We start from the raw sequence: 72089 nt of genomic DNA on the forward strand, positions 1-72089 counted from the left end.
ATTTTTGGTAGTCTTATTGCCCATGGCTGGAACTAGTTTTGGACAATTCGGCTTGATGTGACCTTTTTCTCCACAATTGAAGCACATCCCATTATTAGGTTTCCTCCAACAATCTTCTTCCTTGTGCTCTGGTATCTTGCAGAAATTGCAGTAAGTAGAGAATTTTCCGAAATGCTTCCTCTTGCAAGCCTTGCAGTAAGGTGCAGAGGTAGAACCTACATTTCTCCCATGGTTGGAATTTCCATAACGAAATTCTTAGGTAAGCCTTTGAGCTAGGTTCTTCCTTTGGTCTTCTTCTCGAGTATGCATTAACTCATCAGTCAAGGTGTTTGTTAGTTCTACAGCTTCTTCTATGGTTTGAGGTCTAGCTGCCTTGACTACATGCCTAATCTCACTGATTAATCCCCGGATGTAACGAGAGATTAATACTGGTTTAGGTGATGCAAGGGTTGGCACTATTCTAGCATATTCAAAGAATAACGTAGTGTACCCCTTACTATCTACTCCAGACATTCTAAGGTTTAAAAACTTATTTGCTATCTGTTCTTTTTCATTGGGAGGGCAGAATTTCCTTTCCACCATTTTCTTAAATTCCTCCCATTCCATATTGTAAACCCTGTCACTTCCCCTAGACTGGAGGATAATGTTCCACCATTCTAAGGCTGAGTTCTTAAACAGATTGGAAGCAAACATTATCTTATCCTCTTCCGCACACTTGCTTATTTTTAAGATAGCCTCAGTCTTTTCTATCCAGCGTAGAGCTGCAACGACCCCTTCATTGCCCGAGAATTCCATTGGTTTACAAGACCAGAATTCTTTATAAGAACAACCATAAGATATGTTTCTTCTTCTTTTGGGAATGGGCACTTGGAGTATGGGTCCATTGTTTACGTTGTGTTCCGGTTCAGTTGGTCGCTTACTGCCATGGTTACTTTTATTATCCGCTTTCCTAACTGTTTTGATAATATATGGCATTGCATCTATTATCCCTTCTGCCACTATGTATTGAATGGCATTGTTATCCACTGTGTTTCCATTGTTATCGTTGTTCGGATTATCATTATTCGGGTTATTGTTGTTCTGGTTATTATCATTCTGGTTTTCCTGGTTCACTTCGTTGTCCATCTGAATTTTAAACATTTGCCAATTATTAATATCACCAGATAATATGTAATACAACCAATCACACAACACGCATATTGATCAAAAACGTCGAACATTGCGACTTACTCTTTCTTATATAGTATGCATCCATATATTTTATAATACAACTAAAATTAAAAATTACAATACTAGTAGGCATCCGTAGTTATTATCTAGATGTTTTTTCTCAAACATACACATATATTATATATATATTATTATTATTACTACCACCACCATCACAGATATGGGTTCATCCAGAACTCCATATTGCGCTCGTCATACTTCTAGATGAGTCGCTCTCCAACCTGCCTCATCCTCTCGCTGCTTTCGAAAATCTCCTCTCTGAAGGTTCGTAGTTCTTGCACATTTTCTGCACTCATTGGGGGTGCAGGTGCTGGGACTGGGTTTGGGAACTGGGGCATGGGCTCCTGGTATGAATATGGATTCTTTAAAATTTCCCTAATGTATTCATTGTTATCATAGTAGGGATCTAGAGGGTCCAAACCTGGGTAGGCTGCTAGATTTGTCATGGGTTCATCTTCTGGTATTGGGTAGTGTTGTTGGTAATCCCTATGTTCATCTAACCACGGGTCATAATCTGGGTCTAAGGGATTGGGTGCTGGAATTCTAGGTATCTCTTCTGGGTTAAAATCAGGCATTGGGAATTGGTTTTCTGGGTTGTTTTCTATTTCCATTGCTGGGTAGGAAACAATGGTAATGGTTGAGGTGCTATGAGTTGCTCCAGGTTAGGGTCGGCAGTTGTGGTCGCTAGGATGTGAAAGTTTGCTAGACTCCTATTGAGCATATCTTGGGTGTGGGCATCTGTTTCTCTCTTGGCGGCTGCTACAGCACGCTGTTGTTGTAACTTTTTCATTCTTTTCCTACGTTCATGCGCTCCTCTACTGAACCATCCTCTCTTTTAGGAGGGAATGGCTCCCCAGACTGAGCCTTAAACACAAATATCCCGTCTTCATTGTCAGCTGAATACCCTGAGAGGGCAGGCTGTGAAGAGGTGCCCTCACTCCTAGGCGAGCTGGACAACTGACGGTAGGCGTCGGAAGGTCCTTGGTCGCTCATACTGTAAACTAACAAATAGTCAAATAACACACAATAATAAAATACAAATATGCACGTAGTTCCATAATTTATTTCCTAACATATTGAATAATATCTTGGTGTCAGCAGAACACTTATATGGCTGAATCAGTGGCTTAGCTCTTATACCACCTTCTGTCGCAACCCCCGTCCCCTAGCAACCCGGGGAAGGGCGGCCGCGTCTAGTCTCGGTGGTATCTGCGGTTATCATTTTGGCAGCGGAAATTACATCAGGATTGTAGTTAGGAAATATTTTATCAGAGTAAAATACCACACTTTCATAATATTAAACATGTGGGAATAATCCCAAGTTTTAAGTACACACATTTTCATAGGGATACACCCTATTTTATTTAATAAAAACATCTCTTTATTTTAGGTAACTTTATAGCCACTTTTCCAAGCCTTCAGTGTTGTCCAACTGGCTTCTATTTGGCTTTCACATTTTGTTACCTAAAACGCGTTTAAAAATATTTTGTCGGTGGGAAATACTGGTGAGTAAATCTCAGTTTAATCCAGTTAAGTAAAACCATTATACAGTATTGAGAGCGGTCGCGCAATTACATTTGTTTCCATCTACTTTAATTACCACCCACGGTACTGTCAACCCGACTTGTGGTCATGTTACTCCTCGCAAGGTAGTAACAAATTTTGTATACAAAACCCCAACATACCGACGATAATTGTAGAACACAAATACTCAATAACTATTTAATATATTATTAATTGTGTGAGGTTTTGTAAAAACAATTAACAAAAAAGAGATTACTCACATTGCTGTCTTAGGTTTTCCTTTAGGGTTTCCTGGTGATTATCTATAAATTACACAAATGCACACGTCTTAGTATAATAACCCAATATTTACATTAGTAATACCATCCCCGAGACGGCATTCCAACGACTACGTCGGGCAGAACCTCGACAGCCGTTACGAAACCCTGGATCAATCAGGCAGCGTATCTAATACGTAATCGGGGTTATGATACTTACAACGGGGCAGAACTTCGTTATTTAGGGGGGTATTATGCCCGAGAATCACTTTGACTATATAGAAATTCGAGAGAAAGAAAGAGAATGAGCGATTTGGGACTGAAGCCGATGGCCGCTATTTATAGGGCCTGATTTCAGGTCCTTCGCGGGCCGCGAAGGATGTAGCCAAGGGCTACGCGGCCCGTGACATAGGGGAAGTAGGCCCTAGCCTTGATTTGTCACCGGTCTAGCATTGCCACGTGTCGACACGTGGCGGCTTCCGGGTGTCGCCGCTTGGCCTATCGCCCGCGCCCCGCGTAGACCAGGGGGTGGTCTTACGCGGCCCGCCAGAGACCCATTATTTTTGTTTTTACTTAATTTAAATAGAAACAAAGGTATTCGGGCCTTGTTTTCGCATACGGGGTGTATTTTAAGACGTATTGGGATATTTTAATTATTTTTAGGGTGTCGGAATTATTTTGAGGGTTGCTATACCTCTTTTACTGTTTTCAAATATTTTGGGGTGATACACATGTGCCTACTTGTTATTTTCATGCTTTTCATGACATATACTTGCTATGTTCATCTAGTACATGTATAGTACATGATTTCACTTATGCTTTGCTATTTATGATTACTTAGCATGGTAACACATTGATATACATTACATTTCTACTTGGTTTGTTTACTTAACATACATTTTCACATGATATTTGATTATACATAACATTACACCTATGTGATTGAGTAAATTCTTTTATTCACCATACATAACATTACACCTATGGGATTGAGTAAATTCTTTTATTCACCATACATAAAATTTTACCTATGAGGTTGAGTAAATACTTTTTATTCACCATACATGACATTTAGTTATACATCGACATTTTACCTATGGGGTTGAGTAAATACCTTTATTCACCATACAAGACATTAGTTGTTATCTGAAATTGGTTTGACAAGACATTATTGGTGGTTTATTTGGTAAGTGATTTGAATAACGAGGCGTGTGTAATATGATAAAAGCATGGTGGATACGCTGCTGGTACTTCCTATATATAAATGCTTTATGATATTACAAATCGCAACGTTATCTAAACCACTTTGACAGAAACAAAGACATGATACATTTTATACAAAGACACGGCATATTGTTTACAAGACACTGTTTTACAATTAACATATTTTATACAAACTCGTTTTTGCTTGGTTATTTATTTAACCATGCATTATTCTTTTATATCATCTGATTTTCATATCGAATTTCATAAGATTTTATAAAAGAAAACACTTTACAAGATTCATGACTACCTTTTTGTTAAACACTTCTTTTACTTACAAGTCATGAATCCTACAACAACAAAACCTATGTATCTCACAAGCATTTTTATGCTGACGTACCTATTTTCACATGTGTTTCCGAAGCTATTGCATGATGATGTTCGTGACACACTTAGGCGGACTTGGGCCTTAGTGACTTAAAACTATGAAAGACTGTTTGATTCATGTTATGTTTCTGTAAATTCCTAGACAATGTAAACATTTTAATTAATGAAACCAAACTTTAAATTCCATGCGTTGTGAAACAATGATTCTGTTACGACACTCCCCGACATTTCCGCCGCGGTTTGTTGTTTTACGCGGTCGGGGTGTGCCATAAATATCAAGGTTTTGTTCATTATATCTCCACAAAGAGGCGAGACATAACAAACAAATCCTACAAAAGAGGCAACCGAGCATCGACACAAAATGACTTGAAACACAAACAACATTCTTGAGCCAGAGACCGCGCACACATCCACTTAGTTCCCTGAAATACATGTAAGTTTTGAAAATCGTCAACAAAAGTTGGTGTGAATTCATACAGTTTTCGTATAGAATGTTTGTATACTTGTATGAAAACATGGTATGTAATTTGTTAAACGTATCTGTAAACTGAGTTCTATAAATGTAAGGAATACGAGTTCGCTAATGTTTCGCGAGGACATTAACATATGTCACGACATAGGAAGCATCCAAATCATAGACATTTTTCTGTCGATTTACGACTCGAGACACAAAAGCACTCTATGTAGAACGTGGCCCAGAGTGTGGCTGCCTGAAACCCATTAGATCTAACCTTTAGCCTCGATTGTGGTCGTTCGACCTGTTTGTTGGCTTTTCTTTCTTTCTTTTTTTTTTTGTTTTTTTTTTCTTTTTTTTTTTTTTTTTTTGCAACAACTATAAACAAATGGATCTTCTCTAGACGGTTTTCAAAGGAGGTTAAGGTTTAACTTGGGTAATGATATGGGTTAACAAACGAATGGAAAAGGGTTCAAGTTTGGCTTCTAATGGGTGGTTTGTGGATAAGTTGGTAAAACTACATAAGGGTGTCAAAACAAAAAGGTGGTCCTAAATTGCCTTTATCATCTATGTGCGAATGTCTAGTCCATGGCCTCGGAGTGTATCAAATCATACAAGTTCTAACATAGAGCTAACATATGGCCTATTCTCAAACAAATGAAAAATATATGTATATGATAATGATTTTTTTTTTGTTTTAAAGTAGGCTCAAACTCTCACCAAGTAGGGGAGAAAGGTTACCGATGTGAAGCATGCATTTATTTAACCAAAAGCTTGTTAGCTATAGCTAGGCATTCCTTTTCCTTTTTTCTTAAAAAAATTGCTAGAATTACCTTTTCTACTACAATCACATGGAACATGACCATGACTAAGGACCTATACATGTGGTTTGGTTTAGAACCCGTTGATGATTTACTTTGAGAATTTCGGTCTTCAAACACGATCAAGTCGACTTAAAGGCAAAAGTTTTCAAAATTTCCAATTTTTCTCCATCCCCACACTTGAGATTGACATTGTCCTCAATGCGTAGTGTTTTGAATGAAGGGTAAGATTTAAATTTAGCTTTTGAAAACTTTTTAAGCGTAACCGGGATGCACAAGGCTTAACCACCACCACAATGACCTCACCCCAATAATATACAATTACAATCCACTCTTAAAAAATATATATATATATATATATATATATATATATATATATATACAAAAATCAAAGCTTAGAGAATTAGAAATAGATACACCTGAATTCTTCACATTTCATGATAGTCCTTGTTTCCAATTGAAATGGTTGCCAAAGCAAAGCATGAAGGTACCTATAAACCTAAAATATGTGTAGAAGCAAGCTTCTCACAACAATTAAAATCCATAAGATTGTTCATTTTACCATTTCACAAAAACATTTACTAAGTAATCTATTAATTGCTTTGACTAGTGGAAAAAAATAATTTACAACAACAATCCTAACTCACTTTCGTAGGAATCACGGTTGCATTTAGCGTATGCAACAAGCCCTTTAAACCTCCCGGTAGCTCGGGAGGACGAGAAAGGTCTCGTGAGGGTTATATAGGGAACACACCCACAAAGTTCATTTATCTAGAAAAAAAATGAATAATAATACAAACTCTACAACAATCATACCTGATTTGCCTCTCATGGTGGTCGAAGTGAACATTTGCCTACCGAGTTTCCAACATACGCTCGGTAGTTGATTTGCCAGTTCCACATTTCCATCCAAACGATTGGTACGAAAATTGAAACACTTATGCGGGGCCACTTCATGATAGCTTGAGCGGGGTCTTGCCATCTCACCTTTCTTTCCTTCAGTCTCACGCTCTTTTCCCCAAATTTACCATAGTCAGGATACACTATGATTACCTCGGTTACTACTTCTTTGAAAGGTGTTATGTCTTCATTTAAATTTAAACACTCGTTTTCTTGCTTTGGAAGATCCATAACCTCTTCCACCACATCACCATCTACCATGGTACCACTAGTCAACATCCCTTGGTCCCGTCTAAGTTGGGCCAACTCCTCAGTTAGTTGACCAACTTGCTCAACCAAAGCCTCAAATGATTTGTTTCTTATCTCGTCTTCCCTTTTCATTTCCACCATCATGTCCATGATTGGATCAAATTTAGATTTTACTGAATCTTGAGGCTCCTCGTATGCCAGCTGGGGGTATTCATAATAATAGTCGTCATACTCCTCCTGGTAACTTGGGAAACGTGGCATTTCGGGTTCATAACTATCATAATCCCACTTTGGCTCATAATTGTTGTTGACATTTGACTGATAGTATCCCTGATATGAAGGTGGCTTGTAACCGAACTTTATTTTTACTTTCCAAAACACTGGATCTTTCCGAAACACTGGGCAATCTTCATGTATGTGAACTTTTCCACAACAAGGGCATGACTGGTAAGTTTTGCTTTCTTGCTCTGGTGGTGAAGGTGGTTCAAAGTTGGGATAATAGAAGGGTATCCCTTCATCATCATAGCAAACCCTCACATATCCTTTTTCTCGCCTATATTCAGAGCAATACCTCCCATGATTTCCGTATTTAACTTCAAACATCGGACAATCCTCAACCCAGTGACAGTTGCTCCCACAACATATACATGGGTCATCATCTACCCAATTCATTAGGGCTGCAAACGAACCGAACAAACACAAACAAGACCTTGTTCATGTTCGTTTGTTAAGAAATATATGTGTTCGTGAACGGTTCACGAACACTTATCGAACGAGATTTTATGTTCGTGTTCGTTTGTTAAGGAAATGAACTTGTTCTTGTTCGTTTGTGTTTGTTTGTTAATTTTAAGCAAGGAACAAAAACAAACGTTGAGGAACACAAATGAGCACAAACTAATGTTCATGAACACAAATGGAAACAAACGAACACAAACAATTGTTCATGAATAGAATATATAATACACTAACACTTATTAGATATTTAATTTGTCAGAATTTTTAAGTATTTAAATAAATATAAAAACTAAAAACACTAATGAACTATCGAACACAAATGAACACATTACCGAACGTTCACGAACATAAACGAACGAACACGACCTCTGTTCATGTTTGTTCATTTAACTAAACGAACGAAATTTCTTGTTCGTGTTCGTTTGTTTAATAAACGAACAAACACAAACGAACTTCCCGCCGAACGGTTCACGAACTGTTCGCCGAACGTTTGGTTCGTTTGCAGCCCTACAATTCATGGTGAAATAAGGTGCTTGCAAAACATATACCTGTACAGACAAAACTCGACTACCCAAATTAAAATCAAATAGAAAAAAAAAGAAAGCATACTAAAAACTAAAATTATTTTTTTTTTGAGTTTTTTTTTTAAGATTTAAAACTACCCAATATAAAAAAATCAAACGAATAATGCAATACTAATCGCACAAGCTCCCCGGCAACGACGCCATTTTGACGTGACCGTGTCGTCCCGATCAGTCAAAAACCTAATTAAACCTAGGTAGCTAGGGTAAGTCGGGTATCGTATCCACGAAGAGCATGTGGTCAGTATCTCACGACCTGTTCGATTAGTTAAACTATTCACAAAAATGTACAAAGTGATTATGAAGATTGCTAATTTTTTATAAGTTTATTTGGTTGGAAAATAAATCGGAGTGACCCGACAATTGGTATTATCTAAAACACTTGTGATTAACTAAAATTGCAACTAAATTACTAAATGATTAAAACAAGAAATTAGAGACAAGTTCCACACCCGGTTTGATTATTGCAAGACCTAGGGTTCCTACATGTTTTAACTTGATTCAATTGCATATAGTGATAAACGGATTACCATCACGAAGCTTAGGTGCCAATTGCTATCTACGTCATAGAAAACGGACCGCAATGCACTTCGTTACATCGGACATGTAAATCCTAACCTAAGATAAGGCATAATTGCACATAACCATTTCACAAAGTCATAACTTTATCATCGTTCGACAATTTACGAATTCGAAACAAATGCAAGACAATTATCAAAGGTTTCAAATACTAAACAATTTGTCACAAAATCAAATCAAAATACAAATGCATAAACCCTAGAATTCTTACAAAATCTACACCGGGGTGAAACCGAAGAGACTAGCCGTTCATGGTTGAATGGACGCGATCACCGGGCGACGAGCGCGAACACCGAGACATGATCTTTGAGTCTTGAGGAGTGGTGGAAGTTAGGGTTTGAATGGTGGAGAATGGATGAAGATGATGGAGGTGGTGATTCGGTTAGGGTTTGGATGATGATGATGATGTTAGGTGTGTGTTAGAGATGAAAAAGATGTGTCAGATGTTAAGAGATGTCTCCTCCCTTTTTCTTTTAGTCAACATGTATCAGTTAATTCCAATAAGATAAACTCTATGGTGGGTTATGGATGATTGTTTATGGCAAGAGTTATAGAAAACCCAATTAATTGCACATGCTCCATTTGACTTCTGTATAACCGTTCTTCAACACACTTTTTGAACTCTATTTATATTTCATTCTCTACACAATTCCAAAACAACAAACACATTAATTACAAATACATTAATTGTAATTTTAATTAAGTTAATTGTTTAGTATTCTGTTTTGTTTTCTTGTTGACTCCAAAAACAAAGAAAACAATTTGAATATCAATTGCAATTAGTATTTCTTATTTGATTTTTCAAAGTTTATTATTTATGTTATATTAATTATAAATTCATCATTTTAAACTAGTTCTCTTCACAACCTACAAAACAACAAAACCGATCAAAGTGGTATTTTTATAACAACATCGATGCATTTTTTTATAATTAAAATAAACTAGAGTGTACAAAAAAATACACCGATCAGAAACCCATTAGATCTAACCTTTTGTTCCGCGGTCTAGGTATATAGTTGATTAATGGTGCTTATGACACCCTATTTGTCACATGATCTATGTGTCATTCCTTAGTTTTGTGTTCTACATACCATTGTACATGTATTTTCCCCAAGTTTAGAAAACAAGTAAAAGTTTAAAAGTGGGGACATGAACTCACTGTTTTGCTTATCTTGCGTCGTAAACTTCACCGGCTTTGTCGTGTAGGCGTCATAACCTATAAGTATTCTATGTGCGTTAATCACTAGACTTGTAACATACTATGTACAAGTCACCATCTTAAGTTTATGTATTTGTTTTATTTATGTTCATCACTCGTGAGGGTCGTGCCCTTGTTTGTCGGGTCTCGCCCGTTCGTCGTGTTCTTGTATTTTGAATATGTATTGCTTACTTGTAAATATATATTTTACTTCCAAAAAATATGTATTTGTTTATGTGATCGGTGAAGATCAATAAAGGTTAGAAAAATAAATTATATTTTTAACTTATCCAAAATATGTTACTTATATTATTCTTCGAAAATAAATATAAGTATTTTGTTAAATAATATTTCCAATATTATTTTTGTGCAAGTATACTTAGGGAAGTATACTTGTATTTTTATGTAAATACTTGTGTATTTTACATTATTTGTCAAAAATCAATACTTTGATTTTTAATACTTTCCGGAATTATATTTCTTAAAAATAATATATTTTTAAGACTTGTGTGAAATATATATATTTAAAAAATATATATTTTTGTTATGCTTGTAAATATATATATTTATTTTTTTTGTCATTCACCCGATTTTGTATAATTTTTACTACATTGTAATAGTTATATATATTTGTCCAAAATTGTCCAAATCCGAAATTCGTTAAGGAATATATTTATACAAATATTTTTTTCTTGTATTTGTCCGTATACCCTTTCATGGGTTATTTTGTGTGAGTATTCTTGGGTATTTGTTATGTACTTTTATGTGTATTTCGTTGGTGATACTCCTTGGGAGTATTTAGTGTATTTTCATGATCCTAATACATATAATACACATAATATACACTTAGCACAAAATTTGGTGATCACTATATATATATATTCCTAAAAATATACATACTTAATATTGATTTTAACTTGAAGAAATCCTTATTTCTTAGCTTGTAATTTTGTAACAAAAATTAGGAAACCTTGTTAAATATTTTTAGGTGAATTTTTGGGGAAATAAGTTTCACCAAAACTTATATTTTTCTAAGTGCCAAAAATTTATAGAAATTTTGACATAGTTTCCCCTAAAAATGGAGGTGTCCCATGTTTTCAAAACATGTGTTTATTTTCTTTTCATCACCAAAAATAATTTCCAACAATTTTCACAAGTAACATGCACTAATTTTATCATGTAAAACCTTATGTTGAACTTGATTCTTATTAAAAATGTGTAGTCTTTTAGATCTACACTTCACATACAAGGATCTTTCAAAAACAAGTGTTCTTGTTAATTTTAAACAAACTTTTTATGAAACTTTAACTTACTAACTAAACCATCCATGAGTTTTAGGGCTTCAAAGTCTTGAAAAACATGTTCTAAAACCATTCTTATGCTTATTTAAAAGATCTTTATGTTTAAATCAAGTTTCATCATGGATCTTCCAAGATCCATGCTTAACATACTTGAATCTTTCATAAATAAGCTTCTTGATGAACCTTTTACAAACTTTTCATGGAGTTTAGGTTCATAAGTTAACTTTACATAAATTTAGTCACTTCAAGAACACAAGATCATGCTTTAAAAATCATTTCTCATGTTTACATAAAGGTTTCACAAGTTCATCTTCAAGTTTAACCATGGATCTTTCAAGATCCATGCTTAAACTTGTTAGATCTAAGCTTCTAACAAGCTTTAACATGGTAGATGTAAACATAAACACAAGATTCAACAACAACTTCATCACAAACATCAAACATCACTAAAAACACTTGTTTTTCTTTAGATTATGTTAGATCTTCATATCTTCATCATTTAAAGTTTAGTTCCTTGGATAGTGCAACTTGTACAAGACACTAACATGAAGTAAAATAGAGTTTAGCATGCTTACTACTAGCTCTAATGGCTAGGGAAGTGGCTCAACAAAGATGAAGATAGAAGAAGATAGGTGGTTAAAAGCTCCTCCAAGTGGTCCTTAAGCTTCCTTTGCTTCACACCTTCTTAGATCATCTTCTTACACCATAATATCACCTTGGATTGCTTGGTTGAAGGTTGAAAATGGTGGTTGTATGTGTGTATGTAGGTCGAGAGTTAGAGAGGGAAGGAGGAAGAAGAAGATGTAAATTTTGAAGTGATGATGTTGAGTGAAGTGTTCTTTGGTTTATAATGACCATCTTCCAACATTACAAGATCCTTTGGACTACATGTCCCATATCTAGACATCACAGTTAATATTAAAATGAAAAAGAAATGTGGGGCCCATGGGGCCGGTTATATATGGGGGGTTATGTAAAAATTTGGAAGTTGTGGGTTATAAGTGTAAACTAGAAGGTTTATGTAATATTAAGTGCGTTTATGTGTTTTTATGATTTTTAAGGTGTTTTATCACCAATACTAGCTTTATATCATAAAAACAATGTTTCTAGTCTAGTTTTGATGTTTTGGGTAGTGTCCGGTTATTCGTTCGGTTAACGGTTCGGTAAAGTGCTAAATTGCACAGTTTTACTAGGTATAAAGCACCTTTTGTGACAGTTTTAATTCCTGACACTTTACAAGTTATTCTGGACACTAAAACATCAATTATGCATGGTATTTTGGTGTTTAAATGTTGAATTATTGTTGAATTATGCTGAATTCTACAGAATTCAACATTTTAAGTGAGTTTCGGGTGTCTTTTAGTGTTTTTTTTAGCTTCCGGAAAGTGTATATGTTAACCTTTGTACCCACACTTGGGTTTTAGTGTATTTTTATTGCTGGACCTACTCCTAGGCACTAAATCTATTGTCTGATTGTGTTCTGCAGAAATGCCGACACAACTTGTCTTACCGGTGAGTTTACTAGTCTTTCCGACACAACGCTTAATGTAATTGCACAATGCAATATTTGAAGTATAAAACATGTATGAATTCATATGTAAAGCAAGCAACACATAATGTTGGCATTTAAGCACGTAATTGCAAATAATAATTAATTAATAAAGTAGTACGAAAATTACCGGTTTTGTGTCAGTTGTCACAGAAATCATCTAAACAAATGTAAGTGCATTTAACCGCTTCCACCCTACTCTCCAGTTTCTTTCATATCTTTACTAAAAGGAACTTTTCCCCAATGTCTTCCATTTTTTCCGTTTCTTTCTTCCTTCTTGAATCACGACAAATCCATAGCGAATTTTCTTATTGAATTTGGCATATATATATATATCTGCATAAATGGGTGTCTTGCTCAAACCGAAGGAAATACATATTCATTTTTTATGATTCTCATCCAACTAGGAATTAATACCGGGAAACGACTTGGGTAAGAGTTGTTTTATATAAAAAGTCATGGAAAATTGTCTCATCGAAATTTTTTATGATTCTTATCAAACTTGGAAATAATACCGTGTTAAATAGGAAAGAATAAAACCCACAAGAACGAAATCTATACTATATAATAAAAGAAACCACTTTGTGGACACATGTCACTCGTTGAAGCCATCTATTTTTTAGCCTATTAAAACTAAAAAATTATTTATGAGATATACATATAGATATACTATTTAATATATATAATTATGAGATATACGTAGATAGATTAAAAACTTATTTAGAAAATATGCTATTAATATTAAATTATTTTTTTATAATATATTTCCTTAGATATAGGAATAGGTTACATTATAGTTTTATTATATCGTAGAGAGATTTTATTTTAATATTTACGTTTATACTTTTACATCCAAATTTAGGTAACATGTTTAAATTGTCTATGACTCTTTATAATCAGTAATATGTTTTAAATATATTTAATCTTTATAATCAGTAAATGTTTTAAATATATTTATTTTAAATAAAATATTATATATTTTTTAAATATGTTTAATAAAAATAAGAATATGAGTTAAGATATAATTTTAAGTAGAGAAAAATTATTATTATTATTTAATAGGAGAGAAAATGCAGGAAACCAAAATCTGAAATTAATCAGAACTCAATTCGTGTATTACACGATGTTTTTTAAAGATATAAGTTTTTATTATTTACTATATAAAATTACATTTATTCAACCCGTGTAACACACGGGGTTTTTAAGATACAACCATTTTTATCATTTACTATACAAAATTACATTTATCCAACCCGTGTAATACATGAGGTATTTAAAAATATATTTTTTTATTAATTGATATATAAATTCAACCCGTTTAATACACGGGGCTTTTTAAAGATATAACTTTTTTTATAAATTACTATACAACATTACATTTATACAACCTGTGTAATACATAAGTTTTTAGAAATATAACTTTTTTTATTATTTGATATATAAAATAGATTTATTCAACCCGTACAATACACGGGGGTTTTTTAAATATATAAATAATGTATTATTTAGTATTTTTTATTATTTGATGTATAAAATTATTTTAATTCAACCTGTACAACAATACAAGGGGGTTTTAAAGATATAACTTTTTATTTTTTAGTATATAAAATTATATGTATTCAATCCATGTAATAAACAAAGTTTTTAAAGATATATTATTTAGTATATAAATTCATATATATTCAGCCCGTGTAATACACGGGGTTCTAATCTAGTTGTTATATATTTTAAATAGTTTACACATATTTATAAAATTATTTTAAATCAATTTGTTTATATCTTTAACATTTTAATAATCTTAATTTCTCCAAACCATTTTAATCTATTTATATCCTCCTTTTTGTTTTTTTGAGTAAATTACAAGTTTAGTCCTTTATGTTTACATCAAATTGCAGGCGCTGTCCTTTAGCGCAAAAGTTTACGAGTTTTGTCCTTAACGTTTCAAAATCTTGCATGTTATGTCCTTTAGGCCAAACTCAGTTACATTTTTTGGTTAAATCTGGTCATGTGCCTTGCATATGAGCGTATTGTTGTCATTTCACCTTTTCAAGGGCTATTGTGTAAAGAACTTTTATTAAGCGACTATTTTGTAACAAACTAAAAAATAAAAGGGTTATATAATCCCTATCTCAACCTCTGCACACATCTCTTTCTACCACTTGCCACCCTTACCGGCACCATCTGCCACTTCCATAACCCACCCCACGCCACAACAACCACCACCACCACCACCACCACCACCACCACCCCCACACCACCTGCTTACAAAATGAGATTTCAGATAGAAGGGCTTCATTGGGTCTTCTTGCTTTTTCCCAAAACTGACAAGAGTTTAGTGTACACAAACCTACAAATTATGAACTATGTTAATAAGTTATATCTTTAACAATAGTTAATAACTTTTGAGATATTGTGACAATCACCAAATCACGGAAGCAAGTAACGAAAATGTTACTAAAAACCGAAGAAAACTACACCTGCTCTTGAAGTGTTTATGCTCTTTAGAGCTATACACCCATTTAACAACAGATAAAGCATGCCTCCATTGACCTTTATCACCAAGCCCACCAACAATCTTCAACAACTGATCTTCTGTAAACTGCAATTATGACTGTTTCATCATTCTAGAAGACTTCCAGTTCTTCAACAAACAAATATTATTCACAAATGTATAAAATTCATAAAGAAAATTTGAAAAAAAAAAGAAGAATTTAACATTTTTATACCTGTCAACAAGAAACTTTATAGCTTCAGCATCACTAACCTTTCTCTTAGGCCTAAGCCACTTCCTATTCTTTTCAATTAACCCATCTTCCAACTCAATATCATCTTCCACAACCCACTTGAACTTATCTCTCTCTTTCTCAATAAACTCACTCAACTCATCTCATCGAAAAATTCATACTTTAAGCTATCCCCATCTAAAAATTTATACTAATCAATAAACTGAAATCAACGAATAACCATAGCCTGGGGATTTATGCCAGAGTCGGTCTCCCCCACCATTGAAACCATCATACATGTGAGACCTTGAATCGACATGTATAACTTTGAATCCCTAGGCCTTGTAATCGATCTGTAAAACTCTGAATCCTCCATCACCATACCTTGAATCTCTTGTCGGATTCTGATGGTGGTTCGTATTCCACCACCTCCACTCAAGCCATTGTTGTTTATGTGAACCAGCTCACCTCTGTTTGCTGCCTTCATCGTCGGAAAAAAAGAGAGAGAAAGGGGGGCTAATAGAGAGAGAGAGAGGATCGCCAGAGGTGGTGGTGGTGTCTGTGGTGGATGTTGGCCGAGAGAGAGAAGAGAGATATATAAAGAGAGACTGAAGAGGCAGGGTTTTAACTTTATATATGTTTTAATTTTTTGTCTTTTTAATTAACATATTTTTATTTAAATGGATAAAATTACAAAAATACCCTTATTTGCCTACTAAAATTACAAAAATATCCTGATTTAACCAAAAAATTTAACTGGGTTTGGCCTAAAAGACATAACGTGCAAGATTTTGAAACGTTAAGGACAAAACTCGTAAACTTTTGCACTAAAGGACAGCACCTGCAATTTGGTGTAAACATAAAGGATAAAACTCGAAATTTACTCTTGTTTTTTTATTTGATTAGTCTTTTTGTTGTTGTTGAATTCATATGTTGATTTTGAATTGAAAATAATTTCACTTTCTATTTTTAATTGGGGTAGATGTCAACTATGAATTGTTTTCTAAAGACACCTACTGAAATTGATTTCAAAACACATAATCATTGCTTACTGCTTATGTTAGATCTATTACATGAACACCTCCATTTGTATTTATATCACATGTATCTTTACATTGAAAATATCACTCATGTTACTTAGGTTTCGGTGGCGGATCCAAGAATTTTTTCCATCTGGTTCCTTTTGGTAGATTTTCACTATTTCTTACTATTTTTTAAAAAATCATACAAACTATCCACTATTTTTATCATTTTTTCCAAATCGAGAGGGTTCCTGGAAACCCCCAAAACACCCCTAGATCCGCCACTGTTAGGTTTGCATTATTTAAAAAAAATATATTAACAACAGGAATCACTAAAAGGATGAATGTTTTTTTTATTCCAATCTATTATTTTTGTCTTTTTTTTACATAAAGTTCAACAATATCTACAGAATTTATGATATTACTATATAATAAAAAAGCAACTTAGATTGCCTTTATTAAAGATGAATATGAAGTTGTGAGTGATATGTTGATGGCAATTTATTTTTTTCTAATTTATTGTTATACAAAGCACTGCTATAAATATATATATATATATATATATATATCTATACTACTTTAATAAGCATATTGGAAGGACAAGAATGGTCATTTGCCACTTTACAAGTCTTTAAAGCATCTTATACAACCAACTAAAGCACAAGTGTTGAAATGTGTTTGGGCGGGCAAAATTCGAGCTGTTCAAAAAATTTCATTCAAATTTCAAATTTTATTCATTTAAATCACGTGTGTGTCTCTCTCTCTCTTTGAAAAGCACTTTTGTTTCTCTCTTCCCCTTCCTTCTCCTTCATTCTCTCGAAACCCTAAAAATAGCCGATCCCCTCCCCTTTGCACACACAAGCCAGTACAATCGATGGGAAAAAGATCGAGGGAGAAAGATTGAGGCTTGAAAACTTCGACAACTAATCTAAATGGGATTCAATCCCCTGTGAAGCCAGTACAAAAGTGGTTCTTGGCTCCAGTTCGACATCTGCTGATGAAGAACTCTTACGCATCAGAGCTACCTATGTGTCTCACGATGCTCAGCTCCTTTGAAAAGCCAGGGGTGGCACCAGTTCGCCCCTAGAAAAGTTCAGCAGTGGTCGGTGCCGCTCAGATTAAGGGGTTTGGGTGAGGTTTCATACAGGGGCTTGGCTGAGGTTTCAAAAAATTAGGAGGTTTCCTTTTCTTTTAAGTTTAATAGTTAAAATGGGCTTAATGAAGTGCTGAAAAGGGTAATTTGTGAATTTGTGATATGTTCATCAGTTAAATCCTTACTTTTTTATATTTTTAGTTTTTTTTTTGTGGATACACAGGGAACAACAATAATTGACTTGTAGTTTTTGCTTTACTTATATATTAATGACTGAACATTTCAGTTCATATCTTATTTGGAATCTAAATGGCTTTTATAAATTTTTAACAACCTCAGATCTTATATGAATCTTCCGAGTCATGAGTTTAACAAGCTCATCTTTTGACTTTTTTTCCGAGTCATGAGTTTAGCAAGTTCATTTTTTGACTTTTTTTTTCTTCCGAGTCATGAGTTTAACATGCTTTTATATTTTTATGTTTAACTTATCATTTTGTGAAAGTCGATTTATTGGAAATCTCAGGAGGAAAAGAGAAGGGGAAATGGTGCAGTGTTTTGTCTGGAGATTATAGCTTAAGATCTGCACTGTGAGAATGTTTTTTGTTTGTTTTATTATAATTTGTTACTAGATCTGCAATTTTATTAGTTTTTTTTTATGTTTAAGATGTGGTTTTTGATGTTTTAGATCTGTAGATAAATGCTTTTTTGAATCAATTTTGTTTCTTAATGTTGTTCAAGTGTTGATTAAATTTCTATCTGTGAAGAAACATTTGAAGTTCGAACACTAATCTGATATAGTTTTTTTTTGAATTTATGTAATAAGAACCCTAATTGTGTGGATTAAGCTCTGGTTTTGGGCTTCTATATGCAGCAAACACCAGACAGTAATTTTTTCTGAAGGTAGAAATAAATTGACGTTTTTGGTCAAATAATTGATATTTATGATCCAATAGTCAAATATGTCTTTTCCGAAGAATAAATCGTCGATAATCACCGAAATAATGGCCAAACTCATTGTCTTTTCATTTAATGCTGATAAGTACTTTTGGTATGAGAATAAAGTTTAACTTGTAGATTTATCTCTTTTTAATGACACACAGATCTTGAAGGTGTGACATAAATAATAAAACTAATGATTTGTGCAATTTGGGTAATAAGTTGTAATGCAAGTTTTAAAGGATACACGACTCTCATAGCTCCCACTTTTCCTCTCCTTTTGTTTTCCTTTTCGAATTAATTCATTATTGGTGTTTGGTGTGGTAGGTGGCTGTGGTGGTAGGTGTGGCTCAGATGTTGGCGAAAAAGAGAACATATTCTGTAAGCTTATACAAATAATTCCCCAAAAAGTCCTTGCATGAACATGAATGCAGTTTTAATCTCATTAGTTATGTTGTTGCAGTTGCTGCTATGGAGTTTAGCAAACCAAGCAAGCCCAGGGTTTGGTACACAAGACCGTGGAGCCCATCTGCATCGGTGAAGCCTCTTAGTCATAGTGGTTGCAGAGAAAATCGTACCAATAAGCATTCATATCATTTGGTAAGTAGAAAAGAAAAATTTTCGTGTACATGAAACACAATTAGGATGCAGCTTTGACTTTTAGGTCAAACATACTAGATTTCAACTTCCTCATATGGTCAGTTATTTGAATACTTTAAGAAAATTTGATAACTAGAACGAATTTTGTAACATATGCAATGGAGATAACCATTTCCGTTGGTAAAATTTCAAGAGAATAGGGCTCTGATAAAAAGCGATATGTTCGACTCTGATCTAAAAAGTCAAAATGCTAGAGTAGGAAGCATGAACAAATAGAAAAAACTTGAAAAGACACTACATTTTATCATGGGTCGTACACATATGGTGAAAATCATTTAACGTATCAGATCTTGCATGTGTTTTGCTTTTAATCTATCAGTTCTTTCATGTGTTTGACCAGAAAGTCAATTTCGCAGAGCTTGGAAGCAACACGCTCGGGCGATATAGCACCTTCGAACTTGTGAGTCAGAACCCCCCCCCCCCCCCACACACACAGACACAGACACAGAGAAAACATGCTGATTATTGACATGCAACTTCTAGAAAGGTCAATTGTTAACCACTAATGCTAAAATAATAAGAATTCAACAAGTGATAAGTTCATTAACTTGTCTTTGTTGGTTTTATGGAGTGTGCAGTAGAAGGGTTAAAGTATCTTATTTCCACCAAACTAATGGCAGTTCCATATTCACTCAGCAGCTCATATTTAAATGTACTTCTTACATACCTCTGGTAGTGGTGTGGATCCTAACTCTAATTGTGATTTAATTTTTTTTCCTTTTGATTAGGTTGATATAGGGTTATAATAATGTGTGTCTTTTAGGCAGGGATTGCAGTTGCTTAGGCTACAATAACACCACTTACCATCAGAGCTTTTCGCAACAAGCTTCTTGAGCTAATTGTATAGGTTTGTTAGTAATTTGGACACAGTCTGCTCTGAGTCAAACCCAACTAGCCGTCTGGCCCATTTTGCCTCCCTTAATTATATCCTCTGATGATTTGTTTGGTTTCAGTATAGACCCCGGTTATGTGAAAATATCTGGAGGGATCAAAATAATGCTGATGTTGAGGTACATCTCCTTGATTATTTGATAAACAAGTCTTTCCCACATAAATGTAACAAAATACTATCTTTAGAATTTTATTAATACAAATTCGAGATGGCTAAGTGGGTGGGCTTGTAATAGGTCAAAACGGGTTCCAATAAGAAAGACCAATCTTTGTACGCGTTGGTCGGGGTGACCAGAATCACTTTGAGTTCTTTTTCAATAACTGGTGTGTCAAACATGAATTAATTTTTTATATAAAATGATTTAGAAAGTTTATGTATTAAATTCTCTTTGAGCGACTTTTGACCTGTTTAGTCAGTCCAAACTGTCACGTTTAATAAAAAGTCATGGTTTCTAGGGTGGATTTGTGGAAAGGACCCCTCAAGAGTTATACACTCCGAATGTAGTGGGTTGCGGACTTCATCAACAGACATTGTATTTCTTATGTACATGCGTATCTGGGACTTAAGATAGCAAAAGATCCAAAACAGACATTCATATAAGTTATTTCCAATCTTCCACATACTTTTTGTAATCCTCTTTTTTAGATGCCATCCTAAACATGTTTTTAATGGTGTATGCAGATAATAAAAAATGCCAACTTGAAGAATAAGAGAATTAGGCTCTGGGACATATAGTACTGGTTAAGATGGTAGATAGCGAGGGTCGGATGTCAAGGGTTTCAGTCGCTAACAACGAATCTGCAAGTTTTAATCTTTCCAACATATTATATATGTCTACTTGTTTGCTGATGTTATTTGCTGTTGGATTTGGTAATTTGGGCCTGTATGAAATCCTAACAAAATGAAAGTCAAATATAGAAAAATCAAAATTTGGCTTTGATTGTGAGTCAAGTATCCTGTTTGTGTTGATTTATGATTCTCATATCATATTAGTTGTTATAACATGTTCAGAATGCCTTTAATGCTTAATAAATTTTAAAATGAAATCTTGATTTCATTTTAGAAAAAAGTGCATGTTCAGATTTTTGTAGCTTACAAGTCAAAGTTTTCTTTCTACATTAAGATTGGTTGTTAAACCTCGGTATGGCCTTGGACACTCACGGCCCAACAACAATACCCGGTGTCATAATTGGTGGCAGTCCGCCATATTTAACGTATAAAAAACATTGTATGTTAAATATGGCGGACTCCCGCCAATAAACTGTCTTGTATGCCATATGAAGGGAGGCACCCATCTCCCTCCTACAAAGCTAAGAAAAATTATAAAAATTCAGAAGCTGGCCAAAGGGTAAATATTTAATATGTTTTTTTTTTAAATTAAAAAATCTGGTATTTATATTCTTTTAAAACTCTTTAAATTCCAATGACCGGTTTTGAAGTACCTCAACCGAAAATTTAGATTTTAGTTATGACCTAACTGAATCGAACATTCTCATGCACACCCTTAGAATTACTCAAAACCGAACCACCTCGTACATAGCCCTAAACCAAACCGCCCCATACATAGCCCTAAACTTACCAACCTAAATGATATGTTTCCTGCCGCATCGCGCGGGTAAATGACTAGTATATATATATATATATATATATATATATATTTGAACAAAAATTTGGATCACTAACGGACCATTGAAGTATCATCGTGCCACCAGAGGAGCTACCCGATCATATCCATCTCCACTAGGCATAATGCCACACCAATTCAGGAGGAAACCCAATAAACATGGGAAAACCTCCTTGTGAGAATCGAACCCAGGACTTATTAGTCCTAAAGCCTTATCACACCACCAAAATGCCACTAGGATATAAAACCATGGGCACTGCTATAAATATATTATTTGTATTATTTAGATAAGTTGTAGCGAATAAGACACATATACCTCCTTTTAAATAGATAATAATAGATTGTATATACTGTTAAAAAAAATAATAGATTGTATATAGAAAACTTAAAAAAAGTAATCAATTCCTATTTGTAACTCGTATGGAAATTTTTTTAATTATTTGTTAACAAATAGTGACTTCTTTACTGACTTATTAATAATTGAACCATGGAAAAAAATTAATTATTTGTTAACAAATGGTAACTTCTTTAATGACTTATTAATTGAACCATGGAAAAAAATTTAATTAAATGTTGAATAAAGTGACTTCTTTAATGACTTATTAATTAAACCTTAAAAAAACACTACTGTGTACAAATAATTCAGTTTGGTTGTGTAGGCTAGGAGTAGAGCAAAATGAAAAAAATATTTTGCTTAAACTAAAGAATTTTCATATCTCATACAATGATATTAAATACTTTCATAATCAATAATCCGTCGCAACACGTGGATAACGTTAACTCATTTAATTAATTAATCAAATTATTTCATTTTTACAGATTTCATTTTATTATATTTTTATTTCCGCTTGCATAAATTGGTTATTTACCTTTCTCATTTTTTTAATATTAAAAGAAATTAAGGTGTGAATCTTCTGAGAGCTTTCACATTGGAGTCTTTATATACATGCATTCTATAGAGGGGAAAAGAGGAAACACAAAAATACAATTACGTTAGAATTTCTAAAATAGAGAAAAATGTATAGAAACTAAAGTACACATGTATATTTAGAGGCTCACATTTAACGCTCTATATGTTTATTGTGAGTGTGTAAGAAAGAGAAAAAACTAATAAAATAAGTATTTGTGAGTAGAATAGAGATAAAATAATGATGATGCAGAAGGTTTTTAGAAAATAAACAAATTTTAGAGAAATATGTGTTTTTTAGTGTTATTATATAGATAGAGATGAAGGGTCCAATGTGAATATAAGATGATGTGTTCTAATTCAACCTAACGACGACAATTGACAAGATAATAATGACCCATTCTAACCTGTTCCATATAAAAAAAAAAATGTTTGTTCTTATTAAATTATTAACACAAAAGCATTGAATAATGCCTCAATGTGTTTTTAAAACATCAGGCTGGCTGTAAAATAACATGATGTATACTAATTCAAACAATTATAAACTATAGACCCAAACCGTGTCTGAGGACGGTGCCATCCTATATTAACTATAACGAAAAAATATTAAAATAATGATTAACCTAACACAAATATAAATATAAATATATATAAATGGTGTATCTATAAGTGGTGGATGTGTGGGACACCATGAACATGGGCATTTTTGTCAACCCAACTTCCGGAATCTAACAGCTATTATTAGTACACTTTACAACCTTATATCCAACTAGAAGCCTTTGACTCGTGTTATATGCCAACCAATATACACACAAATGTGATTCTACACAATTTCATCCAAAACATCTCAAAAACTTGTAAATACAATTTATATTAATTAGATATAATATTCCAAAATAAAAATAAAAGAGCCCTCAAGGTGACCAAACTTGTGTGTAAAAAAGAAAAGAATAGCATACAGATTTATCACCATAAATATTAAAATTCATTTTCAGCCAGCTTCCCGGAATCCGGTATCCGAAATCTCAACGACCTTTCGGGTTCATAATTTGGGAGAAAACCGCACTCGGTGTTAACCCGTCTGAATCCTCGCTAGCAAGACTCCTCCCGCCAATGCTCATAGACATCCCGGTGCTTCTAGAATCCGTCACGTTTCCATCATACTCACCACCACCACCCGCCTTTCCTTTTAGCGGCACCTCATCGTAACCACCGGTTTCCAAATCTAACGTCCCTTTGCTGCCACTCTCTTCCGCGCTCTCTTGAAGCTGCAACGCAAATTCAAGGTTCCACAACACATCGCCCATCGATGGCCGGTCAATGCCTTGGTCGGCCACACACTTCACGGCGGTCTCCGCCACTTTCTTGAAACACTCTGGCGAGATTTTTCCTTTTACGAACGGGTCAATGATTTGGTCAAGAATACCCTTATTGTGACAGTGTTGAGCCCATTCGGCTAAACTCACTTGCTCTTTAGGTAGTGCCGGGTTTAAAGCGGGTCGCGCACATAATATCTCAAAAAGAACAACCCCAAACGAGTAAACATCGGATTTATCGGTCAATTGTTGTCGTCTAAAGTATTCGGGATCTAAGTAGCCGAAACTACCCTTGACCACAGTGCTGACGTGGGTATGATCCAAAGCGGGGCCCGTTTTCGACAGCCCGAAATCAGAAACTTTAGCCACCCATTTCTCATCTAGCAGAATGTTGGTCGTTTTAACATCACGGTGGATGATGGTGTGTTTAGCGCCTGTGTGAAGATAATGAAGCCCGCGGGCCGCACCGATACAAATCTCAAGGCGTTGTTTCCATGTTAACGGTTGGTTTTGGGTTTTGTAAAGATGTTCACGAAGGGTACCGTGAGCCATGTAATCATACACCAAAATCATCTCGTTGTTATCTTCACAATAACCGATTAATGACACGAGGTGGCGATGTCGAAGTTTTGAAAGCATTTCAATTTCCGTTTGGAACTCGTTTACACCTTGATCAGATAACGGGTTCCCCCGTTTTATCGCAACTTTAGTGGCCCCACCGTCTATTTCTCCTTTATAAACTTTCCCGAAGCCACCGACACCAAGAAGTAAAGACTCATCGAAGTTTTTCGTGGCGGCTTTGATCTCCGAAAACGAAAAGTGGCGGCATAAGTTTGACGGTAGGGAAGACGCATAGCTTCCAGTGGTGGTTGTCTTGGCGGTAGATCCAGAAGAGTGCGAGTTTCCATACAAGGAAAGCGGGAGCCAGCCCGACGGGCCATCGCTCGAGCTCGGATCCTTTCGTTGCTTCCGTTTACGGGTCAAAAAGCAAACAAACAATCCGATAATAAGAATAGCTGCAATGCCGCCACCAACACCGCCACCGATCACCCCGGTTTTGCTCGACTTACCTGACTTTCTCGGCAATCCCCTACCAGGGTCGATGACCGGTTGTACGGGTGCTGGTGACGGAAGTGACCCCGCAAGATTACCGTCAGTCGTGTTTATTTTAAATATCTCAACGCCGTTCAAGATTGCATCGTAGTATTGCGGTTTCATTGCAGTGTTTGGATGCAATGCTAGCCATAGATCTTGTCTTGGACCCCCGAGAGACATCGTAACAACGTAATCTTTAAAGACAGGAACATCTTTCTTTGTTGCCCAAAGCATAACATCGGCTTCGGTTTCCGCGGTTTGATTGTTGATGAAGATTTCAAACACCCGTTGGTTACCCTTGGTTATGTATGGAGCAATTTCGCAGAAATGGAGCCTAACCAGATACGAAAAGCCCGTGTCGACATCAAAGTACCAACTGAGATTGAAATTTAGGTTGAGTTCGTAGGTTGGACCCATTGACCGGGCGGTTTTGTACACGTCAACCGGTGCTATATAATCGGGCATACCCGAAGGGTAACTGATTGTGATGTTTGGATCAGTAGCCACAGGAATCCCAACAGATGCCCCGAATATATACGGTGGGTCATCGGTCCACCGTCTAAAAAGCCCGGTATCACCAGATGGTGAAATCGCCTGACCGCCAACGTTTAATCGATAAACGTTTTCAAGAACCGTGGCGTCGTTGATATCGAAAGTCGTGCCTAAACCGACCATCATGGTATTTCCATCAGACGCGTAAATATCAGGGTGTGAAACGATTTCAATACCGTTGATAAACGCATATGAATCGGGAGTCCCGGGAGCCGGAGTGAATGTTAAATTCAAAGTTGCAGAATCGTTATTGATGGAATAGACATTGATGGAATACTCCTTGGAGATGTAATCAAAGTTCAGATTATTTGTCGTTTCATATGCACTGAAGTTTTTCAAAAGGGTATATGGTCCAGAAACGACGGAGAATACGCCTTTGGAGACATCAAGATTATTAGCATAAACCGCTGGATAGAAGTATAAGCGAACGAACTTTCGTCCCGCAGCAACAGGGAAACTGTAGGTGAATTCGGATCTGAAAATACGAGCGTTCATGTAAGGGACTGTTGGAACAGAAGGTTTTTGAATAGTTGCATCTGCACTTACAGAACTTGCACCAGGTTCTGCGAATTTTGACCCTATATCGGCGGTCCACCTCCTACCATCATCATCGGTTAATTCATCAGATGAACCACAATTTAACAAAATTTTATCGGCCGGAGAGTAATTAGCAGCTATAACTGAATGAATTGCACAGCTCAATAGCAGAAAATAAGTGAAGAAATCCAACAGGTGACACCTATTAGGGTTTCTCATTATAGTTCCACAGATTCACACCTGTAAAATATCACAAAAATGACAAACAAAAGTTAAAAAAGAAACTCAAATCAACTCTGGATTATCAGAAATTTAAGCGTTACATAAACGAACATACACGAAACACAATTAATTAGGGTTTATCATTATAATTCCACAAATTCACACGTGAAAAATATCACAAAAATGACCAATTTTTTTTTTCATATCAACTCTCAATTATCCGGAAATCAAAGCGACACAAAAACGAACATACACGAAACATAATTAATAATTAGATTATGAGAGGCTGAAATACTCACTGAAAGTGATATCTACAAAAAAAAAAAAAAAAAAAAAAAACAAGCAGCCTAGGGTTTATCGTTATAATTCCACAAATTCACACCTGAAAAATATCACAAAAATGACAGATTTTTTTTTAAATGTATAAAAATCAAAACAACTCTAGATTATGAGAAAATCAAACCGAAACGTAAACGAACATACACGAAACATAATTAATAATTAATATTTTATTAACTGAAAGCGATATCTACAGAAAAAAAATACAATCAACAGTTAACAAATTCAAACATAAACACGTAACAATCAACAAAAATCATAACAAATTAGCAAGATCTACAGCTATAAGCAGTTCAAATAGACAAACAACAACCTAGGGTTTCAGTTTTCGACGATTTCACAACGAATTTGAACTAAACAACAAATACGAAGCTAATACACATGCAAATGAACAGATCTACGAAGTTTAACAACGAAGTAATCTCAAAGAAATGCGCGAAAAAACTGTAAACCTGTGATATGAACAGTTGAAGACTGAAGAACAAGTAATCTGATTGAAATTGTGACGTGATGTTGTAGTGTAGTTGTTAGGTTGAATCCATAGATTGTAGAAGCAGCAGTTGATTTTTGAAATTGGAGAGATGATTGAATGAATTTGGTTGTATGATCAGAGAGAGAGAGAGAGAGAAATGAGGTGTTAAAAATGGGGGATATCCGGTGAGAGAGAGGGTGATTATAATAATATTAGCTGGCCGGTTTTTATATATTTTATATATGTTTTGTAAAGAACATGGTTGATGTGAGAGAGACGGAGACATATTTTATCATCGAGTTAAATGTCATTTTATTTCTTAGGCTCTTTGGTTTGAGTTATTTTATCAGTTTAGTTTAAAGGTTTCATTTTTTGTTTGTGGTTCTAAAAACGTTTCATCGTTGTCATTTCAGTCTATTGGGTTAACTTCATCCATTTTTCAGTTAACAAGAAAGGCAATTCGGTCATTTTATATGGCCGAATTGCCCTTCTAGTTAACCGAATTACATATAAAATGACCGAATTGCCCTTCTCGTTAACATAAAAAATGGATGAAGTTAACCTAAAATGACAACGGTGAAACTTTTTTGGACCCACAGACAAAAAATGAAACATTTGGATTAAACTATTAAAATGACCCAAACCACAAGAACTAAAATAACATTTAACTAGTTATTATCAAATGACAAGAGTGCCCTTCATGTATATAATATATAGTTAATATATTTGAATAGTTTTACCCTCTTAAGTCTTACTTTTAATATTTTCATGATCATTGTTGAATAGGTCGTTTTATCATTTATGGTTCTACTAGTAATTTTATGTTAAAACTAGATATGAAGTACGTTATGTTTTTGTATGAATTTGCAGTTGAAGTATAGAGTATGGAATACATATATTATGAAGTTTAAAGTGGTAAACAAACTAATAAATGTGATATTAATTATAATCCGCTAGGATTGGGGCTAGAATTGTTAGTTTGATACGTTGATGAACTTTCGGTGCATTGGCAGTCTATGACTTTTTAAAGTGAAAGTCATGGGTCGGAGTCTCGTCTGAAGCAAAAATGTTTTGAGTTGAGAAAATGGATTTATCACAGTGGGCCTTCATGTGGTGGGTTTTCACGGTGTGGATGGTCGTTTATCATTGGGTTTACCCGGGTAATTAAGCCTTTGTGATCGTTCAAAATAAATTTGTCGATATAATAACTAGTCGGCCCAAATAAGAGTGGTTTCTGGGCCGACCATTCCAATTATGTGACCAGGAATTATTGATTATGAATCATTATTATACAAATCATTTCCTTATAAATTAAATAAACTGAATTGATGTTTATTTTTATTGTTATATTTTTTGTTTGTGCAATTAAAAACAGGTTGGTAGATTCATTAAAATCGTGTATTTTTTTGTTTGTGCAATTAAAAAAAGGTTGGTTGCAAGATTCATCAAAATCGTGTATTGATTGACATTAAATTAAAATCATTTAGTGGTTGACATTTACCTTAATAACCCTAGCTATGGGCCATGGTTAACAAATCCCTTTAAAAGAATGCATAGTTGTATAAATTTGTAGTATTTGTGTAATTTAATTAAAATCAATCTAAATGGTTGACTTCATACAATTCGAGAATGGGAATGTTAATACTTTCTATGTGGGAATGCTAATTTCTACGACTAATATTAGTTAAACGAAGTTATGGCTAGGTACACGACGTAATACATGTAACCATAGCATAAACATAAGCTTTGGTCAACTTATTATATACCTTAATTTAGACGTGACAACTATTGGGCTAGAGCATAACAACCCCCCTCCTTTCTACTTTAAATGCACATATATTATAATCGTGGATAAATTTGACCGTGAAATGATAATTCTGTATGACAAGTTTTCTTAGAAGTTGCAAGCTTGATTTAAGTTTGAAGTAGCTAACTGCAGCCTAATCCAACAATCAAGCTTTCTTCACAGGAAAATTGTAGCAACAATTACATTCAGTACTTCATGTTATCAATACAATTTTCTTTCTTTTTTTAATATTTGAATAAGTGATAAAGGATTTAGAGCCGTAATTCATCAACTAAAAATCAATTTAACAAAAAAAAAAAGAATGAAAAATATAATAAAATTAAAAGTAAGTATGAATGATTGAAAAAAGTAAGTATGAATAGATGTAGAATGATTGAAGGCCTGTATATAAATATTTAAATTTAATTTGGTTGATTAATATTTTCTATTTTATCCTCGATAAAATTATAAATTGGAATTAACAAAAAAAGTCAAAAGAAATTAGAGAAAAAACAGAGGTTTAAAAATGAATTAGGTTTGATTAATTTTTTCTGTTCCTCAATAAAATTATAATTTGGAATTAATAAAAAGTCAAAAGAAATTAGAAAAAAACAGAGGAAAACACTCGAGCTCCAGTGAGGCAAAGGCTCAAATTGGATAACGCGTGAAAATGAGGGGGAAACAATTCGACAGATCATAAATACACCACACAGAATCTTGTAGCGGTGTCGTTTCGTGGCTTCGTTTTCTAGTTTCATTAAAAACCCTTCAACTATCGTCTTATTCTAGCTTGACCCCTCACGTTCTGTAAATCTTCCATAACTGGTCACATGCACTGTTGAAGTTAAATTGTTCTGACATGTTTCCTTTGGGTTAAGGTTAAAACTTAAAACTAGATACAATTAGTTTTTAAATGCTATATAAAAGATAGAGAAAATGTCTAGATAGTTCCTGAGGTTTGTCTATGTTTTACCTCTAGTCCTCTATGTTTTGAAATTACATTTAGTTGTTACTCAGATAGTCATCTAACTAAACGGTCGTTAGTTTTTCCAGTTAAGTGCGTGTAAAATGACAAAAATACACTTATTATTAAAAAATAATTTAAAATTTAAAAGAAATATAATTAAATGAAATAATTTATATATTAAACAATTAATTCTATATTTATATAAAGCATACATTTGTCACCATCATGATATGTCTCCTATCACCACCGCCCCTCCACCTTGCCGCCACCATACCACCACCATCACAACGGAACCACCACTCCCATCGTCGATCATCGTCGCAACCACCACACTCATCGCCAATCGCCATATTTAACCACCACAACCTGCAACCCACCCCCACCGATTCCTCGGTCTACACATCCCTTTAGCCACCACCACCATATCAACACCATTGATCCTACCACACCACCGCGCATCAATTTACCATGCCACCACCATATCAACATCGTTAAAGAGCACCATCTACATTAAGGTGTTGTTTGTTTTTTAAGAGGTAAAATGTCTGCAGTCTGCGGACCACATCTACAAACATCTATATAAGGAGAAGTGGACCAAACCTCTACAGTCTGCAAGAATAAGACTGTTTGTTTTTTAACGTATGTAGACTTCTAAAATAAAGTGGTGGTGGTGTACGGACGGTGGTGGTGCTGGATGGTGGTAGACGGTGGTGGTCGGTGGTGGTGATGGACGGTGATGGTGGTGGTGGTGATGATGGACGGTGGTGGTGGTGATAGACGGTGGTGGGTGGTGGACGGTGGTGGTGTTTAACCCTCTACAGACCTTAGAAGATCTTAGAAGTGGTTGGGCAAAGTCTGCACCAAGAAGAGCTCACGCATACGTTTTTTAAAGAAACGTCTTTGTAAAAACAAACAGTCTGCGCGTGGCAATGTCTGCGCGGCGCAGACAAAAGAATCTGCGTAAAGCTTTTCAGAAAAAACAATCAGCACCTAAAACTATTAATTAGTAGGATCTACTCTAAATCGTTTCGGCCGCCATAAAATAATTTGCTGGCGGTGGGTTGTGGTGGTCACACAAGCCAATCTTTTTTCGCTAGATCTACCATAAAATGATAATTCGGCAGTGCAGTTGTGGTGGTCACATCACATAGCGGATTTGCATGTGTTTTTCAAAAGGGTTTCAAACCGTATAAATCGTTTCAGATCTGATTTGCAAGTGCTTAAATGGCTGATATCGAGGTGTTGGCGGTCAATTGGAGATTGCAAAATGATACAATAGTGGGTAAGAGCATTCACATCCATCCCACCATATTTTCACCCTAACTCTTTGTTCCCGAGTTAACATAACGAGGGACAAGATAAGAAAAGAAAGTAAAAGTGAGAAAGGAAAGGACGAGAAAGGAAAAAAAAGATGTCTTTCCCACCATTTCCTCCCAAATCGGAAGGAAAGAAAAACTTAAGAATTTAGTCTAGTTTTCCTTTCATTTCCTTCCTTAAATGAAACTCGGGAACACGACATGTTTTATTTTCCTTTCTTAAATAAAACTCTGGAATACAAAATAATTTTACTTTCTTTTTTTTTTCTTTTCCTTTCCTTCCAATAGTAAACTATAGAACATAGTGTAAATTACACTGAAAAACACTACATTTTCTCTCTTTTTTTCAATTAAATATTATTTTTATACCTTTATCATTACATTTTCTCTCTCCCTCACTCACAACCACTTTCAAAATATATTAAAAAAAATTATAGGGGGTGAACAGTGTCCCCCAAATATACAAATGAACAATAATATTTTCTCTCTCCTCCACTCACAACCACTTTTTATACTCTTTATATTTTAAAAACACCACACACATAATTTGATGCCATGGATGTGAATGCTCTAAGAAGGTGGGTGGTGATACCATCAATCGGAGGAAAACGAAGAAGGAGACGGGTCTCGTTTTATCCAGCGACTTATGTGTGGGTATGGTTTATAGTGACGAAGATGAAGTAGGTGGGGTGGGTAGGTGGTAGGGGCGCAAACGAGTCGAGTTACTCGCGAGCTACTCAAGATTAATTCGAAAAAAAGCTCGAACGAGGCGAGCTTAAACGAGCTCAAGCTCGAGCCTAAAAAACAAGTTTGTTTAATAAACGAGCCAGAGCTTCGCTTATCGAGTTCGAGTTGGCACGTGAAAAATTATATATCAAATAATCATAATTAATATAAATTAATTAGGGTATGATAAACAAGCCGAGCCCAAGCCGAGCTCGAGTTTGAAAAATTACCTACGAGCCGAGCTCGAGCTTTAGAAATAAAGTTCGAATTGAGCCGAACTTGAGCTTTCATAAGTGAAACGAGGTCGAGCTCGGACTCGGCTCGGCTCGTTTAGACCATTAGTGGGTGGCGGTGTAACGCTCTAACCCGAATACAATAGTATATCAAAGTTTCGGATATTTAGGTCCTTGGTTTTTTTGAAAGAATACCAAACATGTCTGGGATGACTGACAACCGCTCTAACCCAGACGAACTGACTGATCGGTGCATTTTTAGGTACACTTGCTGCGTAATTAATTAATTATGTTATAAATGCAACAGTATTGTTCTAAAATATATTACTTTTAGTGGTTTTTTTTATTTTTTGGGTTAGCAATAGTTTGAGCTAAAATGATAAATTTAAAGTTCTAACAAGAAATAAATTATGTTTATGTTTAGAGAGTGACGTAATTAATTTGGAATTAATTGAGATTGTGGAGTTAATTGAGAGCATTACATATCTACGTAAGCTTGGAAGTGGATGAATTATAACATTATGGAATTAAATGCACTTTATTATTATTGTGATTTAATTTAGTTTGTGTTCCTTTTGCAGCTTAGAACCAACTATGCCCACAACCTTTGTTTGTTAAATATCCTGCTTTATTCAAGGAAGAAAGATTTAAGGACTGTTTGGTGAAAGATCGCGTGTCTGTGGATGATTCTGGGCTTCGTTTCTCTTGGGCCTGGGCCCGGTCGGATATTGATGTAAACAGTAACACCGAATTGAGTCAGTTGACTGATTCGCTTAGTGGTTTATGTTTGGGTTTGGGCAAGGATAGATGGATATGGAAGTATGCAACCGACGGTGTATTTAATGTGGCTGGGATCAAAAAAGTATTAAGCTCCGCTAATCGAGAAAGTCCCGAACGAGTGTTCAAGTGGAACAATTGGATACCAGAGAAAGTTGCTATAGTGGCTTGGAGGGCAGACATGGAAAGGTTACCGACCAAATGCGCGTTGTCTAGGAGGAATATACCGGTTCAAAATAATATGTGTGCCCTTTGTGGTGATTATGCAGAAACTAGCGAGCACATCTTCGTAGCCTGTCAATTCGCCCAGACAGTTTGGCAGAATTTAGCGGCTTGGTGTAACGTACCGCCCATTATCGCGTTTGATCTGAATGACCTACTAACATTACATGAAGTTACCTCCGGAACATCGAAAAGGAGGAAGGTGCTGCACGCTGTGATCCTGGTAGCAATATGGAGTCTTTGGAAGCTAAGGAACGAAGTAGTTTTCAGAAATATGATCCCTAACACAACGAAGACCTTGGATGAGATTAAAGCGATGGCTTACCTTTGGATTAAGAGTCGTTCAAAGATGATGTCGATGACGTGGGATGATTGGTGTCGTTTTGAAATCTTTGATTAGTTGTATGTAGAATCTCTTGTTTTTTGGTGTTTGTAATCTTGTATATTTGGCGGGTAGCATCTTGCTACATTTAATAAAATAATTTTGTCGGCCGTTATAAAAAAAAAAAAAACCAACTATGCCAAGAACTATAAATTCTGATTATCACAACCAAGAATTAAATAGAGGAAACGTGGTCAGTGGATTAATTCTCTGTGGGCTGCAATTAAAAGATTACATGCTGGGCCAATACTAATACAAAATATCATACATGCTAAGTAGCCCATTAAAATGTCATTGTGATGTTATTAAGAAAGGCTCGAGAGAAACATGATGTAAAAGGGATGTCGGCAATAAATTAGTCTTGGAGGGCACGCATCATGAGGCTATTTAAGGTGCTCTTTGAGTTGTTTTTTTTTTTTTGGAGAGAGTTCGCCATTGATAGTTCAACAATAGTTGTTTCGAGGGGATGAATCTTTCATCATTTTCTCATCTCTCAAGCCATTCTTGCTTGTCGGATCAACTCGGGATGGCAACTGAAGCTGTAAAGACAACCATGAGCGGCTAACCTCTCGGTGACTTCCACCCGGATGAACGTGTGTTTGGTTTGACATAATTATCTTATTTCTGATGGCAACTGAAGCTGTAAAGACAACCATGAGCGGCTAAACTCTCGGTGACTTCCACCCGGATGAACGTGTGTTTGGTTTGACATAATTATCTTATTTCTGATTCTTGTAAACTGGTATATCTTGACTACTTGTGTTGATTTCTTGGTAAACGTTGATTGTGTTTGAATTATTTATCGTTTATTAAGTGTATTGGCAACTTTCGTGCGTTGTTAGCGGGTTGGTAAATTGGTGGGTAATTGATACAAATAAACGGGTTGTTAAGTTGTATGGTGAATCTTAAAAACTATACTTAACAATTAATCAAAGTTATTAATTTCAAGGTCATGTCTATGTGGTGTTTTGAATCAGTAAACTGATTTTTGTGTTAAAACGGGTATTCAAGATTCCGGGTGGCGGTTACTTCTTATTCTAATAACATTTTTCGTGACAAATTGTATTTTCTTTTAAATCAAACAAACAAACCCCCAATTAGATAGTTTAGTTCTTAATTAAATTCTTTTACACTGACCACAAATTCCCGAGGATACGTACCCTACTTACGCTATCTACGTAGTTTAATTCGGTTTTTGATTGACCCTTACAGCAGTCATCACAGACATAACATGTTATTACACAAGCTCAAATCAAGGTTTCTGTCACGAACAAATCAAGCAAACATCGTAACTGTGAAAAGTAGCAGGCACAAACAAACAAAAATTGACCTGAATTCCTCGACCAGTCATCAGATATTATGGTTTCTTTGACAAGGTATGTGACTATGAACACCAGTGGCAAGACCTGCAAATGCTACAACTTGAAAATCTGCATAAATGGATAGAAAAACACAAAATTTCATAAATAAATACCTGATTAGGGCGAAAGTTACTATCATAAATTGTTCCACGCCGCCATCACCAAGATCTGGATAAAAAAAGAAAGAGCGAGAGAGAAAAACTGATCAAAATCCTAGCTCTTAAAACTAAAAAGCATCCGTGTTTTGAATCTAGAAGCGTTGAACCCTAGCAAGATCGACAGAAGATTTGGGGACCTGGTTTTAAAGGATATAAAGAGGGGGAAAGAGGGATGGTGATCTACACTATGTTCCCGAGTCATTTAACAGGGGGAGGTGAGGGGAGGGGAGGGGAAGGAAAATTTTCTTTCATAATCTCTCCAATTTGGGAGGATGAATATATGGTCATATTTGGTCATATTTTCTTCCCTTTCCTTCCCCTCCCCCTGTTAAATTAAACTCGGGAACATGGTTTTTCATATTTTCATCTCTTTTCTCTCCTCTCCCCCTGTTAAATGAGTCTCGGGAACAGAGTGCTAGGGTTTGAATTTTGAAAGCTGATAGAAAGAATGGGCGTGATTTTTAGGATATGTTGTGCTTAATTTATTATTTTATTATATATAGTAATAGATATTATATTTAGTTTAATTTAAATAATGACATAAGTAAAGCCTTGTTGGCGGAATATGTGATCGACACATAAGCATTGTGATGTCATTCTCTAGTGTTCTTTACTAGAATGGGATATTTTAAGTAATTGACCTGTTGGAAGTGGAAAAACTGTTGAAATGAAACAAAATTACTTTATCAAATTGCGAATGTTTGTTATATTTGATGCAACAAACCCTTTAAAAATCAACGGTTTTGTTTAGAATTTCGTTGTTTCTTGTTGTTGCCGAAGGAGTAGAAAATGCATTTGCTTGTATGAAAAAAGAAGAAGAAAAAACATGTAGGTTTCGATTATCCAACTTGTTGATTCTTAAACATATGATGCCTTTATAAAACATATTGCAAATACATATTTTTGTAACACGGGTCGGGTCATCCCTAATATGTTGATTATTGTTTTCTTAGGTGGGAACTGATTTGATGAGTGATGGAAGTTCCCCTACAGGAGTAGGTACATAATGTCTCGTAATTCTATCAACATTTAAGATATTATTACAAACGACTGTTTAATCATTTTACAGATGTTTTGTCTCAAACGAGTTAATTAGAAAATTAGTTATCTAGGAATGAGTCAGAGCTTATTCTTACCCCCGTGCAACCTCCACAATCGATTTTATTTAAAGATTTAGGTGACTAGGTCAATAATATCAGGTAATTATATATATATATATATATATATATATATATATATATATATATATATATATATATATATATATATATATATAGGGGAGAGTTATCTTGAGAACACTAAATATTGCGAGAACCGTGAGAACGAATAAAAAAACCAATCAAAACCAAATTTTTTTAGTACAAACCTCATTGTAATTAAAATACAATATCAAAAAAAGAATTTACAACATCAATTAATTCATTTCTCCTCTCAAAATCACTTTTATTAGAATTTTTACACATGTGTAAATATAACAAATTTACACATGTGTAAATGGCAAACTTACACATGTGTAAATTTTCTTTATTTACAAATTCACGTAAATTTAAACGTATAAATGAAATTTATAACATTGTATTCGAATAATAATGATAAGTGTAAAAAGAAATTTTGAATTTGAATTGTTTTTGACAAAGTTTTCGCGATTTTTTGATTCGTTCTCACGGTTCTCGCGATATTTAGCGTTCTCATTTAAACCCTCCCCTATATATATATATATATATATATAAAGCCCATTAAGTATAACCAACTCTCAAATCATTCTTGGCCCTTAGATCTTGCTGAGATGAAATCCTGACCATTTAAACTCCATTTTTCAACTGCTATTGTGGCAGTTCTGGGCGGTTATGTACGCCCCCTCATTTTCCGGCCCATCTTTCCCACTAAACACGGTTGCTACAAAACTGGGACGTGGGTAGAATGCAGTTGACGACCTCTCTTATATAATACAAACCCTTGCATTCAAATATTCGCCTCCACACATCCTTCTGTTTGCAGTACAATTCGCCTGTAACCTTCGTATACAACCCTAGCTCCATCATCAGAAAGGAAGTTCAAGAAGATGAAGACCTTCAATTATCAATGGCAGTTGCTCTACTTTTCTTCTCCTTCCCTCTCAGGTATATCTCATTACCCCAATTAATGTAATTTAATTTTGCAGTTCTTTCATACTGACGCTTTGATTCATGAGATTTTGATAAAATGCTATAAAATTGATGCTTAGGGTTAATATTTTTTCAATTCTTTGAAAATTAGGGGTTATTCAAAGGTGTTGTCACTAAAATGCTATAACAGGTTTATTCAAAGATGTTGTCACTAATTGAGGATGACCTGATTAAAAGGTCTTATTACTAGATTCAATTTAATATGTGCATTCCACATGCTCGATGAAATGTCTGTGAGAGAATTTGAGGTGATTTTGGTACATGTTTCAACAGTTTTTTATGGATGTATGGTGCTTGCTAATATTTTATTTGATTACAGTTGTACAAGGACTAATTTTTTTGATTGAAGATGACACACGCGTCTGTCTCCTCCTCAATCGTTAGTCCAGTGTTTGCAAGGTACTGTTTTTTTTTATTTTTCATTGAAATTTGATGGAAACCTGACTGATATTTCTCAATTTTGTAACATTTGATTTGCAATTTATGGATAAACTGTAACAGGTTCTTGTACTATGTTACTCAGGTGCATTTCTTAGATGAACAGTTTTGGAATGTGAGTATGATTCCAGTTGTCAATGTACAAACCCTAGGTTGTGGGGAGATGACTTTGATGATTTCAGTTCAATTGGAAGCCTTTCTAATGACAATAATGTTTAGTTTCTTGATCCAACTCTTAATTTACCCTTGATTTAATTCTATTTTCAATTGTATGATTCAACTTTGTTTTCAGTGATGCAATAAAAGGGGAAGAGGTTGAAATTGGAAAAGAATACTGTTTGGTTTCGTGAGTATTTCCCTACTATTCTTTTGTTAAAGTGTAAAGAAGCACAATATGTTAGTGGTGGCCTTCGGTATTGTCATCTCACACTTGCTTTCACTTGATAAGATAAACTAATATCTTAAATCGTAATACTGTTATGTTCAAGGATTCATGTCTTACGAACTAATATTTTATAACTAAGCATATAAAGTATAAACCGTTGTTACAATACTGGGTGTTGGTTTTTGGCGGGTTGCATGGTTTAAAAGTTTGGATAAAATGTTCTCTCCTGTTGTTCAGGCACCATACGATTCTTCAAGACTTAAAAGTTCATTCATTCAGGTATCATGCTTCGATTTTTATTAATCTGTTCACACAAATTTATTCTTCAAATTCAATTGGTTAGTTCCTAACGATGGGCCAATGGATTGCTCCATTTACCCGACTTGGGCTGCTATCATGCGGGCCCAACAGATAAGGCCCAAAGATAGTTTAACTTGCCCATTAAGGTTTCCTTTACACAAAAATGAGCGGGCAACGAGGATTCAGAGAACGCAGGCAACATTTAATGCCTGATATGAAGAGGATCTCGGCTGGCATTGTACTTCTCTAGCGGAAAACATTAAATGAGGTCGCAATCCTACCGTTGGGGGTCAGACACGTGTCTGAGCCCCCCGAAGACCCTCAAAACCCGTTAGATCATCTTATTAAAATATCTCACATCGGAGATAAGGTTTCATAGTTATATAAGAGAGAAGAGAGGTGATCACAACGGACTCAAGGTATTACACTAATAACTCTCCCTCGTTTATTCCGACAACATTCTCCTACATTAAACACACACACATTTATTGGATTCACCATAGAGGAACATTCCGGTGATCACATTCATCGGAATAAGTTCTTCAAACTCTCCGGCAAGTTTACTTATTCTCACGCCGGAGCTTGGTCACGGATCCCCTCCCGGGGCCCTCCGTGACGAGTGTAACAGTTTACTTTTTTGTAGCAACGAAGGCTGGGATCTCTTGACGTCAGCGAAGACCCTTTGAACATCACCAGGGATTTGGGTATTCGACATTGGCGCCATCCGTGGGACAACAGTCTAATTGGTGTTCCCACTCTGAAACTCCGACGTTGAGATAACCCATTTTGCAAGAGGCAACATGGCAACTCCACCCAGCTCACATACCATCCAGACGGCGCAGAACGATCATGATAGGGTCACAATGGAAGACATAACTCATGAGGAAGAGAACGAAAATCAGGTGGAAATTCTGGAAAAGGAAGAGACTATTACTCCAGATTTTGTTGCCATGCACAGGGAGAAGTTAAAAAAGCATCTTGAGGATCTAGAAAGACAAGAGAAACTTGATAGACTCAGGGCTAGACTGTCCTTCGACACACCTTCCAACCAGGAAGGGGTGGATCTACAAAACAAAAGCAGCGACAATGACCCACTTGAAACCTTCATGACAGCCCTTAGACAGATGTCCTCGGAAGAGAGAGAGAGAGAGAGAGAGAGAGAGAGGATCTCATTACAGGGAAGAAACAAAAAGGAAAAGAAAAGGAAAAGGAAAATCAAAGAGGTGATGGTTTGGATCAACCCTACCTCCCTCGGGACTTAGCTGAGATATCAAAGTTCACTAGGAGAATCGCTGAAGCACCCATGCCCCCCAAGACAAAGCTACCTCCAAACTTCGACAGGTATGACGGAACTAGAGATCCCGAGGATCACCTCCATGCCTTCAGGGGTGCAGGGCAGCTAGGACGGTGGCCCATGCCGATTTGGTGCCACATGTTTCTGCAGACCCTGACGGAGGGAGCCAGGCTCTGGTTTGACAGCCTTCCCCCCGGAGGGATTGACAGTTATGAAGAGTCAAGTGAAAAGTTTCTGAGGAACTTTGGTCAGCAAAGAAAAGTGGTCACCCAAACGAAATCTTGCACATAAGGCAGAGGGACAATGAGCGGATAGACCAATACATGGAGAGGTTTGTCAAGGAAAGCATGAACATCAAGGACGTCCTGGAGGTCATGAAGATCAGCAGTTTCATCAATGGGTTAAAACATGCACAACTATGCGAGAAGCTGGGGGAGGAGTTCCCACACTCGTTTGATAATCTCATGGACAGAGTTAGAGCCTTTGTCAGGGGCAAAGACACAGTTAGCAAAGCTAAGGAGATGGACACCCCACCCCGAAGGGTCAACCCAGCTGCAAAACCTCCCGAAAAAGGTACACCTTACTCAAGAAAACCAGCTTTTGATATAATGTTGCATGATAGAACGAGGCCCTTGTATTCCCCATATAGGCCTCGGGGGAGAGGCCTATCCCCCTACTCTGACAGCTTCACCCCTCTCACCAAAACCCCAAGTGAAATACTGGCCACTAAGAGGGTGAAGAGTTCCTTCCCAAGACCGCCGCCCATAAAACCAGGGCCAAAGGCACAACCGAACGAATACTGTGACTTCCACAAAGGGTTTGGTCATAAAACTGATGATTGCATGTATCTAAAGAGGGAAATAGAGGCCGCGGTGAAAACGGGTAAACTGGCCCATTTGGTTAAAGAAATTAAGGAAGGAGGAGGGGATCGCAAAGGGAAAGATGTGAAGGAGCCTGGAAGGGCAGATGTAGACATGATTCGAAGGAGGGATGACTTTGATACCACCAGAAGTGTAAAGGCCAGAATTCTGGGCTCCCCATACCGCATGAAAGCTCCTATCTTGATGCCACATCTGGAGGAAAACGAGGTGCAGCGACTCCCTTTTAACATCTCAGCCATAATAGCTGGCCACAAGGTGGCCAGAATACATGTGGACGGGGGATCCGGGGTAGAAGTAATATATGAGCACTGTTTTCTCAGGTTTGACAGGGATGTAAGAGATAGGCTCGAGGAGGACTCTATCCCCCTAGTAGGTTTCAACAACAGTGTGTCACACCCATTGGGAAAGATCAGACTCCCATTTACAGTCGGGGTAGGGGATCGTTTCCGGACTATAAACCTAACTTTCATAGTGGTCCGGACACCCTCAAAGTACAATGTAATCCTGGGAAGACCTGGGATTAGAGATCTGCAAGCACAGTCATCAACCCCGCACGGAGCTTTAGTGTTCCAAACGCCAAAAAGGCTTGGCTTGGGTGAAATCTGCATATGAAGTAATTTCCTCCGTGTCTGAGGGGGAAGTATCGGAGAAACCCCAAAAGGACGGGGTCGAAGAATGGGTCCTTTGTGACAGATTCCCGGAGCAAACGGTAAAAGTGGGAAGTCACCTGAGTGACAAGTGCAAAAGCGCTCTCAAAGAGCTGGGCCCTTCTCAACATAGACGCATTTGCATTTCAACATGGAGACATGACAGGGATTCCAAGAAGCTTGACCGAGCATCGACTCAATAGATACACCTGGGCAAAACCAGTCAAGCAAAAGAAGCGGAGCATGGGCCCCAGCAAGAGAAGGGCCGCCTGTGAAGAAACCAGGAAGCTGCTCAGGGCCGGAATAGTAAGAGAGGTAAAATACCCATCTTGGGTTGCTAACCCGGTCATGGTCCAGAAGAAAGACGGAGGGTGGAGGATGTGCATTGACTTTCAAGATCTAAACAAAGCATGCCCCAAGGATTGTTACCCCCTCCCAGAGATAGACGTCCAAGTGGACTCCTTATCTCAGTATCCCCTGAAGTGCTTCTTGGATGCCTAAAAAGGATATCATCAAATACATATGTCAATGGAAGACGAGGAAAAGACCGCCTTCATCACAGACGAAGGGACATTTTGCTATACCAAAATGCCCTTCGGACTCAAAAATGCTGGAGCCACCTATCAGAGGTTCATGAATGCCTTTTTCAGAGAACAACAGGGGCAAAACTTGGAAGTATACGTCGATGACATCGTTATCAAAAGCCTGACCGAGATGGCCATGATAGATGATATAGCTGAAACTATTCGAACCATGCAAGATGTTAATATGAAGCTGAACCCCGTGAAGTGCTGCTTCGGGGTAGAAGAAGGGAAATTCCTGGGAGTAGTGGTTACTAAGGGTGGAATCAAAGCTAACCTGGAGAAAACTCAAGCCGTGGCCGAAATGCGATCCCCCAGGTCCCTGAAAGACATCCAACAGCTGAATGGAAGGTTAATCGCCTTAGACCGCTTCTTGTCAAAGGTAGCCGACAGGACCCTTCCCTTCATGAAGGTGCTGAAAGATTGCCTTCAAACAGACAGGTTTAAATGGACCTCTGAGGCAGAAACCGCTTTTCAAGAAATGAAGGGCTACATTTGCAAACTCCCAACCCTAGCTACCTCAGTGCCCGGGGAAGATCTGCTTTTGTATTTGTCTGCTTCAAAAACAACCATAAGTGCGGTTATGATGGTGGAACGGGAGGGGAAGCAAATACCAATATACTTTATCAGCAGGACCCTCAAGGGTCCTGAGGAACGCTATATGCCCCTGGAGAAGTTAGCTTTAGCTCTTGTTTTCGCGTCCCGGAGACTCAGAAGATACTTCCAAGGACACAAGGTTACCTTAATGACAGATCAACCCCTCCAAAAAGTGCTAAGGAGGCCGGAGCTATCGGGTCGACTGGCTAAATGGGCAGTCGAATTAGGAGAACAATCTTTGGAATTCAAAGCCAGAACTGCCATGAAGGGACAAATACTGGCCGACTTCTTGGCGGAGGTCCCTAAGGATGAAGAAAAAGAACTTTTAAAGTGGGAGGCCTTGGAGAAGGAAGAGAAAGAGAAGGAAGACGAGCCAGTGTGGAAACTACTTACAGATGGGGCCTCCAGCGAAGAAGGTAGCGGGGCGGGCATTACGTTGATCAGTCCTGAGGGGGTTGAGCTAACCTATGCCATCAGGCTGGACTTTGAGAATACCAACAACACCGCAGAATACGAAGCCCTTTTAGCAGGGATGAGGCTAGCCAAAAAGATGAAAGCAAAACATGTGGAAGCTAGTACTGACTCGCAGTTAGTGGTCAAAGAATACCAAGGGGAATATGAGGCTAAAGACAACACAATGGCTCAGTACGTGGTAAAGGTAAAAGAAACAGCCAAGGCTTTCAAGACCTTTAAACTAGAATACATCCCCCGCGGGAGAAATAGAAAATCCGATGCCCTCAGCAAGCTAGCCTCCGTAGCATTTGACCACCTAGCAAGAGAAGTCAAAGTGGAAGTCCTGACCTCCCTCTCTCTCGGCACAGAGGAGGTGGCTGCGATCGAAAACGCACAAGAGACATGGATGACACCGATTGTAAAGTTCCTCAGAGACGGAACTTTACCTGAGGGAGACTGGGCAGCCAGGAAGGTAAGAGTCAAAGCCTTACAATATGAATTGATTAATGGAGAACTTTACCGAAGGTCATACCTGGGTCCATCCCTGAAGTGCGTTGACAATGAAGAGGCTAAGTATGTAACCAGAGAAATACATGAGGGGATTTGTGGAATGCATTCGGGGCTGAGGACAGTAGTGGCAAAAGTAATGAATGTGGGATTCTATTGGCCTCGAATGTATGAGACAGCATCAGAGGAGATCAAGAGATGTGACAATTGCCAGATCCATGCACCTATGACACACTGCCACAAACACCCAATGATACCTCTTTCAACGTCTTGGCCCTTCCAGAAGTGGGCCATCGACATAATTGGGCCATTCCCAGAGGGCCCGGGAGGGGTTAAGTACGTGGTGGTTGCCATCGATTATTTTACCAAGTGGATAGAGGCGAGACCATTGGCAAAAATAACCGGGGAGCAGATGAGACGATTTGTACTAGACAACATCATTTGCAGATACGGGGTCCCAAGGGAACTGGTGAGTGACAATGGTGTCCAATTCGCTGGAAAACCCTTCAGGCCATGGTGCGAGCAGATGCACATACACCAAGTGTTTACCTCCGTCACCCATGCCCAAAGCAATGGACTAGTGGAAAGAGCAAATCAAAGCGTCACCAAGGGGATGAAAGGGAGACTCGAAAGGAAACAAAAAGGATGGCTGGAGGAATTGCCATTTGTGCTATGGGCATATAGGACCACCCCTAAGGACTGTAACGGGGAAATTCCTTTCAGCTTAACCTACGGGACGGAGGCTGTCATCCTGGCTGAAATAGGATCCCCAACTGCCAGAATGAAGCTCAGGGAGGCCGAAAATGAGCAAGACCTCCGGATGAACCTGAATTTGCTTGAAGAGAGAAGGGAAGTAGCAGCAGTTAGGGAGGCTAAGTAAAAAAACAGCTTGAAAGCTATTACAATGCCAAAATGAAAAAGCTTAACCTCATCCCGGGGGACCTGGTTTTAAGAGCAAACGAAGCCAGCCTACAGGAGAGCACAGGAAAACTAGGGCCCAACTGGGAAGGACCCTACCGGGTCACGTGGGCAAACGACAAAGGAAGTTGTAAGCTGGAGACACTTCAAGGCAAAGAGGTCCCAAGGATATGGAAACTCATGCAGCTCAGGAAGTACCACATATGAATAAGAAGAAAGTCTTTTAGGAAAAACGGCCAGGTAACCACTTTTGTAATGATTAACTGATAGTCGGGGGCTTACCCCCAAGAGAAAACCTTTTGTAAAAACTTGTACTGGGGAAACTTGGTGTAACATTCCTATTTTTATCATATAAGAATTTTAGGTTTATTTAAAACCACTAGTAACTAGTAACTAGTTTACTTTTTAATATAATAAATTCGATCCAAATAGTTTTAAAAACTATTTTATATAGTTGGTTGAAATATTATATTAATTAATTGGCCTGTATACGGGTGACCTTTCTAAATAAAATAAAAAAGTATATAATAACTTATATTATTAGACGGATAGATTACAGGTAAGTTAACTATTAGAAATATGAAGTACCTAGTTGGACCCAAGAACCGTTTAATAATTAAATTATAAAAAATACATTATATTTGAACCTACTCTGTTTTAATGAAACTTGGTTCAAAATGTAGACAAAAATATTCTCATTCTAATGACATATTCATTATTTTATAAAACGTCATATTTTAGAAGTTATAAGTGTCAAATGAATAAAATAGAATTCTTAAATTCAATATTTGGTATACATGTGTGTTTGTATTGGTGATTAAACATGAAAGGTGGCATAAAAGAAGTACATACGTGTAGGAAATGTTGTGGCAACTAAAGCAACCAGGCAACTATATATAAAATTGTCCCATTTCACTTTCTTTCACAAATTCTTTCGATCTCACTCTCTCTATATATATATATATTCTTATTATTATTTTCATCTATAATAATAAGGCTCTGCCCCGTTTTAAGTGTTTTAACTTCCGATCACCGCTACCTTTTCCGATTGATCTGAGCCCCATAACGCATGTCAAGGCTCTGCCTGACTAAGTTCATAGGTGTTCTGTCTCGTGACATAGGGACAAGGTTGAATTAGGGGTACTATACTTAATACAAGTGCATTATATATTTTTAAAATATCTCAGAAGCTATATCCAAGATTTATACTAGGAGGCTTTTTAGTTGAATCCTAAAGTTACCAAGTGGGTCCACTCTCTTTTCTCACCATTTTATTCCCTTTTTGTGATTCACCCAAAACTATTATTTATTATTTTGTTTTGTCAAATAAGAAACTCTATTTGAGACCCCCAAGTAATCCTGCACAACCCCTAAAATTTTCAAAACAATCAGAAACAGGATCAGGGCCCCTAAAACTCAGGGGGGTATTTCCTAGTTGATATTATCAACACAGTTTCTTGTCAAAAGCGAATTTCTTCAAACCGTCGACTCAGCTAGGATACCAGGACATGGGGCTACCCTATGCTAGAAGGGCTCCCCTCGCGCCACGCGACAGCCCCTCGCGCCACACAAGGGAGCTGTTTTTCCAGTATAAATAGAGGGCTGTGGGACTTAGATTTCTGCGTTGGTTCGACGTTCAAATTCGTTTCCTACACTGAGATATCGTCCATTTACTATAAAAACACACAGGATCACGAAACGCTGCTACGATACAGGGTATTAACTCGATCGCTGCTACGATTCAATATCCGATCGATTGAAACTATCCGAGGGATGTTTAAGTGCTGCTCAAACCCGGGTTATACTTTGTCATTTGTCGTGATTCCGATAGGATGTTTGAGTATCGCCCGAACTCGGGCTATACTCTGTCATTCGTTGCGAATCCGCTGGATGTTTAAGTTTCGCACTTTGTCATTCGTTGTGAGGTTTTAATCTCGTGAGCTTATCGTAAAAGTTGTATTCAGTTACTTACCTAGTTTCGTGTGCATTATCGTTTAAATTAGGTTATCCGGCTTATCAGTAGACTAAACTCTACCCATACACTTACAATCAAAGTAGATGCTAATTCTCAGAAGAGCTTGAATCAGGAAACTTGTTAAATCAATATTGCATGCTTATAATGTGAGTCATTCTCTTTTTACCAAACCTGCTTTCAAAATCATGTTTGTTTTCAAAGTTATAATTACAGGGATTAAGTCTTTGTAGTCTTCATTACAGCCGGTGTGTGGGGTTTTGTATACATTACTTGTTATCCATCACCATTGGACAACGAGATAGCCAAGGGGTGATATGACCATAGTCACAGACACCATTGGACAGCGAGATAGCCAATGGGTGGTCGAGTGACAAATACCGTGGGTATATGGTTGACATATAGAAACATTGTAATCGCTCTTAATACTGTAAATTATAACCATGAGTCATTTTGTGCAAACTGAATGAACTCACTCAGTATTTCCTGCTAACAAAACCTTTTTAAAATGCATTTCAGGTAATTACACTAGATTGGAATAAGAGTTGGATACGGCACCAAAAAGGCTTACAGAAATGGCTTGATTTACCAATTAAATTAAATTAAGAAAAATTGTTTTATGTAATCGGGTTTATCCCTTATTAAAGCTACCATTGTAAAACATGGGATTTTATCCCATCTATTTAATAAATAAAATCCGGTGTTTCTAAACTCTGATATTTTTCCTAACTCACGGTCCTGATGAAATTTCCGCTGCAATCTTTTCTAAATAGCCACCGGTACCACTTGGCTGTTCGCGGCTCTCGATTCCCTCCAGGGTGGGGTTGGGGGACGTGACACTTGGTCCCCAAGAAATGAATGATAAACGGACAACTCACCCGTCCCCATACCTAGGCAAACGTGCCTAGAAGAACTATAAACCTAACAACAAACAAACACACGTGTATAAGGTATATCAAACATACCAAACGCCCGGCTGTGGGGCAAAATAGGGTCTACCTAACCCAAAGAAAACGGACAAACAAGCCAAAAATATAATCTCACATTATAGACTTGTCCAACGATTGTCCTCGAACATATAATCCTGGTTTATCAAGCAAACCATGAACACAACACACTTTTGTAAACAAACTACAAAAAGAGTTATTATTACAAAATGAATGTACAATAGGAAGCCCTATTAGCCTTGAAAAGAAAAACCAACATACAAGCTAGAAAGCATAAATAGACAGACTAAAGCACAGTTTCTCACAAACAATCAGAAGTCTTCAGGAAAGTGCCAACTTGATCCCTGGCAAAAGCTCCTGCAAAAAGAAAAAAACACACCAGAAAACAAGCAAAAGCAAGATAGCAATGTACAGTCATAAGGCATATGATTAAGTGCCAGGAGAACCCCTACACAAAGGTTCTCCTCCCAAGCATCAAAAAGTTAAAAGTATCCTAGAAGTGCATAATTGTTCAAATTACAACCATATCAAAGTAGGTTAATGTGTAGAAATTACTGGGAGCCACCCCCAGACAAAGACTTCGGTGACGAAGGACCGGCGGGAGCAAACAGGGCTTTCAATTCATCAATGGATATCATGGGATGCTCCAGGATCTTCTCAAGAAGGGCCGGGGTCTTACCCCCAAACTCCTTGTCCAACTTAGACAACCGCTTCTTAGCTTTGGAATTGTAAAGCGGAGTCTCCTTCCTGTCCAAACCCTGAGCAGAATAAATATACCCATCCTTCAGCCCTGACTGATATCCAACGTCCCGGTATGCCCTATACACCAGCTCAAGACCACTCTTGAACTCCTCCGATTGAGAGACAGCAGTAAGAAAGGCTCCGAAGCCTTCAGTAATCAACCAATGCTTCTCCTTAGCCAACCGTTGGTTATCATCAGACGTCACTCCATATTCAGCATACATCACATCCAGATCCTTCTGAGAAACAGAGTCAAGCTCCTTTTGATGCTTCAGCTCAGCGGCTAACTCCTCATTCTCTTCTACCAAAGCTGCCATCTCCCTCTCCCAGGCTCGCTCCCTCCACTCCAGCATAGCTCCAGCCCCCTGAGCAGAAGACATTGCAAAAAATCCAAAAGGAATCAAACAAAAAAAAAACGGGAGAAAGGCTATGCACCTTCTCCTCCTGCAGTTTATGCTCAGCCTCAACCACTTGACATCGGAGCTCAGAAGCAATAGATTGAGAAGCCTTGAGGTCACTCTTAAGTCCTTCATTCTCTTGCCTCAGATCATTAACCCGCTGCAACATGCCAACGCCCCTGAAAAGACCCTCACAGAGTGACATACTATATTGATCGTCAAAAAGATCATCCCTCAAGGCAGAATTCATAAATTTATAGGAGGGAGGAACAACATGGGTTAAGAAGTCCCGGGCAGTTTCAGGGTTGCCCACCACGGAGGATGGAGTAATTTTCCACTTGGGAACATACGGGGCAGGGAGAGCATCGGCAAACAGGGGAGCAAGAGGAGATCGAGAGGTAAAACCCTCAAAGTGAGAAGGTTTGCTGGTCCCAGTAGCATGGTGAGGAGAAACCTCAAAAGCCGGAGTAATACGAGCAGCATGCACCTCCGGAGTTTTATCCCTAACACGAGAAGAAGAGGTGGCAGTAGGGATTTCGATAGGAGCATGAGAACTTCCCTGCCCAAGGCAAGAGGGAGGAAACATTAAGATCATATCAAAGCAAAGCAAATCTAGAGCAAGAGATAAAAAAATGAACTCACCAATAAAGGTTCACTCACAAAACTAGAGGACCGCAGATGTTTAGACAAAGAACCCTTAACCCCAATAGGGGGAAGTTCGGAAGCGGCCTTAGTTGCAGGAGGGGCCTTTTGCCCACTGGCGCTCCGGAGCCTCAGCCGGATGTCACGGGGGGCAGGGACTGGCTTGGGGCTAATAGCTTTCCTTTTACGAGCCAGACGGCTCTCCAGGTCTTCCTCATCATCATGGTCAGAATGCTCAACTTGAAGAGGATCAAGGGAACTCTCTTCTCCATCAGAAGAAGTCCCCCCACCTTCTTCCACAGCAACAGGGCCCCCGGCCTGAACAGACCCTCTAGTCACCTGCATCTCTACACCCCGGTTCAAACCCAGCTCAACATCATCACCAACCACAAACTTCACATCACGGGAATCCCCCTGAAGCAACCTCCACAGAGTCAACTCTACACAAGGGAAATGCTAAAGATGACTACACAAACCCTAACAAAAACGACAAGTCAGAGACACAAGAATACCTTTTTTGCCAAAAAAGGCCTTAGGACGAACCGAGTAAGAAGGGCTCAGACCTCCCATAGCCAGGATCCCTTCGGAAAAGGTAAAAGCTCTTGTTGGATTTTCATACATACGCTTCCACTGGACGATTTCGTCAGCAGACAAGGTGGGAATACGGTCTTCAATAGGGGCCTCGACATCCCTCAGCGGTGGAGATTCTGTTATCATGGCAGCAGAAACAAAGATAAACCTACTCTTCCATTCTTTAGGGTAAGTGGAAGTCGGCATAAAAGAATAGCAAGACTGAGACACACTGTTCTTCCGTTTGGCGAAGGTGAACCAGTCCCCATCAGAAATTAGTTTATAGAACATGCAAAACAGGGGAACCGATGACTCACCGGAGACAGCCATACATGATAACTCAAAATGTACCACCCTCATAAACCCTAGAGGGTGCAGTTGGGAGAAATGAACCCCGAAATGGCGCAGCAAAGCTATCTTAAAGGAAGAAAGGGGGTACCGAACTCCACAGGAAGAAAACGCCAAGGTATAAAGGATAATCTGATCTGGTGTGCATTCGGCCGATTCATCAGGGTTCGGTAATGTTGGTGAGAAACGCTTGGGTTTCTTGTAAGTATCGACAAAGGACTCCAAGTCCTTCGCTGTCAAAACAGAACGAATTATTGAGCGACCGGTGTGACTCATGATTGGGGAAAATAGTGATCGGAGGAATGCAAAGAAAATAAAGAAAAGGGGGTTATGGTGGAAGTTGAAAGAAAATTCAAGAGACCAAGGGGGTATTTAAAGAGATAACTGACAAGGTGATAGCCGTCACATCGCCGTCTCTTCAAAATTTGAAAAAGGGTGCACGTGTATTGAGGGGATTAAACCCCGCCATTAATATTCGGCAGACTGATAGGGAGCGAATAATGATTAACTAAAAAACGGGCCCACATTTTCTAACCAAGAAAATTACTTCTTGAGAACACATGTAACTCAGTCCCGGATCATGAGCCTTGGGTCTCAGAACCAGGGACTAAAGATGACTTGACGACGGGCCAATGGATTGCTCCATTTACCCGACTTGGGCTGCTATCATGCGGGCCCAACAGATAAGGCCCAAAGATAGTTTAACTTGCCCATTAAGGTTTCCTTTACACAAAAATGAGCGGGAAACGAGGATTCAGAGAACGCAGGCAACATTTAATGCCTGATATGAAGAGGATCTCGGCTGGCATTGTACTTCTCTAGCCGAAAACATTAAATGAGGTCGCAATCCTACCGTTGGGGGTCAGACACGTGTCTGAGCCCCCCGAAGACCCTCAAAACCCGTTAGATCATCTCATTAAAATATCTCACATGGGAGATAAGGTTTCATAGTTATATAAGAGAGAAGAGAGGTGATCACAGCGAACTCAAGGTATTACACTAATAACTCTCCCTCATTTATTCCGACAATATTCTCCTACATTAAACACACACACATTTATTGGATTCACACCATAGAGGAACATTCCGGTGATCACATTCATCGGAATAAGGTCTTCAAACTCTCCGGCAAGTTTACTTATTCTCACGCCGGAGCTTGGTCACGGATCCCCCTCCCGGGCCCTCCGTGACGAGGCTAACAATTTACTTTTTTGTAGCAACGAAGGCTGGGATCTCTTGACGTCCGCGAAGACCCTTTGAACATCACCAGGGATTTGGGTATTCGACAGTTCCATTGATTAACAGATTGATCCTTTCCACTTCGGCTTTGTTAAGTTGATTTTGATTACTTTAGTTGAGAGAATGTTTGGTACTTCATTACCAGCCACTCATTGTTTATATTTTTCAAGAAGAATTTGCTATGATATATCGTCCCACTTCACTGGGACCACCAATATAAGTGTTTGGGCAAATGGTTATCAAAGTGTCTGAGATACTAACAACTTATCAGCCTATGAGTTAGTGCAGTGGCGGAACCAGAACGATTTAGTTAGGGGGTCAGCATAAGCTTATATTCTATACCAGTTCAAATTAGGGGGTCCATCTCTAAGTTTGTTCTTCAAAAACTCAAAATTTATAAATAAAAATTTAAAAAGTTCCGGTGATCGGAGGGTCAACGGACCCTCTTGACCCCCCTCTGGTTCCGCCCCTGAGTTAGTGGAGCATGGTTGGCTCATAACTTTTTGTATCTTACACAAGTGTGATGGGTAAAGAAAACACCAAACAGCCTCAGCTTAGCTTATAACCTATCCTTCTAAAAGTTTAAGTAATTTTAACTTAGAATATGATGCCACTAGAATGGATTTTTTTTTTTTTGCAAATTTGAGTCTGATTTCGATGCTTTTAGTGAATGAGTTAGAATGAGCTACTTCAAAAACAAGCCAAACTTATCATTTATTGTAAACGGGTCAAAACTTAACATTTTTAGTGAACGGGTCAAAATTACAATCTTAGTAAACTCGTCAAAGTTATAATTTTAGTTAGCATCTCAGATTAGAGATATAATACTAATAATATTTGTATTTCGGTTTTTGTAGGGCTTCACCTATTTGAAGAAGCAAAAGATAATTCATGTGAGAGGGTAAGTTTCCATGCTATTTACAGATGTAGAAGATATCTCAAAACTTATTGTGAGACGGTAAGTTTCCCTGCTATTTACAAATGTAGAAGATATCGCAAAACTTATTTTTTGTATTACTTCTTTATTGGTCCTCCTGATTTGAGTAAAATATATACAAAAGTTTAACATTTGTTACTTTTAAACTTGTGTAAATATGATAGAAGCCGATTCGAGATGGCTAATTTCCCAAGAGACCCGTAGAGTGGGTTAGGCTCCAAAGAACAAGATAAGGGAAACACAAGACTTTGCTAACTTTTCTTCCTTCAAAACAAAGTTCACGTACATATAAATAAACATGCAAAAGCGAACTAAACTAAAAACTAGGAAATAATGGAGAACATGGCCTAAATGAAAACTAGTGGTTGCAAACGTGAATTAGTAAAAAAAATACTAAATTAAATAAGTATTCATCAATAACCGTGGATATAATTTCATTGGATGGATGAGTGGGTTATGGGTCTCTCAATGGGTCGTATCAAAATATGTATAAAAAATTCCACGTGTTAACAACTTTTGCATATGGGATTTTTGTTTCAGTAGTGGCCCTGTAGATTGGCTACCATGGTTTGAACTCTTAAATTGTAGATTACTTACAAACTAGAAACATCCTATGTTTTTTCAGGAGAACAAGAACCTAGCCAAATAATGTCAATAGTTGACCACATGGAAGAAGTCCAAGAAGCAACGGTTTCAGGTTCATCAAATGCCTTCAGTGAGTTTAGAAATCCCTGAACCTTCAGATGATGAATATGATTGGGCTTGAGGGCTTCTGAAAGCTCGCAAAGTTGCTATGTGGTACTGGCTACTATACTATTAAAATACATAATATTTTTAAAATGCTTTTTCATGGTCAAAATGAGTCATTTTTGTATGAATTGAGATTGGTCGAGTCAGGTAGGCCCTAAACGCTTTTGCCCAATAAAATCATCTAGGAGGTTACACAAATTAGATATACACTGTAGTCAGAGTGTTTGACCTATTAGTGGCTTAAATATGAATACACATATAAATCTATTTCAGTGATAATCAATCAAGCTTTACAAATAAAATGATCAAAGGAGGTTATACAAATTAGATATACACTTTAACCAGAGTGTTTGACCTATTCAACCTATATAACTCTTTTTAAAATTTTATGCTTTTATTTTATTTTGTCCTACCCGAGTTAATCCGTTTATGGGTAAATGAGACGAAAATGCAATCTCAAGTAATTGTAAGGAAAACATGATACTTTTAGTCTCTTTTGAATACAAAGCTATAGTTAGTTTTTCATCTTTTTTAGAGAAAAATAACACATTTAAACCTTCTTTTGACATCCAGTTTCCATCTAAGCAGGAAAATTTTGTCGGTCTAAACGGTCATTAGCAGCTGGATTTGTGAAAATGACTTAGTAAGTTCCCACCCCTTTTTTTTTATAGGAAATGTGGAAAATTACTAATTTCAGGCTTCTTTTCATACACATGAATTCATATATTTGCAGTTGAATACACATGATGTCTATTAGTTGTTGCTCTTTTTTGTGCTACAAGAAGCATCTACCCCTGTTCTACCTTACATGAGTGTTAATTGACGTTTTCATTTTAGGTAGTACGAAACACTCATGTTTCGGAACAAGTTGTCCTTTAATCTTAAACAAATATTGTATTCTGTTATGATGCAAAAAAAGTTGTCATTACGACAATAAACCAATTTGTTTTTGCATTTTTCTGAAATTATTATTAACAGTTCAGTTTAATATTCTTGTCAACACTTGTTGAGGTGGATTATGAGGTTGGTAATCGCTATCTCCGAGGCTGGCAGTAATGGAATGTAGTAAATTCCTTATTTCTTTCTTCTGAAACATGTCTAGTGGTATATTGACAGGAAACGAATTCTACTTCGATTTAAAGCAAATACCATCTCATGTTTTAGTACTCTATTAGTTGTGTTCTCTATCGTTTTGTGGTTGTAAACTGTTGACGTTCTCTTCCTTTTATAAATTAAAGAATAGTGCTTTTGTTTGCCAAGTTGTTTAATTTTGTGCCCAATAAATATAGGTTAGCTTTGTTTGTCACGTTGTTCATATAATTTTGTGTAATCTGACTAAATTTTACTTCATGTTCATAGATTCCTTCTTGTTGTCACAATATAATACATCAACGTAACTCGTCCACCGGACGGGTATTAAACTAGTTCTATATTAATTCTAAGCTAGTGGACTACTTCCAGTACTTCTAATCTTCTAGTGCCACTTGGTTTTAAAATAAAAACCTCATGTGGGCTTATGATGTTGGGCTCAATGGGCCAATAGGTAGAAAAAATATTAACTGGGTCAAAACCATGGTTTAGCCCAAAGTGATGTGGATAGGCCCGTCGATTGTTGACATGAGTTGATGGAGAGGCCCAATGTAAACTTGGGTAGGATTGTTGGGCCAAATTTAGAAATAATGGATTTTAATAATCCAAACTATTAGCCGTTGGCCGACAACAGTATCCACTTGAAAAATAACCAGTGGTGGTTCCATTTTTTCACATATTGTAAACCGATGGACCTTTAGTAACAAAACCTTAATTTCTTTTTGTCCCCTTATCCTTTTCGGTTTTGTAAACGTCCATTGGTTTATAATATGTGAAAAGGCAGGACCACCACTGGTTATTTTTTAAGCTGGGCCCGTTGCCGGCCAACGACTAATTGTTTGGCTTATTAAAATCCATTATTCTTTTAATTTGTCTGTAACATCATATTAATGAATTAATTAAAAAAACGGGTAAATTGCTTTTTGAGTCCCTGTGTTTTATGGGTTTTAACCACTTGAGTCCAAAAGCAAAAAGTTTAACGACTTGAGTCCCCATAAGCTATCCCCTACCTCGCATCGACGATTTGTTTGATCAACTGCAAGGTGCTACGTGTTTCTCGAAGATCGATCTACGCTCAGGCTATCATCAGCTACGCATTCAGGAGGAAGACATACCTAAAACCGCTTTTCGCACTCGCTACGACCATTATGAATTCGTTGTTATGCCTTTTGGTTTAACCAACGCACCCTCGGTCTTCATGGATCTGATGAATCGCGTGTGTAAACCTTATCTCGACCGTTTCGTCATCGTGTTCATCGACGATGTCTTGATCTATTCCAAGTCAAGAGTCGAACACGCGCAACATCTACGTTTGGTTCTCGAGTTACTCTAGGGGAATCAACTCTACGCCAAGTTCTCCAAGTGCGAATTCTGGTTAGAGGAGGTTCAGTTTCTGGGTCACATCGTTAATAGTCAAGGTATTCATGTCGATCCCGCGAAGATTGAAGCAGTTAAGAGTTGGATTACGCCTAAGAACCTGTCTGAAGTCCGTTCTTTTCTCGGATTAGCGGGCTATTATCGACGCTTTATCGAAGGATTCTCAAAGATCGATGTGCCGCTTACCGCCCTTACGCATAAAGACAGGTCTTTTGTTTGGGGAACTGAACAAGAGTCTGCGTTCCAAACCCTCAAGCATAAGCTTTGCAATGCTCCTGTCCTCACGTTGCCCGATGGAATGACGGTTTCATTGTCTATTGTGATGCTTCCAACCTCGGCCTCGGTTGTGTTCTCATGCAACGAGACAAGGTTATAACTTACGCTTCTCGACAGCTCAAAATCCATGAGAAGAACTATACAACCCATGATCTCGAGCTAGGCGCGGTTGTTTTTGCGTTAAAGATTTGGCGACACTACCGGTATGGTACCAAGTGTACGATCTTCACCGATCACAGGAGTTTACAACACATCTTTGATCAGAAAGAAATCAATATGCGTCAACGCCGACGGGTAGAGCTTCTCAACGATTACGACTGTGAGATTCGTTATCACCCAGGCAAGGCTAATGTTGTTGCCGACGCGCTCAACAGGCGGAGTTATTTGCTCAGCATTCGTAATACCCAAGCCCAATACGATCTCGAAACCCTCATCCGAGAAGCTCAACATGCTTGTTTTAATGAACGCACCTTGAAGAAGGAGAGAATCTATCACAATGGAGCTCAGCTTGTAAGCAAATCGAATGGGATCTTCTACTTTCTGGACCGAATTTGGATCCCTAAGCGGACCGAATTGCGAAAGATTTTAATGGGCGAAGCCCACAAATCCCGGTATTCTATTCATCCCGGTGCCGATAAAATGTACTAGGACCTTCGCTACAAGTACTGGTGGCCGGGCATGAAAAGGGATATCGCTCTCTACGTTGGGAAGTGCCTGACTTGTGCAAGGGTCAAGGCTGAACATCAAAGGCCATCTGGCTTACTCGAATAACCCCCAATCCCTATATGGAAATGGGAGAGTATAGCTATGGACTTCATAACAAAGCTCCCGCCCACGTCATCAGGTCACGACAGCATCTGGGTTGTCGTTGATCGTTTGACTAAATCAACCCACTTTTTGCCAATACGGGAAGACTACAAGGTAGAACGATTAGCCCGAATCTACACCGACGAGATCATTTGTAATCATGGTACACCTCGTGACATCATATCTGACCGTGACGCTCGGTTTACTTTGTGATTGTGGGAAATGTTTCAAGCAGCGCTTGGTACGACGCTTAACTTAAGTACTGCATTCCATCCTCAAACCGACGGACAGACTGAAAGAACGATCCACACTCTTGAAGACATGCTCCGTGCGTGTGTCATAGACTTTGGTGGTAATTGGAATAAATACCTGCCGCTAGTCGAATTCTCGTACAACAACAGTTATCATGCCAGCATCCAGATGGCACCATTCGAGGCTTTATATGGAAGAAGATGTCGATCGCCTATTGTGTGGCACGAGATCGGTCACTCGCAATTAACCGGTCCCGAGTTACTGCAAGAAATGACTGACAAAGTCCTCCAAATTCGGGACAACTTGTTGAAAGCTCGAAGTAGACAGAAAGGTTACGCCGATAGACGACGCAAGCCCCTTGAATTTGACGTTGGCGACTACGTACTCCTAAAGGTATCACCTTGGAAGGGTGTGGTCAGATTTGGCAAGAAAGGGAAACTAGCGCCTCGATATGTTGGACCTTTTAAGATTCTGGAAAGGATCGGAAAAATCGCCTACAGACTCGAACTACCAGAGGAACTTAGTAACGTCCACCCGACTTGTCACACCCTGGCTTTGCGGAAGCGTGGGTTTATTTGGTGTGACTTCTTAATACCATATCATAATCACAAAAATGCTATATGAAAATAAAACCATGATGTTCATCCATTCAACAAGTTTTAAAAGTTAACACAACAACATTGTTTAAAAAGTTGACACATGCAACAAATTACAACATGACATAATAAAAATATTGTTCATACGACATAACGAAAGACATGAATTAAAAACACAGTTTAAGACTTGTGACCCGTCCAGGCAAAGATCACACTTCCTAAACTCGGATGACATCATTATTCTTACGCAGCTTGACGACATTGCATACCTTGCCAGATCCCCTAATTTCCTGAAATACATGCAGTTTGAAAAAATTAACAAAAAGTTGAGCGAGTTCATGTAAAAGTGAGTATGTTTATAAATCGTTAAAGTACGTCCCAATGTATAAATGTTCCTGGTATGTAGCAATTAAGGAAAAGAGATCACCACTGGGTTGTAAAGCCACTGGTATGTGTGAAGTGATGCAGGAAAACTCAAACCTAGCAAATTTGTACCGGGCCTCGGCTGTAAGACACAGTCACCTCTATGGGTTACCATGACCTCACGGGTGTGGGCTCGCTACACCCAAATAGATCTATCACTCTTGTGTCCCTCGGTCCTAACAATGAGGATTAATGGCTTTAAGTGTTGTACCCACCACTCACATGATCTGAACGTCCCAACCCTCCTTAAGCTAACCATACCATGTATAAAAATGTTCTAAATAATTGTAACATGTATTTCACCCCCGAAGTTATAAAACTGAAAACAGTTAAGAGAAAAGGGGGACATGAACTCACAGAAGTGCGTCTCGTGAAATAGTCGATCCCTACTCAACCTGCTGCGTGACGACCTACACGTACTAATGCTTATTAGACGGATGGCCGTGCCTTGGCTTAGGGTTTAACGTTTTTGGAGAAATAGTTAGGTAACTATTCCGTATTCACACTTCTTATTTATTTTATAAGTATATTCCTTCCCAAGGATGGGGGTAATAATACATGTGTGCTTTATAATTCCGAAAATATATTTTTAAGTCTCACTTGAAAAATATATTTGAATTACTTTGTCTAAAATATTTTAAATTCCAAAATATACATATTTTTCCCAAAAATATTATATTTTATTTCATAAGTTTTTCCAAAATAATATTTCACCAAAAATATACTAATAAGAGTATTTTTCTAAAATATACATAAGTTACATTTTAAAGTTCGCCTTGTAACAATAATTATTTTGTGAGAGCGTTGGTATTATTTTGGAGTCGTAATTTCACGGTGTTTTCAAGTTATATTATTTTTACCCTAAAAATAATATATCTAGTTCACAAAATAAACACATAATCACACAAGCGTTTTATTATAAAATATATATTCTAAATATATATTTAACAAGTTTTATTTGCGAAAATCCACCTCCGGTACTTGATATTTTGTAATAAAAATCATGGCGATGTTTATTTTGAAAATCCAAGTTAAAAATATATTTGTAACCATTTGTTATAAAAATATTTCTAAGTTTTCCTCTGTAAATGGAGGTGTCCATGCTTTTAGCATATCATTTTCTTTTGAGAAATCATTCAAACAATCAATAACCAACAACATACAATCTTAATCTTGACAAAATAGGACTAAATCATAAACTCATGAACTTGAATTTTTTGTAAAAATATGTAGTAAGTCACTAACACATTTAGTAGGTTTTGTTATCTTTAAAAATAAGTTTAGTTTCTCGAAAATTTTATTTTTAAAGAATTTGAAGTTTCACAACTTCTAGTCATGATTTACAAAAATATTTCCTTGTTAAATTTTCTTGTTACACAAGTGTTCACACACTTGTTTATTTACTAAAAATGCTTTTAGTTCATAAAATATCCGGATTTTAACAAAACTAGTATTTTTCACTTGGTTCTTCCGAAAAACCACTTGTAGATCTTTAGATCTACAAGTTTGTAACCTTATTTTTCAAGAAAAATTATGTTTATTCAAGTTTCAAGTTCATGGGTGGATGGTTTCATCATCCTTCATATTTCTAGTATTTACATCTTACTAGTTCATGTTCTTAAACATGATCTAGTATGTCTAGATGATGATCCATCCTACTTCTACTAACAAACATCAAATAATCATAACTACACAAGATTTACATGATTTACCCATATATCTTCTCTTTATCCACCCTTTATCACTTATGTTCAAGACTTTAGATTATGTTCATTAGTGTTTCTTATCATTTCATCATTCAACCATCTATTAACCACTAAAATCAAGAACAAGATGATGTTTTAGGACGCTTACTACTAGCACAAGGCTATGGGAGAAACAAAGCGTAAAAGTGGTGGATAAAAGAAAACAAGAGCGGTCCTTGAACTTCCGAGTGCACCAAGCTTGTTTGTAGGACTTCTTGCACCTTTATATGTTTGAGAAATGGCTAGAACAAAGGTTGATGATGGTGGTAGTATGGTGAGGTGGTGGCGGCCGTAGGTAGTGAAAGAGGGAGAGAGAGGAGTTGTTTGGTGTTGGTTTTGTAAAATGAAAGTTCAAGACCCAAGTGTTTATTTATAAACCAATTATCTTCTTTGTCCAACATGTAATATGTTTCTAAATATCCAACCATATCAATTAAATAATCAAAGAAAATAGAAGTGGGTCACCCCTTGTGGTGACTGTCAAGTAGGGGGAGGGGGTATGGGGTTGGGATGTAATGGAACTTGTTACATTTAGTTAGGATCTAATGATATTTAGTTAGGATATTTAGTTAGGATATTAGTGTGTTATTTAATATAAAGGTGTTAGGGTGTTCGGGGACCCTAACTAGCTCAGAAAAGTAAAAACAATGTATTTGGCAATATTTTTATGTTCCGGGTAAAGTCCGGTTGTTCAGTTGGATATTGATCCGTTAAAGTGTTAAATAAAGCTTTAAAGTGTCTTTTATATTGTTTTTAGTGACACATTAAATTCCCAACACTTTGGAAAGTGTCTAGGACTATTTTGCCAAGTTTTTGCACCTTACTAGCATTGTTAAATGCCGATTTTTTGGTATTTAGTGCAGAATTCTGCACTTTAAGTATGTTTTAGGCACTTCCGGACACTATAACTATCACCTAGTGACGCAGTTTTATGATCCTCACCTCCCTACACTCCCTACTAGTGTAGTGATCTATTCCTGGCTCATACCGGCCTCAAAACAATGTCTGTCTAGTGCTGGCAATGTCAGCATGTTTACTGGGTTATCCGCTCACTGTGCTAACTGTGCTTTTGTGCATCAAGTTTGTCACTATTGTTTGTGTATAATAAATGGAGTGACAGTAATAAAGTATGATGCATGAGTATGTATGTATCAGAAATCAGAAAGCAGTTTAATCATAATTGTAATCAAGCACAGTAATTAAGCACAAATTAAATATTAATTAATTTGTACGGATACCTGGATTTGTGAGGGTTGTCACACGACTTTCCATGTGTCAAACCTCCGAAAGTGCCTGGCTGAGCATGATTTAATTGTACCTCTCGATGACCTCCAAATAAACGAAACACTGCACTTCGTGGAAAAGCCTGTTGAAATCATGGATCGCCAAACCAAGCAGCTCAGACGCTCGCGCATTCCTATTGTGAAAGTCCGATGGGAAGTCAAACGAGGCGCAGAGTTCACTTGGGAACTCGAAAGCGACATGAAGGCAAAGTACCCGCAGCTGTTCAAGTGAAAGTCTAGAAAGAGAAAGTTGTAACACCCCGAATTTCGTATGACACGTTCTAATATTTTAACCCCAGAAATTTTATGAAAGAAATGGTAAATATAATCTTTACCATCATTAAGGTTTTATAAATATTAATAAACCTAATGGCCTTATGTATGCATAAATGTTACTAGATTAATATGTAAATAAACAAAAAAGGAAAGTGTTATGTTTTGAATAGATGAGGGGGTTAAAATGAAAATGTTAAATTAAAACACCCAACTCAAGAAAAATGCCCAGTAAGTTGTATGTGGGTGTGTGCGATCGTGAATAGGGAACCAGGAAGAACTCCTCCTCATCTAACCCTAACTTCACAAATCCATCAAATTAAAAGGGAAATTGAGGGCTAGTTGAATGCATGAGCTAAGAATGGTGATCACCTAAGTATTTCTTACATCAAGTAAGTCGAATTTTGCAATTTGGTGATGTTTGATTTAATGGGTTTAGTATAATTCGTGAATGTAATGTTAAATTCAGTATGATTAACGGTTTCTAAGAAGGTTTAGACATCACTAGATGCTAAATTTTGAATATGAGCATGATTAGGGCAAAACCCACTTGCATGTCAAATAATGCTTAGAAATTGTGAAGTTTTGTATGTTAATTTGATTGTTGATTAATGAAATTGTGATGAATAATTGATTTAGGACTATGTGCTCATGATTTGAATGGTAGATTTCAAAATAGTAGGAATTCTATGTTGATCAATGAAAGAACTATGGAAATTGTGCTTAGGGTGCTTGTACATTGTGCTAAACTAGTGATACGCACACAATATGTTCGACGAAATGCCTAAGTGAGTTTAGTTATGGTTGTTTACATGGATACTTGTTAAGTTGATGCAATTTCTTTATGGCAATGATATATGTGATTAGTAGACGCTATAACATCCTATAAGGATTGTGAAAGTAATGTTTATGAAAGCTAATGTAACAACTGTCACGAAAATCGATAATTAGGATGGTAATTAGCTATTAAGGAAACCCTAATTGAGAAACCCAAGTAATTCCGCATAAACCCTAAAATTTTCGTAACAATCGGAATTAGGATCAGGGCCCCTAAAACTCAGGGGGGGGGGGGTTAAACCCTAGTGACGTTTATCCTCTAAATTTGCTGTAGAAACGAAATTTGTTCGTTTAACTTACTCAACAAGGCTATCTAGGACACGAAACAACCTAGGCTAGTAAATAGACCCGTCGCGCCACGCGACAGGTATACATGTCTTCTTCGCGTGGCGCGAGGGAGGACATTTTTCAGGTATAAATAGGGGACATTGGCACTTGAATTTTGGTGTTCATTCGACGTCCAAATTCTCTGTAACCATCGAGTTATAGACGAAACAGTTCACAACACACACACGATTCTCGAAACGCTGCCGCAATCAGGGTAATAACTCGATCGCTATTACGATTCAACGTCCGATCGATTATAACTATCCAACGATAGTCCAGGTGCTGCTCAATCGAGCTTGTACTTTGATTATTCGTCGTGATTTCGACTTGAATATTAGAGTGCTGTTCGAATTCGGACTATGCTCTGTTATTCATTGTGAATCCGATTGAATTACCGAGTATTGCACTGATCAATCGTTGTGAAGGTTTAATCTCGTGAATTGACGTAATTGCAGTATTAGTTACTAACCTGCCTGTGTGTGCATTGTGTTAAATTAGGTTTAATCAAGGCTAATCAGTAGGCTTATATTTATTGCTCGTTAATCTGCAATGTGAGTCATTCTTCTTTTTAACTGTTTTCTCACAGTTTGTGAGTAAGTATTACAATACCTCAAATTATTTTCAAGGTTATAATTACAGGGATTAAGTCTTTGTAATCACCAAATTACAGCTGGTATGTGGGGTATTGTGCACATTACTATTTTTATCACTCTAGGTGAGTGAGTATCACTCTGTGTGAGTGAACCGTCACTATTGGGGCGACGGGACCCAATAGTGGTATGACCACAGTCACAGATCCGGTCGAGTGACAAATACCCATTCTTGATAATTGGTTGATAGAAACATTGTAATCGCTCTTAATACTGTGATTTATAACTAACGGGTCATTTTAGAAAACAGAATGATTCACTCAGTATTTCCCTGCTGACAAAACCTTTTTCAAACATGTTTCAGGTGATCTGTGTGATCCAGGAAAAGTGCAATAAAGCACTACAAGCTCAGAGAAGTGGCTCAGTGTAAATAAATAATTAAAACGTGTTTTGAAAAATAAAGATTTCTGTGTGAAATCAACTTATTGTAAACTATGGGATTTATCCCTTAAATTTTGTGTAATATACTAAACAAGTAATTTCCGGTGAAAAGATCCTGTTAATCAAAGACTTCCGCTGTCGCATAAATTAAATACCACGGGTATCACCGGGAACTGCCTCACGGCCCCCGACTCCGTCCAGGGTAGGGTCGGGGAGCCGTGACAGTGAAGGTGGTATCAGAGCTAATAATTAATAACTATTGAGCCACTGATCGAGCCACTGATTTAAGCCTATTACGGAATCAAGTATTTGACAAAATACTTAATCCTATTAGTTATCATTCTGTGATTATTTGTTTTAACTGATTATTTGATAGTTACAGTATGAGTAAACAAAAGCTGTCTGCTATCTACCACAAACTAGATGTTGCATCTTCTTCTAAAAACCCAGTAAATTTAGAAGAAGGAATCTTTGTCCGCAAGGCAAACTATGAAAATCCTCTTTCCCCAGAGAAAAGGGATTCGATACTTAAAAAGAGTCAGGAGAAAAAGAAACCCCGAACCAAGAGAGTTAGGTTTAACCCAGAAGTCCAAGAGTTGGGTAATAGTACACCTTGGGAAGATAAATTAGACAAGAAATGGGCAAATCTCTATATGCTAGCTACTGTAGCAGAAAATGCCAATTTCTAAATATCCGATAAGTTGGGTCTAGTAAGAGAAATTACAATCCAGTAAATAAATAAAGTCCTAGTGTGTTTATTTCTGTTGTCCTTTGTGTAAATTGGTATGCAATAAAACTTCAGTGTTTGTTTGTTAAACTTTGTTCCAAAGTTTTAACATTGCATTCTTGTATTTTGCATATATACTATGCAGCATGAATGAGATGTCGGAAGCATTCCAGAATCTCAACTTATATCCAGTGCCTATCGAAGTCTCTCACGACTTTACTGGTTACATTGCTGACATAGAAGAACCTGTGGAATTCAAAGCTCCACCGCTGGAAAAAGCCAAACCTAAAAAGAAAAGAAGATACGTGGGGTGGAGGAAAGTACGCCGTAGGAAACCAACTACTAGGAGACTTCCTAAAATAGAAAATCCTGTGAGCATGAACAAGGGAAAAGAAATAGAAACTGGAGAAAGTTCGAAACCACCAGAAAAGGAAGTAGGAATAGATCTTAAGCAAAAGGGAATAGAAATTGGCGAAAGCTCTAAACAGTCTGAGGAAATCACGTTCCAGGACGAAATAAATCGCCTACTGGATAATTGTGATGTTCTAGAGCCTATCAACAATAATCTTTTCTCTTATCCTGTTACAGCCCAATTTCCACTAAACCTAGGACCAGCTATTCCAGACCCACTAGTTCACACTAGACCATTAGGCCAAATGGAAGAATGGCGGACTAATGACTGGCAATTCCAAAATATAATTAATAGTCCCTATAGTTTTCTCCCACAGTTTGATCCAGAACCTATCCCTAATCCGCCGATGAGCTATGAAAATTTAGCTGAGTTACGTCAGTTCGGTGAAGAACTGATAGGCACCGGGAATAGGATTCGGGAAATGGGGGAGCAGATCTCTTGGAAGTACGACGAGAGGGAGCGTCGTTACTAAAACTGCCAGTGGACCAAAAGATAAGAAGGGCTGGAAAAAGTTTGTCTGTATTATAACTAATATAGTAAAAACTGATTCTGTAAAATGGGCAATAAAATCTTGTAAGATATGGTGTGTACGGATGCATATACAATATACAATAACAAAATGATAGTCGAGAAATCGACAATTTTGGTTATGTTTGTATGTTGTAGTAATTTATATGTTCATCTGTGCTAAATTTGTTATTAAGTTAGACACTAATAATTCCTACTAATTAGCAGATGGAAAACGCTAACAATGAACCAATTAATGAAGTAAATCAATCTGAGCAAGAACAGGAAGATCAATATATAACCCGACAAGATATTGAGCACTTTATTGCCCAAGGGATAGCCAATGCTATTCCAGAAATTGTAGCTGCTGTTCAGAAACCTGCCGAACCACAATTAATTCCAAGTAAACGTATTCCAGAAGATAACGACAGTAACATCATAAATGGAGGCAGTAATCATGATGATCATGATCCGCAACAGGCCCCACTCCCTAAGAGAATAAAAGCTGCAACGCCTGGTTGCACTTACAAGGAATTTCTTGCTTGCAAACCCGCAGAATTTGCAGGTAATGAAGGGGCAACTGCAACACTGCGTTGGTTAGAGAAAACCGAGGCAGTAATTGCAATAAGCAAATGTGCTAAAGAGGATCAAGTGATGTATGCATCAAATTTGTTCAAAGAAGGAGCACTCGAATGGTGGAACACGATCCTCCAGGCAAAAGGAAGAAGGATAGCCTATGCCATGAGTTGGGAAGAATTTAAGAGTCTGGTAGAAAGAAAATTCTGTCCCGAATACGAGAAGGAACAAATGGCAAACAAGTTCCTGAGTCATCGTATGTTAGGTGTAGATTGCCGGGGTTATACTTCGACATTCTTTGAATACGCAAGGGTAGTGCCAACACTGGCTTCGCCAGAACCGGTACTCATTTCTCGTTACATCTGGGGGTTAATTAGTGAAATCCGAAACATCGTTAAAGCTGCGAGACCTCGTACCATTGACGATGCGGTAGAATTAGCTAATACCCTGACGGATGAGTTGGTACGCACAAGAGAGGAAGATCCCAAGAAGGAATTAGCTCAAAAGATTACCCAAGGGTTTCGTATGGGTAATATCAAGAAAAGAGGAACAGGGCAATCCTCATCACCTCCTTTCTGCAAAACTTGCAAAAAGAAGCATTATGGACAATGCAACATGGTTTGCAATTTTTGCAAGACCAAAGGACATCGGGAAGAAGACTGCAGGAAGAAAACAAGAATTTGCTATAATTGCAGAGAAAGAGGTCATTTCCAATTTGAATGTCCTAAATTAGCTAAACCTGTAGCCAACCAAACCAAACCAGCTGAAGGAGCAACCAAGAGAAATGCGCGGGCATTCCAGCTGACCACTCAAGAGGCCGAACTCATTCCGGATGTGATAGCTGGTACGTTCCTAGTACATGACGTATTTGCAAAAGTATTATTTGACTCTGGTGCGAACCAAAGTTTTATTAATACTTCATTTTGTCAAGCTCTTAAGTTACCATTAACCACCCTTAGGCAAATCTTCACAGTGGAAACCGCAGAAGGAAATTCTGTAAAAATAGATAAGGTCTGGCAAGAAGGAAAAATAGAATTATTAGGCCATAAGTTTTCTGCAAATTTGTTACCAATGAATTTAGCCGGATTCGATGTAGTATTAGGAATGGATTGGTTAATAGCCAACCATGCACGAATCCTATGTGACAAAAATGCAGTAGAAATTCAAACCCCTACAGGAGAAGTAATTTTGATTACTGGAAATAAACCTCGAAAGCCATTGAAATTCATATCAGTAATGAAATTGGCTAGCTATTCAAGAAAACAGGAAATGGCGTATATGATTTCCGTAATCATTAACACTAAAGATAAAGAACTTCAGGACATCCCCGTAGTCTCAGAATACCCAGACGTTTTTCCAGAAGAATTACCTGGATTACCACCTGATAGAGAAGTAGAATTTAGAATTCATTTAATTCCAGGTACTGCACCAATAGCTAAAGCACCATATAGATTAGCACCTACCGAAATGCTAGAATTGAAAAAGCAATTAGATGAATTATTAAGCAAAGGATTCATACAACCAAGTTCATCCCCTTGGGGTGCACCAGTACTGTTTGTGAAAAAGAAAGATGGATCAATGAGAATGTGTATCGATTATAGAGAATTGAATAAGGTTACGATTAAGAATCGATACCCACTACCTAGGATTGATGATCTTTTTGATCAATTGCAAGGAGCTAGGTATTTCTCTAAGATAGATTTAAGATCTGGATATCATCAGTTGAAAGTACAAGAAGAAGACATACCTAAAACTGCCTTTAGAACTAGGTATGGTCATTATGAGTTTACAGTCATGCCCTTTGGATTAACGAATGCCCCAGCAGCATTCATGGACATGATGAACCGAATCTGTAAACCATACTTGGATAAATTTGTGATCGTTTTCATCGACGATATACTTATTTATTCCAAAAGCCAAAAAAGAACATTGTGAACACTTGCATGCACTCTTAACTTTGTTAAGAAAAGAAAGACTTTATGCCAAATTCTCGAAGTGTGAATTTTGGCTGCAAGAAGTACAATTCTTAGGTCATGTGGTAAATCATGAAGGTATCCATGTAGATCCTGCTAAGATAGAAGCAATTACAAAGTGGAAAGTCCCACAAACAGCTATGGAGATAAGAAGTTTTCTAGGCTTAGCTGGATACTATAGACGATTTATCAAAGATTTTTCTAAGATAGCCATACCATTAACTAAGTTAACCTGTAAAGCTGCTAAGTTTGAATGGGGACCTAGACAAGAAGAAGCCTTTAAGATTTTAAAGCATAGATTGACGAATGCACCAATCTTAGCTTTACCCGAAGGAACAGAAGACTTTGAAGTATATTGTGATGCTTCAAAATTAGGCTATGGATATGTGCTAATGCAACGCAAGAAGGTAATTGCGTATGCTTCTAGACAATTGAAAAAGCACGAAGAAAATTATACGACTCATGATTTAGAATTAGGAGCCATAATTTTTGCCCTTAAGATATGGAGACATTATCTATATGGAAGTAAGTTTACTGTTTATACAGATCATAAAAGTTTAAGATATATATTTGGGCAAAAAGAGTTAAACATGAGGCAAAGAAGATGGATGGAGATGCTGAGCGACTACGACTGTGATATTCAATATCACGAAGGAAAGGCAAATGTAGTTGCAGATGCCTTAAGTCGTAAGTACCATGAGAAACAGAAACGAGTCCGTGCTCTGAGGTTAAATCTACAAGTAGATTTAATAGCACAAATAAAAGAAGTTCAGAAAACAACAATCAAAGATGATGCTGAAGGAATGAAAGGTTACCTAAAAGAACTAGAACAAGGAAATGATGGAATTTGGAAATTCCATAAGAAACGAATTTGGGTACCTAAGCAAGGAGAGTTAAGAAATAAGATTTTAGAAGAAGCTCATAAATCTAGGTATACCATGCACCCAGGAAATAATAAAATGTACCAAGATTTAAGGAATAATTTCTGGTGGATAGGAATGAAAAAGGATATAGCCGAATACGTATCCAAGTGCTTAACTTGTTCACAAGTTAAAGCTGAACACCAGAAACCTTCAGGACTACTACAACAGTTAGAAATGTCTGTATGGAAATGGGAACTCATAACAATGGACTTTGTTACAAAGTTACCCAAAACCAAAAGGGGTAATGATGCTATTTGGGTAATCGTCGATCGATTAACCAAGTCAGCTCATTTTCTACCAATAAAAGAAACCTTTAGCATGGAAAGGTTAGCACAACTGTACGTGGACGAAGTAGTATCCCTACATGGAGTCCCGCTCTCCATTGTATCGGATAGAGATAGTCGTTTTACATCTCATTTCTGGACAAGTTTTCAAAAAGCAATGGGAACTCGACTAAATCTAAGTACTGCTTATCATCCACAAACAGACGGACAGAGTGAAAGGACAATACAAACTCTAGAAGACATGCTCCGAGCATGTGTAATTGACTTTGGTGGTAATTGGGATAGCCATTTGCCATTAATTGAATTCTCCTATAACAATAGTTATCATTCAAGCATCGAAGTTGCACCATTCGAAGCACTGTACGGACGTAAGTGCAGAACTCCAGTGTGTTGGGCAGAAATCGGAGAAAGTCAATTATCAGGTCCTGAGATTGTACAAGAAACTACTGACAAGATAACTCAGATCAAGGAAAGACTAAAAACAGCTCGAGATCGTCAGAAAAGCTATGCAGACAATCGTCGCAAGCCTTTAGAATTTCAAGTCGGAGATAAAGTACTTTTAAAAGTTTCTCCTTGGAAAGGAGTAGTACGATTCGGTAAGAAAGGAAAGCTGAGTCCAAGATACGTAGGACCATTTCCAATAAGCCAACGAATAGGACCAGTTGCGTATCGTTTACAACTACCAGAAGAATTATCTGGAGTACATGATGTATTTCATGTATCCAATCTCAAGAAATGTCTATCAGATGAGTCCCTGGTAGTACCTCTTCAAGAAGTAGAGGTGAACGAAAAGTTGAAGTTTATAGAGAAACCACTACAGATCGAAGATAGAAAAGTCAAATTTCTCAAACATAAACGACTGGTGTTGATCAAAGTCAAATGGAATTCAAGGAGAGGACCAGAATACACTTGGGAGCTAGAATCAGAAATGAAGCGCAAATATCCTCAATTATTCCAATAAATCTCGAGGACGAGATTTTTCTTAAGGTGGGGAGGATGTAACAACTGTCACGAAAATCGATAATTAGGATGGTAATTAGCTATTAAGGAAACCCTAATTGAGAAACCCAAGTAATTCCGCATAAACCCTAAAATTTTCGTAACAATCGGAATTAGGATCAGGCCCCTAAAACTCAGGGGGGGTTAAACCCTAGTGACGTTTATCCTCTAAATTTGCTGTAGAAACGAAATTTTTTCGTTTAACTTACTCAGCAAGGCTATCTAGGACACGAAACAACCTAGGCTAGTAAATAGACCCGTCGCGCCACGCGACGGGTATACATGTCTTCTTCGCGTGGCGCGAGGGAGGACATTTTTCAGGTATAAATAGGGGACGTTGGCACTTGAATTTTGGTGTTCATTCGACGTCCAAATTCTCTGTAACCATCGAGTTATAGACGAAACAGTTCACAACACACACACGATTCTCGAAACGCTGTCGCAATCAGGGTAATAACTCGATCGCTATTACGATTCAACGTCCGATCGATTATAACTATCCAACGATAGTCCAGGTGCTGCTCAATCGAGCTTGTACTTTGATTATTCGTCGTGATTTCGACTTGAATATTAGAGTGCTGTTCGAATTCGGACTATGCTCTGTTATTCGTTGTGAATCCGATTGAATTACCGAGTATTGCACTGATCAATCGTTGTGAAGGTTTAATCTCGTGAATTGACGTAATTGCAGTATTAGTTACTAACCTGCCTGTGTGTGCATTGTGTTAAATTAGGTTTAATCAAGGCTAATCAGTAGGCTTATATCTATTGCTCGTTAATCTGCAATGTGAGTCATTCTTCTTTTTAACTGTTTTCTCACAGTTTGTGAGTAAGTATTACAATACCTCAAATTATTTTCAAGGTTATAATTACAGGGATTAAGTCTTTGTAATCACCAAATTACAGCTGGTATGTGGGGTATTGTGCACATTACTATTTTTATCACTCTAGGTGAGTGAGTATCACTCTGTGTGAGTGAACCGTCACTATTGGGGCGACGGGACCCAATAGTGGTATGACCACAGTCACAGATCCGGTCGAGTGACAAATACCCATTCTTGATAATTGGTTGATAGAAACATTGTAATCGCTCTTAATACTGTGATTTATAACTAACGGGTCATTTTAGAAAACAGAATGATTCACTCAGTATTTCCCTGCTGACAAAACCTTTTTCAAACATGTTTCAGGTGATCTGTGTGATCCAGGAAAAGTGCAATAAAGCACTACAAGCTCAGAGAAGTGGCTCAATGTAAATAAATAATTAAAACGTGTTTTGAAAAATAAAGATTTCTGTGTGAAATCAACTTATTGTAAACTATGGGATTTATCCCTTAAATTTTGTGTAATATACTAAACAAGTAATTTCCGGTGAAAAGATCCTGTTAATCAAAGACTTCCGCTGTCGCATAAATTAAATACCACGGGTATCACCGGGAACTGCCTCACGGCCCCCGACTCCGTCCAGGGTAGGGTCGGGGAGTCGTGACAGCTAAAGTATGAGATTATGACATATAGGCATAAAGAAGGAAGAAGGTGCAAATCACTCGAAGGCACAAGCATCTCAAGATCGCGGTAAGTTCATATGAACTTTATTTGCTCTAATGTAGAATTGTGAATGGTAGTATTTGATTTTATAGAATTGTTGTAAATGTTTCATAACGGGTCAAACAAAGTAAGTATGTTGAAGAGTATGGTATATATCGATTCATGGCGAATAAGTCAGAAAGGGATATGTGGGATGTATTCGGATGGAAGTAAGGTTGATAATAAGGAAACATGACATGATAATGGATGGAACAATGATAGGTAATTAGAGGGTTTAAAATTGCTATGTGTTATGAACTAATAATTTTGTTGTTATGAATGATAGGTAAATCCCTTGCTTGATTGCGGCGTACCCGGACCGAGCACACACACACGCAATGTCGACCTTATGCGCTTCCGGTCCAAGTTGTTTATTTTGATGGGTTAACTTACCATTTTGTGTAGTAAATGTTAATTAGTAAGTGTCTAGTTTGTTAGTAAGAAGTTTGGATCCTAAACTTTTGTGTAGTATGTACAAAATGTTCATGGCGAACCTTAGATGGTCTTAACTTTTGTTATGTTGGAAGTGTCGTAGTATTAATTATAATGGTATTGTTAAAAACAGGGAGAAAAGTACTTAATACGAACGGGTCATGTCAAAATTTTGTAAAGTTGTAAGAATTTTATGTTGTTGGTCGAATGAGAAAATTTTGGGCGTTTCAAGTTGGTATCAGAGCCTGGGTTTGAGGGATTTAAGCATCAAGTGCTTGAACTCAAACTGAAAGCTCGTGAGAAGTGTGTGTTCGATCCGCGGCGCAAAGCAAGTAAGTGTTTTGAAAGTTGAAATTT

General features: G+C 37.3%; 4 protein-coding genes and 1 long non-coding RNA gene across 35 annotated transcripts; 4 read left to right on the forward strand and 1 right to left on the reverse strand.

The window, feature by feature from the left end:
• Positions 1-17467: 17467 nt before the first annotated feature.
• LOC110884521 lies at positions 17468-21257 on the forward strand. Of its 30 annotated transcripts, none has more exons than XR_004869332.1 (8): positions 17470-17891; positions 19070-19123; positions 19206-19342; positions 19743-19802; positions 19981-20080; positions 20166-20249; positions 20356-20412; positions 20976-21257. XR_004869332.1 is itself a non-coding variant. In XM_035978564.1 (6 exons), the coding sequence occupies exons 3-6, from the start codon at positions 19214-19216 to the stop codon at positions 21027-21029; spliced, it is 300 nt and encodes a 99-aa protein (XP_035834457.1). In that variant the 5' UTR covers positions 17471-17891; positions 19070-19123; positions 19206-19213; the 3' UTR covers positions 21030-21257. The 30 variants fall into 30 exon arrangements, 7 of the variants coding, with proteins under 7 accessions (XP_035834457.1, XP_021987928.1, XP_035834456.1 ...); XR_004869334.1 differs by having other exon boundaries at positions 20361-20412; XR_004869313.1 differs by having other exon boundaries at positions 17471-17891; positions 20750-21232.
• A 2374-nt stretch (positions 21258-23631) lies between these two features.
• Positions 23632-27559, reverse strand: LOC110884522 (receptor-like protein kinase FERONIA). Its single transcript, XM_022132241.2, has 2 exons — positions 27339-27559; positions 23632-26565 (listed from the first exon to the last, which is right to left on the reverse strand). Exon 2 carries the CDS (start codon positions 26542-26544, stop codon positions 23851-23853), a length of 2694 nt encoding a protein of 897 aa, XP_021987933.1. The 5' UTR covers positions 26545-26565; positions 27339-27559; the 3' UTR covers positions 23632-23850.
• Positions 27560-31982: 4423 nt separating this feature from the next.
• Positions 31983-33785, forward strand: LOC110881061. The gene is made up of 2 exons (XM_022129437.1): positions 31983-32081; positions 32973-33785. The coding sequence occupies exons 1-2, from the start codon at positions 31983-31985 to the stop codon at positions 33783-33785; spliced, it is 912 nt and encodes a 303-aa protein (XP_021985129.1).
• Positions 33786-37143: 3358 nt separating this feature from the next.
• Positions 37144-39049, forward strand: LOC118482951. Of its 2 annotated transcripts, none has more exons than XR_004869335.1 (3): positions 37144-37406; positions 37771-37850; positions 37975-38478. It is a non-coding gene; the product is annotated as an uncharacterized LOC118482951 (long non-coding RNA). The 2 variants fall into 2 exon arrangements; XR_004869337.1 differs by lacking the exon at positions 37144-37406 and adding an exon at positions 38512-39049 and having other exon boundaries at positions 37414-37850; positions 37975-38235.
• A 2875-nt stretch (positions 39050-41924) lies between these two features.
• LOC110881062 lies at positions 41925-44414 on the forward strand. The gene has a single exon (XM_022129439.1). The coding sequence runs from the start codon at positions 41925-41927 to the stop codon at positions 44412-44414; it is 2490 nt and encodes an 829-aa protein (XP_021985131.1).
• The last annotated feature ends 27675 nt before the right edge of the window (positions 44415-72089 follow it).

Source organism: Helianthus annuus, chromosome 10, assembly GCF_002127325.2.
Source record: "Helianthus annuus cultivar XRQ/B chromosome 10, HanXRQr2.0-SUNRISE, whole genome shotgun sequence".
Classification (NCBI taxonomy): Eukaryota; Viridiplantae; Streptophyta; class Magnoliopsida; order Asterales; family Asteraceae; genus Helianthus; species Helianthus annuus.

Coding starts and splice junctions, on each gene's coding strand:
- LOC110881061 (XM_022129437.1), top strand. CDS start 31,983: ATGGATGTGAATGCTCTAAGAAGGTGGGTGGTGATACCATCAATCGGA. Junction 32,082..32,972: donor ATCCAGCGACTTATGTGTGG/GTATGGTTTATA, acceptor TTTGCAGCTTAG/AACCAACTATGCCCACAACC.
- LOC110881062 (XM_022129439.1), top strand. CDS start 41,925: ATGGAAGACGAGGAAAAGACCGCCTTCATCACAGACGAAGGGACATTT.
- LOC110884522 (XM_022132241.2), bottom strand. CDS start 26,544: ATGAGAAACCCTAATAGGTGTCACCTGTTGGATTTCTTCACTTATTTT.
- LOC110884521 (XM_022132236.2), top strand. CDS start 19,214: ATGGAGTTTAGCAAACCAAGCAAGCCCAGGGTTTGGTACACAAGACCG. Junction 19,343..19,742: donor ATAAGCATTCATATCATTTG/GTAAGTAGAAAA, acceptor GTGTTTGACCAG/AAAGTCAATTTCGCAGAGCT. Junction 19,803..20,355: donor GATATAGCACCTTCGAACTT/GTGAGTCAGAAC, acceptor GTTTGGTTTCAG/TATAGACCCCGGTTATGTGA.